This window comes from Psammomys obesus, unplaced genomic scaffold (genome assembly GCF_907164565.1).
Source record: "Psammomys obesus unplaced genomic scaffold, mPsaObe1.curated_primary_1811, whole genome shotgun sequence".
Classification (NCBI taxonomy): domain Eukaryota; kingdom Metazoa; phylum Chordata; class Mammalia; order Rodentia; family Muridae; genus Psammomys; species Psammomys obesus.
The window spans coordinates 698253-751994 of NW_026596443.1; the positions used below are offsets into that span (position 1 = coordinate 698253).

The 53742-nt window shown below is 46.5% G+C and overlaps 1 protein-coding gene and 1 long non-coding RNA gene across 4 annotated transcripts; one reads left to right on the forward strand and one right to left on the reverse strand.

Annotated features, from left to right (window-relative positions):
- Positions 1-892: 892 nt before the first annotated feature.
- On the reverse strand, positions 893-40096 carry Tmcc2 (transmembrane and coiled-coil domain family 2). Of its 2 annotated transcripts, none has more exons than XM_055598181.1 (5): positions 39396-40096; positions 28933-29457; positions 4745-5685; positions 3255-3390; positions 893-2321 (listed from the first exon to the last, which is right to left on the reverse strand). In XM_055598181.1, exons 1-5 carry the CDS (start codon positions 39600-39602, stop codon positions 2010-2012), a joined length of 2121 nt encoding a protein of 706 aa, XP_055454156.1. In that variant the 5' UTR covers positions 39603-40096; the 3' UTR covers positions 893-2009. The 2 variants fall into 2 exon arrangements, with proteins under 2 accessions (XP_055454156.1, XP_055454157.1); XM_055598182.1 differs by lacking the exon at positions 39396-40096 and adding an exon at positions 38363-38491.
- Positions 40097-40316: 220 nt separating this feature from the next.
- Positions 40317-49543, forward strand: LOC129669780 (uncharacterized). Of its 2 annotated transcripts, none has more exons than XR_008719077.1 (4): positions 40317-40416; positions 45487-45610; positions 45828-45922; positions 48114-49543. It is a non-coding gene; the product is annotated as an uncharacterized LOC129669780 (long non-coding RNA). The 2 variants fall into 2 exon arrangements; XR_008719076.1 differs by lacking the exon at positions 48114-49543 and adding an exon at positions 46343-46580.
- The last annotated feature ends 4199 nt before the right edge of the window (positions 49544-53742 follow it).

A 53742-nucleotide genomic window follows, 5' to 3' on the forward strand; every position in this document is an offset into this window, starting at 1 on the left:
CACACACACACACACACACACACACACACACACACACACACACACACGGTTGGAAGAGAGGGGTGCAAGGTCCAGGAGTGGAACAGTTAGAAGGCTGTCAGGCAAAACTCCTACATAACACAGAGGGCAAAGTCAGATTGCCCAGACCACTCTCCTTGTGGAGCCACTTTGTCCTCTCCAGTCTTAGGACACCCTGGAGCCTGAGGCCACGACACAGCTGCAATTTGTGCTTGTTAGACTCACAAGACCACAAGGAGGCCAGTACTCCTCCACATGAACGGTCAGTGGCCACATCCATCCTCCTTTACTGATGTGGAAACGGAGGCCTAGAGAAGGGTGGTAGTTGTTTGCAGTGTACTAGTAATGGACTGAGACTGAAGGCTCTAAGCTGCTTTTCGGGTTTTTGTTTTTGTTCTTTTTAATCACAGCCAACCTTGCTGCCTTCTGCAAAGGCTCTCTTTCTAATACCCACCAAGTTCCTGCCGGGACTGAGTGCCAAGCCTTCATGTAGAGGACCACACCACAGCTCCTGGAAAGTAGGTGCCCCTTGCCCTAGGTGGACAACAGGAACAAAGCCCAGCTAACCCAATAGATGCCTCTTGAGAGAGGTGTCAGAGTATGGACTCTGCTGACCCCTTGTGGCCACAACTGGTCATACCAGCTATGAGAGCTTCACTTCCCTCGCGGGAAGTGCTCCAGCAAAGCTGGATGGGATGGTAGTCCTATCATTTAAGTTGCTCAGAGCAAAGTGGGAGGGTGGATATGCCTCATTCAATATGGAAGATGACAACGGACCAATACATGAGGCCCAAACTGTGCTACCCAAAATGCTTGAGTGTGGGGAGAGATCCTGTGCTTTTCACAGATCTTAATCAGCCAACACCAGACAGGATGGTTTGAAAACGTAGAGGATATTTATTTCTCAGGAAGGTCCACCACAGCTGGCAGACACTGCTTCTCCTGCTTCATGAATTCCTCTCTCCTATTCAGAGAAATCCCCGCTATGGAAGGGCCCATGGGCAGGCTGGGCTGTGCAGAACCGAACACAACACTCCAGAGCCTTAAAGAAATATATCAACAAACATCCTCTTCCCCACAAAGACACACATAAAATAAATAGATGTATATAACAGAGGCCATGCTCCTCATGCCATCTGGTGGGGCTGCTTGGGACCGCACACCCCTTTTTCCAGCCGAGAACACCAGATGATACACAGTCTGGAGCGTGATGAGCTGAGAACAAGCCCTGGCTTCAGGGGGAGGATGAGCAGGGTCCTCTCCCTGGAGCCCAACTGGGAGGAAGTGAGGGAAAGGTAGAAACAAATAAATAAGTACGTAAACAAATAAATAAATAGACCTCAACTTGATCTCAGAGGCCTAAGGGTTTGGGCTGAAGGCTCAGGACCCTTGAGGCCCGTTTTTCAGAAAACAGCACACCCAGTGACAGGCAGAAAGATGATGAGAGAAAACACAAATTCAAAGCCACACCCCACCCAGCCTCTAGAAACCAGTCTCAAACCAGCTTGGTGGGAAGAGGAGCAGGAGAAGGGGAAGCTGAGCTCCCAGTGGCTGTGCCAAGCCTGCCATCTGGCCCCAAGCCTCCCACTGGCTTTTATCCATCTCCACAGGAGGACAACTATGGCTGCCTCCAGGGTGGGCTCTTCCTTAGAGAAATCCAGACTGGCCTTCTATCTTAGTGGCCTTCATGACTAGGACATCCTCCGTTCAGTTCAGAAAAGTTCCATGTGACTGTAAATAATTCAAATAATGCAGCCCTGGTGCCCTTGCTCCACTTGGCTATGAGTGTTGCTACTCCTACTCCAGCCCAGCCCACCCTCTCAGCAGCCCTCACGCTGAAAAGGAGATGGTGTCAAACAGAAGCAGTGCAGAGAAGGGACAGCTGGGGGCCAAACAGGACACATGACAAAATCCAAGGGACTTGGAGTTCCCGACCCTCCTGGAGATGTGGCCAGTGGAATCCGGAGAGCACAGGGTGGGCTGGCAGCTGCTCAGCTGGGCAGCAGCACATGCTCCAGGAGGTAGGTGAGCGAGTCCCAGTGTTTCCAGAGCAGGAAGAGGACAAGGAGCAGGAGGGCGGTGCTGGTGATACGGAGGCGTGTCTTCATGAGGGGTGTGATGAAGTTGGCAATGGTGGACACGAACACCAGCAGCACGGCCATGAGCGCCAGGATCACATTGATGAACTTGCCCAGCAGAGCCCGCGCGTTGGCATTCTCCACGCCTTCTAACTGCACCACCTGCTGCTGCTGCTGCTGCAGCTCCAGCTTGGTGACACGGGTCAGGCAGGACTCCACAGCCTCCTGCAGGGGATAGAGGGTGGCCTGTGGGAGCTCAGGGTGGCTGAGATCCTGGATCTGTTCTCACTCCAACAGGGCTTCAGTGTGGTTTCCAGGGGTTTGAGAGCTGGGGGCTTGGAAGCTTGGTTTCTAGCATGGTAATGGTGTGTGTGTATGTGTGTGTTGCTAGTGAAAAAAAAAAACAAACTAGGTCACTAGGGATACTGCAGGCCTCTGAGTTAGACCCTGTGAGAGAAAGTCTGCCCCCCAAATCTCTCTGGCTTTCTGGTCACTATGTGACTCCTCTACATACTTCCTGACTTGGGGAGGCTATAGCTATGAGGTCCTTACCAGCTCTAAGAGGGGGATGACACCATACTTCTGGATCTCCTGAAGTGAGATATGAGTGGACCTTTTCTCTGTACAAATTATCTGACCTCATGAATCTTGCTACAGCAAAAAATAGACCAATATGCTATTGAATCAAGAAGGTGGCAACTTGTGGCCACTGTTCAAGGCCAAGAAGGATACAGATTGCTCATCTGCAATTGGGGGACAGAACTCTTTACTGATGACTGTTTGAGGAGGGTGTAAGAAAATGGAAGTCTTGCTTGTTGATCCCAACTTCACATTGAGGCAGGGGAATGTCCCAAAATAACAATCATCCATTTGTAAATCTGACACCAAAGATATGGCAAAAGTAAGTAGCCTTTGCCCACTGGTTTGCCTTTGCAGAGGGCATACACTTGGCCAAAGACTTACTCTGCTCTGATCTCTACCCCACTGACACTGCCCTCTTCTACATCCTATACCTAAGGGCCCTATGGATGAGCCTCATGTCCCATTTGACATGTCCACTCCAATACTGTTGTCTGCACCCTGTGCCCATAGATAGCACAGTTTCTGCTGGCACTATTAACATTATCAGGACCTCCCCAGGGTGGCCCTGGGCCATACCTGAATATCTCGGGCCCTCTCATAGGACTGGTAGGCCACCTTTTCCTCCATGCTGGCAAGCTCCTGCTTAAGGTTGGTCATCTCATTCTGGTGAAGCTCAGTAAGGTCATTCAGCTGCTCCTCCAACCTCTCATATCTGGTTTAAAAAAGAAAAAAAAAAAAAAAAAAGTAGCACCATGTCTTTGTTCCCCAGGACCAAGGTGACGCACAGCCCACCGTGCGCCCAGTCCTGCTCTTATCTTAATCCCATGACAGCACAGCACTCTTCCGTGCCAGCCCTGTGCTAAGCACTGAACTGGCATTGCTGCAGGGGGCTCGCACACTGCCTCATGAGACAGTACAAGGTAGGTTATCCCTATTCATGGATGGGGAGAATGAGACAGAGCCTAAGGAACCTGTCTGGGATCTCATGGCTCATGATGAGGAGTTAAGGATTAAGTGACTTCAACCTGGCCTCCTAAACCCTGGCTAAGATGCTCTTTGGGTAGCAAGGACCATGGGGTATAGAGGATGTGATCTCTGTCTGAAAAGCACCAAGTATCAAAACATGACTATAAAGTAAGGGTCGTTAGTTCTTAGGTGGGATTCCCCTCAATTTTACAAACCATCATCTAGAGATAAATGATCCCCTAAATCCCAGAGAGGGAGGAAGCCAGGAGAAGGACCGAACTGCAGCCCATTCTTGACCTCAGGAGTCTCTGAAGCATTCCAACTGGCCATGCCACACATTTGTCTCCATTTTGTATTTACAGGTTGACTCGTTCAAAAAAATTTTTTTGTTTTGTTTTGGTTTTTGGTTTTTTGAGACAGGGTTTCTCTGTGTAGCCTTGGCTGTCCTGGGTTCACTTTGTAGACCAGGCTGGTCTTGAACTCACAGAGATCTGCCTGCTGACAGGCAGAGCCTCCCTGACTGCTGGGATTACAGGCGTTTTTTAAATGGCTTTACAATGTAGCCCTGGCTGCCCTAGAACTTGTTATATAGACCAGGCTGGCCTCAACTCACAGAGATCTGACTGTGTCTGCCTCCTGGGTGCTGGGATTAAAGAAGTGCCCCATCAAACCTAGTTGACTCATCCATTGTAACCATCCCATGAAGTCAGTTACCCTCACTTCAAGCAGGGAAACCAGGTGCAGAGTGCTAGCTGCTTGCTTGAGGTATTATAAGTAAGATCTGGGATTTGAACCCAAGAAGCTGCCTCCACAGTTCTGAATAAGTGTCTCTCGACTGAGCATAGCTATGGCATGGGCCCTTGCCTCAGTTTCTTCTTTGTGAATTAAGCACATAACACACCTGAAAGCATCCTGAGACCAACAGAACCTTCCTTCCAGAGGTCTCGTGACCCCTCTTCTGATCTGGAGAAATCCCTTAGAGGTTCCTTTTGGCATTGCTGGATCCTTCTGGATGCTTCTCCAGTGGCCTCCAAAGCTCCAAGCAGTTTCCTCATTTCCCACTGGGCCCACCCACAGCTGTGAAGCCACGAGGCACTCACCTGTAGCGCTCTTCCTGCAGGCACTGGGTCATGTAGGTGTAGTCCCTCTGCAGCTGAGTCTTCAGGTCCTCCATGGAATCCTCCAGGTGTGACTGGCCTTCCTTTATCTCCCGCAGCTCCTCCAACAGAGTGTCCAGGTTTCCTGGGGCACCATAAAGAGTGTTGGATCTAGGGCTCCCCAGTGCACCTCCTGGCCCAGCCCCAGAGTTGCTGCCTGCCCCAGCTGAGCTGGCACTGGCACTGGAGCATTCATCGTCACTGCCGTACTTAGGGCTGGACACTAATGTGGCACTGCCACTCAGGGCCCGTGCTGCCTCTTCAGAGGGCCCGTCTTCCAGGGGATCCTTCAGGTGGGCAATGTTGTCGGCGCTGCCGAACTTGTTGCGAATGAGGCTGGCAAACTCCCGGGGCTTGGACACTACTGCAGTGTGGGTGGCTTGCGAGAGGCCGGAAAGACTGCCCTTGACACCCTCCACCACTCCACCCCCAAAGCCACTGATGCCGGCGCGCACGTTGGCGCCCACATCCTTCAGCCCTTGCTGCATATCGCGGAGCACATCCTTGGGCTGCCGCGAGGGCCCATTCTGCTCTATCTCCTTCAGGCGCCGGCGGTAGTGCTCCAGCTTCTTGTGCAGCTGGGCAATGGTCTGGGCTGACTTCTGGTTCTTCTTTTCAAACACCTGCTTGATGCGTGACACCTGCTGCTTGTCGGCGTTGTTGGCCAGCTTCAGGTACTCTGCCACATTATCATCCCGGGCCTCCTGCTCGATCTTGATCTGCTCGGTGATCTTCAGGATCTTTTGGTGCAGGTGCTCAATGGCAGCCTTAGTCCGCTGGGGGTCGGGCGCTCCATCCGGCACGTCCAGGCTGATGGGCCCATCAGTGTCACCATGGCCAGGGCCAGAGGGGAGGCTCAGGGCCACAAGATCTCCCTTGTCACCCTGGAGGAGGCAAGCACGAATAAATCATGAGACTGTGGGAAGGGGCTCAGCAGGGTTGTCTTCACAGCACAGGACACCCCTGGGTGCGGCTTCTCCACCTCCAGGATAGATGTAGGATGAAGGAGAACTTCGGTGCAAGAGCTGAAAGTTCTAAAGCAGGCCCCCACAGCTGCATGCCAGCATGGCCCTCACGGAGGTTGTTTGTTTTCTGAAATGAAGTCTAGGCATAGGCAGATCAGGGTGTTCTAGCAAGTGACTTGGGGACACACAGCTATGAAGAGACAGAACCTCTGACCCTGAAACCAGAGCTGAGCTGAGTAGTCTCTCTGGATCCAGTCTCTTAATTAGGCTCCTGCCTTGAGCACTCCTCTCTTTCAGAGCTGTGAGGGTCTACATGCAGGCTCATGCCTTCCAGCCCTATGAGTATGACCCTGTTTTCACTATCAGAGCTGTATGGATCTCTCACCCTGTCAACTCCCCTCCTAGGCCCTTCTGTTACCTTACTGCTCTCCAAGGGCATCAAAAATCTCCTCTGATTCATGATAGTAGGAATTCTTGACCCCTCCCAGTCTTTCTAAGTACATCAGTGTGGCACAAACTCAGAGGAACAGAGGAGGGGTCTGAAAAAGGGGTGAGGCAGAGAGCAGAAGGAAAGGGCAGAGAAGATACTGACTCCAAGATACATGTATGGGCAGGCCAGGAACCCACTAACCTCAGGCCACTGTCCAAAAGCTGAGTCCTTGTACCTTGTCACTACACAATGGAAGTGACGTTGGGTCAGGTCACTGGGGGACAAGGGTGAGGTGAACTCCATGTTGTGGTAGAAACTGAACAAGAAAGCAGCCTAGTCACACACACACACTGGAATGGGAAACAGCAGAGCTAACTCTAATTATAGGCAAAAGGATTGGAAAACATCACCCATAACAACAGGGCTGGCAAACTCAGGAGGCAGGGAGGGGGCTCCTTTTAGGCATTCTCAAGTCATCCCCTAAGGATGCTAAGAGTGCAACCTCCCGAAGAAAGCACTTTTCTTCTGGCTTAGCTTTGAGTGAACTTTTATGTCCTCTCACCCTCCCAGGAGGTGTTTCTGCCTCAGGATTCTCCTCAGATGATGGCCTTTCAAACCCAATGTCTCCCCTTAGCAATCCATTCCTAGGGCTGTTTGACCTTGTTGGTCTTAACAATCCTGCACCCGTCACTCCCACTTGGTTTTCCTGAGCCTCTGTGTCTTTATCTGTATAACAGGCATAATTATACCTACTCTCAAGTTCCATGGGTGGGTTACATGGACGGTGTCTCATAGGCACACGATAAATGACAGACCTGAATCTAGGCAGATTTCTCTCCTTGGAGATGATGCTTACAATCAAGCTGGGCTAAATTTAAGAGATTATCAAAGCATAGTCCTTCAATAGCGACAGAATTGTACAGAGAAAGTTCTCTATATAATCATGGCCTTTACTCTCAAAGGCCTTACCAAAGATGTCCAATGCCCTTAACTCCTCCTGGACAAACAATATGCAGGCAACAAGCATTGATGGCAATGTGTTTGGCAGTCTGTAGGCTGTTGTTCACTCTTTGTGAATGGGGACAGTGGACAGAACAGATGAGAGTGGATGTGGAATGCTGGGAAAGTATCCCCAAAGCCAAGCCAGGAGGAATGCTTTACTTAAGGCTTGTAAGAGACAGGCAGTATATTGCCTGCCTGCTGGCTTTCTCTCTGGGGATGCAGTTCTTTCCCCCACCACTTGGCATCTGTCTGTCTTACAGAGAAAAGTCAAAGTGGCTGCTATAAAGTGCCCAAGAATGAGGCTAGACTTTTTTTTTTATTTTTGAGGTTAGACATTATTTGTTTGGTCTGGTTTTTTGAAATGGGGTTTCCCTGTGTAGCCCCCAAACAAGATCCACTGTCTCCCATGTGCTGGGTAGAGGAATGCACAACCACCCCTGGAAAGGCAAGAATTTATTGAGACCTGAAGGTACAGAAACTTGAGGCTATCTGCCCCCACTTCTCTGTCCTTCAGCCCAGACCCCAACCTGGGCATCCTCCCTGGAGAACTGTATGTTGGCAGGTGGTTGTAAAATGTCTGGTTCATGCTGACACATCTCCAGTCACAGAACATCCTCTGTGGACTCACCTCAATAGGTTGCCAGAGAAGTGGCATCATTTCCCGTTGGCCCCTAGGGTCTTTTTTCACCTCCCAAATTTCCTCTTTAATATCTTTCACAGCAGAATAAAGAGGCAGCAGTGCACTGCTCCCCCGTTGTTCTGTGATGGGTGTGGCTACCCAGGCTTTATACGCTCATTTATTCAAGCCTGGGAACAACCCAAGAGCCAGGCAGCACTGTATTCCCATTCTACAGAAGAGGAAATCAAGGGCTGGCCCAGACTACACTAGTAAGTGAAAGATGCAGGATTTGAATCCTATTTGGCACTAAGTTCCAGTGCCTGGATCTCCCTTCTTGGAGAGCACTGCAGCTCATCAGCTTGAGACATTTTTGCCTTGAATGGTCTCATGAGTATCTCTGTCACTCTCTCAGGAAGCAGGATTTCTATCAGTGGTCCCCAATCACACCTGGACTCACTCTCAAGCAATTAAATTGGCATTTCCTATAGTGAGACTGGGAGGAGGATTTTTCATGCCAAGTGAACAAGTAAAAGAAGGGAATTGTGGGGATAGGTAAAATGGCTCAGCATTGGAAAAAGGCCCTTGCTGCCAAGCCTGATGACTTGATGGCAACATGGGAAGGATCAAACTAACTCCCTAAGTTGTCCTCTGATCTCTGTCTACACTCTGTGTGTGAGTATGTGTGTGTGCATTTGTGTGAGCACACACACATAAAAGAAATATATACACTGAAAAAGGTACATACACACAAAAGAAAAGTTCTATCCAGCCCTGCCCATCTTGCCTGAGGGCTTTACAAGAAGGTACAGATCCCAGAGGAGTCTGCGTAGTGGCCACAGCACAAAAAGTCGCCCGTGAACACTCACCACCAGCTTCAGCCTGAGCTCCAGTTCCCTTAAGTCCCCAATGCCTGCCACCTGCTGGTGTGTCCCAGTCTCATAGTATCTACACCATTTCCTTCCAAAGAAGGTGGGAGCTCTTCTAGGGATTCTTATGTCCTCTTCTGACCTCTGGATGCACCAGTTATGCATGTATACACACACACATAGGTAAACACTCACACACAGAAAATAAAATAAAATAAATCTATAAAAAATAGCAATAGGATAGGATACAAGTCAGTGTGGGGCAATGAAACAGGCCCTAGTTTGCAGTCTGAAACCAGTTTGGAACCCTGGCTTGGACAGATAAAGGCTATGTTTCTCTGTATGTACCATTACCTAAAACTTGCTTTTCTCCAGGTGATTATTCAGGGGATTCTCAGAGGACAAAATGAGATACAAAGTAAAAGTCATATGGCAGTTGCTTAAAAATAAATACAGATCTCCCAGCAGCTTCAATGGAAACTGAAGACCCAGGATGTGGGCCAGACCTGAGTGAGAACTAATGCATTTCTGATTCCTTATCAGAGAAGCTTCTTTGTGCAGTAGATGGAGATTAACACAGAGACCGCAGCCAATAAGAGGCTGTGGGATGCTCATCTCTAAGCGGGACACCTATGCCACTCCCCTCCCTCAAAGGCTCAGAGAACCCTGGAAGAGGGGACAGAAGTAAGAGCCACAGGTAGTGGACATCTTCAGGAAAATGTTATTTGCTGCAGACAGGGCCAGGGCACACATGAACTCAGAGGCTGTGATTGCATGCACAAGACCTGTGCTGACAAGATGATGCCAAAATCCCAGCATGGATGAGGGAGGGGTTTGTGAAATCCCACCGCTAACTGAGAGACTATTTGCTGAGTGAGGGAGCTTAAGGTTTCTTCAGGGATGTGGACCTTGAAAGGCCCCCGTGTTCCCGTAGATGGCCTTGCAGCCATGCAGCACTAAATGAACTTAAAAAAGGAGAGAGGGAAAAGTGGTAGGGAGGTAGGGAAGGGGATGGGGAATCGAAATAGATTTATATATGAAATTCTAAATTAAAAACTCCCTGTAATATACATTACCTTATGTAGAAAATTATTCACAAATTTTGCTATATATAATGAAAACAACTGATAATTTATACATAAAGCAAAGGCTTAGGGTTTTTTTTTCCCCTCAAACTGTAAATTTCCGAAAACAGGAATTTATCTCACTGTTCTGAAGTAGTTAATACATTGCGGACATACAATAATCAATTGTGTTTATGGCTATAGATGTAATATATACAATCATTTATGCGTCTAAAAAGAAATACAAATCAAAACACTGAATATTCAATAGGAAGGCTATATTATTTAAAGTAAATTTGATGTTTGTTTGGGTTTGTTGTTGTTATTGTTTTGTTGTTTGTTTTTTTCAGACAGGGTTTCTCTGTGTAGTCTTGGCTGCCCTGGAACTCACTCTATAGACCAGGCTAGCCTCGAACTCACAGAGATCTGCCTGCCACTGCCTCCTGAGTGCTGGGACTAAAGGTGTATGTACATCACCATTGCCAGGCTAAATTTCTCATTTTTAAAGTTACATTTATTTATTTATAGGGGCATTTATTTATTTGTAGGGGCACATGTGTGGAAGTCAGAGGACAACTTTTGGAGTCAGTTCTCTCCTATGTGAGTTCATCCCGTTGGGATAGAACTTGGGTTGTAAGGCTTGGCTGCATGTGCCTTACTGCTGCTGAGTCGTCTCATTTACCTGGTTACAACATTCTCAATAAAGCAAATCAGTGTAGTAAGCATGTGTAGAAACTGGAATCCTCATGTTTTGCTGGTAAGAAGGTGAGATGGTACAGCCAATGGAGAAGAGTTGGTTTCTCACAAAGTTAAATATAGAATTATCTCATAATTGTCCAGTTCAACTCTGAGGTGTGCACCTGCTCTGGTTTGTTTCTGTTGTTACAATAAACACAATGACCAAAAGCAACTTGGGGAAGAAAGGGTTTTTTTCATCTCACAGGTTGCAGTCCCTCACAGAGGGAGGTCAAGGCAGAAGCTTAAAGTAGAAACCAATGAGGGAATGAATGCTGCTTGCAAACTGCAGGAGACTTTGGCTTGTGCTCAGCCAGCTTACTTGTACAGCCAAGGCCCACCTGCCTAAGGATAAGCACTGCCCACAATGGGCTGAGTGCTCCTACATCAATTAGCAATTAAGAAAGTACCTTTGCCCTGCAGACTATAAATGCAGATGCTGAGACTTATGGGCAACCTTTGGGCAGAGTGCAGGGACTCTTATGAAAGATCTGGAGAGGACAGGAACTCCACAAGGAGAGCAACAGAACCAAAAAATCTGAGCACAGGGGTCTTTCCTGAGACTGATACTCCAGCCAAGGACTATGCATGGAAATAATCTAAGACCCCTGCACAGATGTAGCCCATGGCAGTTCAATATCCAAGTGGGTTCCATTGTAATAGGAACAGGGACTGTCTCTGACATGAACTGATTGGCCTGCTCTTTAATTACCTCCCCCTGAGGGGGAAGCAGCATTACCAGGCCACAGAAGAAGACAATGCAGCCACTCCTGATGAGACCTAATTAATTAGGGTCAGAAGGAAGGAAAAGAAGACCTCCCCTATCAGTGGTTGGGGAGGGGCATGCATGCAGAGGGTGAAGGAAGGGAGGGATTGGGACCGGAGGAGGGAGGGAACCACAGGGGGGATACAAAGTGAATAAAGTGTAATTAATAAAGAATTAAAAAAAAAAAAAACCTTCGGCCGGGTACACTGGCACGCACCTGTAATCCCATCACTCTGGGAGGAAGAGGCGGGCAGATCTCTGAGTTTGAAGCCATCTTTTTCTATAAGCAAGTTCCAAGATAGCCATGGCTACACAGAGAAATCCTGTCTCAAAATAACCACAAACAAACAAACAAACAAACAAGCAAACAAACCCTCAAAGACATGACCACAGGCCAATCTAATGTAGGCAATTCCTCAATTGAGGTTCCCTTTCCAAAGGACTCTGGGCTGTGTCAAGTTGACAGCTGAAGCTTACTAAGACAATATACAAAGAAATTGAAAATAGTATTCAAACAGACACTGTGTACAAGTTCACAGTGGCACACTTCACAATACTCAAAAGGGTAGTCACAACTCAGAGATGGCCACTTAAAGCAATGAATGGGTTGGTGAAATGAGTTCATATAGTGGAATACTGTTTGGCCATAACAAGGAATGAAATTCTGATAATGCCAGAACATAGATGACTCTAAAAACCAGTTTGCTAAGTAGAGGCTACATGCTGAATGGCTCCACTATGTGAGATTTCCAGAGTGCTACGTCTACAGAGATGACAGATTAGTGGTTGCCAGGGACTGGGGGACGGAAGGAATGGGGAATGAGTACCTAATAAGTTTGGGGGCTTCTTGAGGATTACAAAGATAATCTGGAACTAGGAGGAGGTAAAAATTGTACAGCATGAGCATGGAAGGGCAGGATCCTATCCATTTCAGAGTAGTCCACAAGAGGGTAATCTTGACCTTCTCACTGCCTCCTAGTCAGCAGAGAAGAATCCCCTCTCTCCTGGACTAGGCAGGTGAGAGAGAAACAGCACAATGACTCAGTGCCTGTCACCAGCAGGTGGAAAGTCCAGGCCCCCAACCTGGAGCAGAGCCTGGCTGCAAAGACGGCTCCTCTCTCCAAATGGTGCAGAACCTTACTCAGTTTGTTCCTTCAGCTGCCAGCACATCTGGAGCAGGCGCCCCCATGGCATAGTCTACTCACCCTACCCCCCTGACTGAGAAAGATGGATCCACTCTGTGAATACCCAACATGAGATGAACACCCTTGAATAGGCTGAGCAGACTCTACAGAGAGATCTGACAAGGAGGGGGATCCTGCACATGCCATGCAATTGGGAGCCCCTGGCATGGTCCCACTCAGAGAACTTACTAGCTAGGGCCGCAGCTACAGGCTGAAGTTTAAGACATGCTGATGAATGTTCTGGCTAAGGCAGAGCTGGAGGGCTTCCTGGGTCTCTGGGGCCAGTTTTTCCTGTTTCTGTCTTGGCTTCAGGGAGATCTCCACACAGTCCATGAGTAGTTGGGTACCCTGTTTACAATAGCTTTGCTAGTGCCACAGACCTACCCACCTTCCGCAACACAAACCGAAAATGGATTAGGTACACTGCCAAATCACAGGGACTGCTGGCTCAGGGCTTCCTCAGCCTTGGCTCCCATCACCCTCTGGGGTTCTCACCTCCTCCTGGGCCTGAGTTCAGCATCCTTGCATTAACCTGGCCATGGGACACTTGCCCTCCATACTGCATGATAGCCCAGCAGTTGGAATCCTGGAAGATGGCAGGCAAATGGTAGACACTATCAGAGCAGAAAGTGCTAGCTTGAGTGATGCTTTCAACAGGGCAGCATATCTAAGTGAATTCTTATTTTCTTTTTCTTTTTTTTCTTTTTCTTTTTCTTTTTCTTTTTTTTTTTTTTTAGCAAAGTATACACATGGGCCATAGAAATAATGTGAGGAGTTCACTCTTCCTGCTTGTGTTCCATAGTGGACCTATGACCTTCTCCTACCTTGGGATGGGTAGCCAAGGATACACAGTGGGCTGACATGTCTAGTAGGAAAGACAACAGTAATGTCACTCTTAGGAGGAGACAAAAAAGGAGGAGCAGGAGGAGGAGGAAGAGGAGGAAAGAAACAAACAGATCTTTTGGGCTCCTGTTTTTCCTCTTAAGTGGAGTGTTTACTCTGATCTGTCTATGTCCTTGGCCAGACAGGAGGGTCCATGCAGGGAGCTGCTCCTGAAGACGCCTGGTGAGTGTGCAGGTGGAGGGTGGGGGAAGGCTGTCGGGACTAGTGACTCAACAGTGATTCAGCAGAGATGCTTTGACCAGCTCACTGCTATCCCCTTGGATTCGAGCAACTCTCTTGGGATGGGGAACACTATTTATTTTTTTAAATTAAGTCCCAGAGGGTAAGGAGATTAAATCCAGACCAAGATGGAAAGGAAATCCTATGGCCAGCTAAAAGGCTCCAGCCTCAAAGAGGTAGTTTGGCCTTAGGGCAAAACTGAGAGAGGGCAGAAGGTAAGACTACTCCAGCCCCAGGTCCTGAAGTCAGGGGCTGTTCCTGCTCCAATGCATCAGGATTTACCTTGTTAGAGTGGTGGCTCTCTCTTCCTGGTGGAAACAGATGGGGCACATGGAAATGTTTAATCCAGCTTTGGATGGGTCATCACACTGACCCAAGCACTTGCAGGTGGGCAAGGGGGTACTGTGGAGGAAATACCTAAGAAGCCTAAGAGTCCTTTCTCCAGAGGGCAGGAGGTCAGATGTTAGATACTTAATAGGCCACCCAAAGAGCATATCAGATATGGAGAGTGAGGTGGAAAGCTCCCCATAGCAAGGGCTCTGGCTACCAGAGACGAAGTGTGCCCCCAGTGGCTTTTAAGTCCTCTCTCACTTCTACAAGGGGATTTCTGGGTACAGACTATACATGGATGAGGTAACACATTCATCCTTCATGCAGCACCCATCCATCTCAAGGCAATGTGTAGCTAGCTGCCTTTCATCAACATGCCTCCTGCAACCCATGAGATTGCTCTGTCCCTAAGGACTACACTGCTCTCCAGTGATGGTGGTGGGCCTCATCCCACCTTCCCTATGGTTCCTGACCCTTTCTGTTAGGGCTACTCCTTGGCCTGTAATCACAACTACATCCTCCCTTCAGTCCTGGCCCTCCTGAGAACAAGGCTCTTTCTTTGGTCCACATAAATGCCTACTGTTCTCCTTCCTTTACTGTCAAGGCATGGACTCTTAGCTGAGACCTTGGAGCTGGTCTTTCACTTTAGAGCTCCTTCTCCATCCTCTGAATTCTCTAGTAGCCAAACTATGGTCCTGAACTCTCTGTGGTTCATGGGGGTCAATGCTCCCAGACCTCTTCATTTCTTTCTCCTGGCCACTGTTTCTGAATACAGAGCAACCATGACTAGAAGCACACTTTGCCACGTAATTTCATGCCAGCTCACCTATATCCAGAGCTTTCTATAAATGGACAGGAGAGAGGTTGGTTCTGGGAAACCCTGAGAGGGAGCTTGCTGCTTGACAGGCTCTAGAAATGGCTCTCTCCTTCATTCTACAACTCCATTCCGTCTCCCACATGAAAGTCTCTTCTCCCCCTACCCAGAGCCTCACCTGTGTGGATACTGTTTCCCAAAGCCGTGCTGGTGACGAGGTGCCAGGAGCTTTAAGGCCCCAGTTGTCTGAGGACAGTGCCAGACTCCCAGACTCACAGTCCCTGGGCAGCATTGGGCTGGCTGTTGGGAGCCAGGGTCTGCGAGCAGGTGTGCCAGAACTGCCAGGCTCTGAAGCTGCCATCTCCAGTCTGAGTGAGGCCCAGCCAGGGATTAGGGGCGGATTGCTCTAGATTTCCTCCTCCCCCAGGGCACATGGCTGCTCTTTCCCATCTGGCACGAGGATCCGTGGTGATTAGGGACCTCTCTCTAGCCCAATGTGTAGGAGGATGTCCTAGTGTGACTGGCTTGGCTGTGTGTAGGGGGCAGAAGCCACACTGAAATATAGGACAAGTAACTGTTCACCCAACAGACAGTCACTGACCAGTTCCTCCCATTTCCGTGTCCAAAAATGTACCCGGTGATCAGAAGCCCTCTCACAGCAGTTCCGCTGTACCAACCCCCAACTTCAGCTCATAATGGAAGAGAGTCTCCCAGAATTCTTCTCCTTTTCCCCTGATCAATGACTTAAGGCATGGCTACTTCCAGCCCAGATTCCCCCAACAACTGCCTGGAGGAGTCAAGCCAGCCTCAATAAGGGAATTCCTCTGTTCTGATACTGTGCCCCAGGAACACATTATGTCTGGACACCACTGTGGCTACCTCCCAGCTTCTTCCTATACCGCGCTTTCTGTGTCCCAGCACTGCCAAGGCAGACACCACCCAGGATACAACACAAAACTCACAGCATGCTCTTTCTCCTTGAACTTCATCTGTACATCCCAGTAGGAAATCCTATTGGTCAGCAGAGGGGGCCAGAGGGCCACAGTGGAGGACAGCAATCGGTAAGGAAGCTGATGAAATAGCCTGCAGAGCCCTGGCTGTCAATGAAATAGCCAACAGAGCCTGTCTCTACCAGCAACTTCCCAAGGCAGAATACCTTGGAAAGTTATTCAAAGACTCTGCAGGCATCTGAGCCCCAAGAAGCTCAATTAGGGTTTAAATACTGAGGGTCAATGTAATCATGCTGATGGGGCAGTCCCAAGTTCAAGAAGGTTCCAAGAGATAAGAAGGGCCTGGTACTATCTCTAGGAGCCAGTGCCAAGGTTTGCAGCCAAAATCACCAAGACCAGAACCTCTCACCCAGGGTCTTGAAAAATATACAAACATGTGCCAGCTGATGACTTAGGTTTTGTGAGGAGGCTGACAAGGCACATTACACAGGTCTCCATGTCTGGAGGCCATCTCTGACCTCTAGGGTCAGGGAAAACCATCTCCCTGCTTACACTTTGACAAGTACTGTTCCCTTTGCATAACACTTATTAATATAAAGTCTTGCTGTCACTACTAACCTAAAGGAAGGAAAGGAGAAGAGTTTCTGCTTATCTGGGCCCCTTCCTGTGGCCAGCATGAGGCTGATCTCCCTTGACAATGGCAGTATAGGACAGCGGCTGACTACCTCACTGAGTTGTAATGGAAGTCCTCTGTGGCAGAGCCATCCTAGGTAGCAGCAAGTATGGCTTGAGATTATTACCCCCAAGACAGCCCTTCTCTGCCCCCTCCTTTTGAGCCTCATGAAATTAAGATTTTTAAATTAAAAAAAAATCCTAAATTATGTATATGTGTGTGTAAGTGTTGGTCCATGTATGTGAACAATGGAGTTACAGGTGGTTTTTGAGCCACCTGATGTGGGTGCTGGGACCCAAGTTCAGGTCCTTTGAAAGAGCAAAGTACATCTGAGCCACCTCTCCAGCCCTAAGCTAAGATTTTTTAAAAAATTACTCTTTTATTTTTTCCTGTGATTTTAATACAATTTCCCTTTTCCCTTTCCTCTCTGCAAACCTTCCCATATCTCTCCAAACCCTCCTTGCAAATTTCATTAGTTGTTACATACATATATGTATATATGTATTGGCCAATCCACTTTACACTCACAACTTTAATGTACAATATGAAGTTGGAAATTGCTTGGTATTTCTCACTGTGCACCTACTTGTGAATTTATGCTTTCATCATCAGGAGGGAAGCCTCATCTGCCCACTGGTAAGGATCAGAGTATGGAAAATGACCAGGACAGCATATGTGTGTACATGTATGAGTGATGCCAGAGCACCTTTACCCACATGAGTAGAGGTGTAAGAGTTTATCCTGAGCTGCCTGGGATGCAGACAGCTGGGGGCATTGTACCGAGCTCAGTGCGCACACCAGCACAGCATACCTTCTTGTCTTAAGGTCTTGGGCTTCCCATGATTGTCTGGGAAAATCCCACATCCTCCAAGGCACTCCCTCATCTGTCTCTAAACTTTTCTTTCATTTTTCTTTTTAAAAATTACATTTTTGTTTATTCGTTTGTTTGTTTTGGGATGCAGTGTATGTATGCATATGCCACAGCACACATATGGAGGACAGAGGATATCTTGCTGGTGTTTGTTCTCTCCCTCCAGAACTCAGGTTATTAAGCTTGGCAGCAGGTACCTTTATTTACCCCACTGAATCATCATACTGGCCCATAATCTTTTCTTATAAACAAAACGGGAAGAAGAGGAGGTAGTGGTAGTGGCAGGAGACCAGAAGTCAGGAGGGCTAAGACCTGGGGTTCTTTCCCACCCCACAAGTTCTTTTTGATTATGGAGCTGTCTATGAGTGGCACACCTCCCACACTTCCTGATCCAGCAAGTTCAGAACCTCAGAAAAAGTTTTTTGCTAGACCACATATCCTTAAGATGACCATGGAGAAAACTGCCCCCTAACTGGTCATTTCAGCTCTACTCCTAGAACATCCCATCACAATGACAGGCAGGAAGAGGGAGGAAAGGGGTCAAGGGATGAATCAGTAATCTCTAAAAGAAACAGAACAAATAGTAATTAGGGCCAGGTCTGCCTGGCAAGTTAGCAGGCAGAGGCTTCTTCCCTCTATGAGGCTGTCCTTGTCTTTATCCATGATCAGAGACCCTGAATCTGCAATGGTGAGAAGCGGAGGACATTTCAGGACCTCTTGTTTCAAGCTTGGTTCCATAGTTGCTCCAGAACTTTGGTTGAAAGTACCCACAGGTGTGGCAGGAGGAATATGAAAGGGCAGGGGTCAAAGGTGAGTATCTGTTCAGAAGATATGTGCAGAATGAGCTCCAGGGATGAATAAACTCTCCTGTAGCCTGGCAGAGTGCTTGGGAGTCAGAACCGCTGATATCCTTATCCTGCTACCTACAGGCTATGTAGCCTGGACAGGTACTAGCCATACTTCTTCCCAGCCACAGGGGAGTCAGGTGTAGCCACAGGAGCCTGCAGGATGAGGCCAAGGAACCAGAATGAGGCATGAGCATGGAGAGATCATGTAAGCTGAGTCTGAAATACTGCACAGCTGTGTCTCAGCCTTGCTAGCTGCCAGTGGTACACAGAGCCTGACCCACCACCACAGGCCTTACTGAAATAGGTTATTAGAAATGAGGCCCCTCACCACATGTGAATGTGTACTGTGAATACACCACAGTATTCCAGACAGTACCCTGAAGACTTAGCCTGGGGCAGAAAAGTAGCTGTCATCTGAAGTGAAGTTGAGAGATTGGCAGGAAGACACACAGAGAGCTGCCACGAGCATTCAAGTTGCCTCTGAAAGGACACGAGCCACCAAGCAACGTTCCCGTTGCAAAGAAAATGTTCTGCTGGGTGAATACTGCATGTACTTCCTAGTTTTGGCCATCCCTCTTGGTTACTTCCTCCATGATCTGGCTGAGGAAGAGGCAACACCATAGCAGAAGCAGGTGGTCACCACTGGTCTACAGGCCTAGGCTACTGAGCTGTAGCTGGAGATGTCTGGCCTCACCTTCTCCACACAGAGCTATGTCTGGGCTCACATTGTCCTCGAGGCAGAAGCTGAAAGGAGCTCAGGTCCTGGGTCCACATTCCTCTCTACCACACTGGCTTCTTCCTCATTTAGCTTCTCCTTACATATCATACTTCCTCTTCACTTAATTTTGTTATGAGGCCCTTATTTCTTTGAACTCTTTATTTTCCTCTGCCTTTTTATTATTCTCCCCTCCTGAAAAAAAAAAAAAACAAAAAAAAAACAAAAAACACCACAAACTATTTACATTTTTTTCCTCTTAAAAATATAGGGGCTGGAGAGATGGCTCAGAGATTAAGAGCAACGGCTGCTCTTCTAGAGAGGTCATGAGTTTAATTCCCAGCAAACACATGGTGACTCACAACCATCTATAATGAAATCTGGTGCCCTCTTCTGGCATGCAGGTGTACATACAAACACAACATCGTATACATATTAAATAAATAAATCTTAAAAAAAATAATAAAAATAGGGAATAGTTCAGTGGTAGACTACTTGCTTAGCATGCATGAAGCCCTGGTTTTAATTCCCTTGTACTACCGAACACAAAATTAAAAACTCAATCAGCAGCATATATACATTCTACAAAGTGAGAAGCCTGAGAACAATGCTGAACTGCTAAGTTTAGTACCTTAAAAGACAAAATAAGGCCTTTCAAAAAAATTCCTGAGCCACAGGTGTTGTGTGAGCAAAGCCCCAGGGAGGGCGCCTTCTAGAGAAGCTGGCAGCTTCCCTGAGGCTCACCATGCCTCTCTGGGAAACAGGGCCCCATACTTACTTTCAGACCTAACCAGGTCACCATTAGGTACTGCTTTCCCCTGGGAAGACAAGAGAATGGTTGGTATCGTTCACTGTGAGCTGCAGCAATCAAAGCAGGCATGTACCATAGGAGCATATAGCCCCTGGGGCTGGAGATGCAGACAGAAGACCTACCGAGGGAATGCCACAGTACAGCATTGGCACGCATACACCATGAGACTTTTCAGCCACTTTCAGGAAGGAAGGAGGCAGCTCTCTACCTTTCAGGGCCTTTGTTGATCTAATCTCTCAGATATTCTGGGGTGGTGGGGCAGGGTTGTCATTCCTGGGCATGGGAATCTGGTCACTATAAACAACCATACACCTGGCTCGTGTTTAGGCAAACCATTCACTTCTTTATGGTGCTCTGCTCTGCAGAGGAGGGCTTACAGGGAACAGGTCCTGAGGAAAGTGACCCAGAGAAAATGGCATCTCACAAATGCCATCCTGCACAAATTTTAGGACACGAAGTACCCTCTACCTGACCCCATTTGCCACAAATAATTGAGAACATTTTTTCTTTCCTAAAGCAAGGAATTGAAACACAATTCCTGTAGGCTCCCACTGACTCAAGGGCTCTGAGCTTACCAGGAGATGATATGATTAAACAAGAAATATGCACAAAAGCACTCTGCAAACTGTAGCATGCTGTTTGACTGACTGTTGGCACCTGCATGTCCCAGAGGCATGACTACAAGGCCAGAGAGTCCTCCAAGAAGTAGGCAGGAACAGGGCCCAGGTAACATTTGAAGTTGCCTTCTCAGGAGGCAAAGAAACCTTATATAATGAAGTTAATATTACAAGGCACTTGTCTTTCCAGGGCAGGGTTCGCCTTTCTAGCTGCCCCAAGGGGGCCTCCTGATCACAGTATCACTATGGATCTGATTTAGCTTTTGCTGAACATGCTGAATTATTCACTAGCTATGGATAGCAAGCTAGCTCCAGGGTGGGGGTAGGGGTATCAAGAGAAGTCTTAAGGAAGAGGAAAAGAATATACAGGAAACTAGACTTGGGGGGAGGGCGCAGAGAGAATCTCCAGAATATTTGAGGAGCAAGGGCAACTAAGATGTATGTCTGACCAACTGTTTGTGAAATTCTGGCATCTGTCCCTGGAGAAAAATGAGAGGTGGGAGAAGGCATTACCCTGGCCTTTCCGCTGGGGCTCAGGAAAGCCCCTGGTTCTCTGAGAATCCTCAAAGGGCTGCAATGGCATGTATTCTGTAACTGTTTTTATTCTAGAACCCTCTGCCCTGCAGGGATAAAGACAGAAAGTACAAACTGCATCTAGAGCAAGACATAGATGCAGGGATCAGGTTAATGGTACTGTATTTCCATTGCCTCACCTGGCACCGAGGGACCAGGGTCACGTTTCTCATCTCAGGGATGTGGCAGATGCAGGAAAGAGTATTCTCAGTAGCTAGGAGATGTTTGCCAACTCCCATGACCCATGCCCATATCCCAGTGCTGGCTCCACATAGTCTGGAGCCCGATGACAGAGCTCTACTTACCGCTGACTGTTACGAGCCCTGGCTGGGAGCTGACACCCCAACCCAGAGCACACCTTCTTGGGCAGAGCACAGCATGGCTGAGGGAGCCAAGGCTCAGAGAGAGGTAGAGAATGGAGCCTTAGCTGTAGTGTCCTACCTGTGTCTAGGCTGGAGGCTGGCATCATCTCAGCCCTGTGGACTGTAGACAAAGAGCTCATCTCCCACAGGCCTTGGCCTGAGCTTAGCCACGAGGGGTTAGATAACAGTAGAGTTGTCTGACTCACACACAGTATCTTGGGCAATAGTACACTCCAGAATCCAGAGCAAATCAGAAGAGTGGAGTATTTCCACCTGGAGACAACATCAGTGGAGGCAGGGAGAAGGCAAAGGAAGGCTGCCTGGAAGTGTACTAGGGTAAATAGTTTCAGCTTTGGTTTTGAAAGAAATGCTGCTTATGACATCTGGCATCAAGGGTGGTCTTCATTCATCAAGGGCCGTCTTCATTCTTTGGCCCCTCTTATGTCTGAACAGAACCCTAACAAGGTGAAGGGTTTCACCTGAACATGACAAATAACATCACACTAAAGTAAGATCGTGGCTCTCCAAGTACAAAAAGAGTAGCAGGGAGCTCAAGGTTCACTGAGAGCAATGGTTTATGGCAAATTAGAGCCGCCCAGCCTTGGCTTGGTGGGTGCCTGGAAGCATGGTACAGTCTCAGGAGTGTCCTCCAAGGAGTAGGACAGCTGCCTCTGGTGCTTCCTCTAAGCAAAGGAACCTTCCATATAGAGAAAGAAAGAGGGTAAAGAGGAGAAGGGATGGAGGAGAAGAGCATGGAGATAGTAGCTGTCCTTAGAAACCTGGGTAGCCAGGTGAGTGGCCATGCCACTTAGAAGGTGGCAATTCTCTATGAGAAATGGCTATATTTGTGTGAATTAGCTGAACAACTGGTCTGATCCTGGAACAAGCTACTACAGCCCCTGTGTAGCCAGGCCTACAGGGGGTAGCAGGGGTCTCACAGATGAGCAGGGTGTAGCTTAAGGGTTATGTTTGGAAACCTCTCTCAGCAGTCAGCCCCGCCCACCACTGAGCCAGCAGATTGCTAGACATAAATAAACCAGGGCCCCTGGGTATCTGCCAAAACTTCAGTCTTTTTGGCAAGAGGTGGGTTGAAGGGTGGGCCCCTTTTCATCCTGGAAGTAAACAGGGAACTTATTTACATGGGGCAGGGAAAATTTGTTGTTGGATAAATCTGGTGGAAAGGGCACAGGATGTCCTCAATCTGCCCTGGACTGGGAGATGAGCTACACCTCACTGCTTCCCCCTCCACCTTCTGGTACTAGAGATAAGGCCTACAAGTTACAGCAAACTATCCAGGCAGGACACTCTTAGCCCTCACCTCCTCACTTCATCTGCCCCCTCTCCACACCCTAATCCCAGGGGCAGAGTTCATTGGCTATAGGAGTCTGTCAAGGCTGCACAGACCCTGGCCTTGGCTCCTCAGTCACACAGGACAGGAGGGAAGGCAGGACTAGGCCAAAGTCAGAAGCTAGCCACACAACTGGCTTCTGTGTCATTCTCCTCTTGCTAGCATGGGATACTTTGCGCTAGTCCAGGATGGGCAAAGCTGGGTGGGGAGTATAGAGACAGGAGAGGAAAGGCTCTGAGGGATGCCCAACTGGACATGAAGAGAGGAAACAGAGAATGGAAGCCTCTGAACCCACATTTTCCAGGAGCTGCTGTTGAAAAGAGAAAAAGGAAAGGAAAGGAAAGAGAGGGAGGGAGAAAGGGAGTAGGGAACATGTCTCCTTTGTTCTCAGAGGAGCCAAGCGGCCTAACCTAGTTAGTGGCTCCTTCTCTATGCCCCAGGGCCCTTCCCTAAAGTCAGGGCCACATACAATGTTATCTTCATTGTCTGTTCACCATTGATGCCCCAGTACATTGACAAATGATTTTCCCCGGCTTGACATATATAAGGCCAAGTATACTGACCTTTCTCGTTATCACACACATAATGGAAAGCAGAAGGGTGGGGTTAAGGGGAAATGCCATTGTTTTTAATAGGGAAATAACTAAAGGCAGAGCTTAGCTAGCTGGGTCTGGAGGAACAAATGACAGCTCAGCTCCCACCATCAGGACAAACTTACTGTCCCATGGGGCCCGATCTGTCTTCTGTTACACCCTGCTCCTTCAAATAGGGCTCCAGCCCCCCTGATTTCTCTGAGTGGGTGGTATGTGAACCTCTGTAGGGCTAGTCAGGAACCCTAGCTGCCTCCAGGATGTTTTGGGAATTCAAGCCAGGGTGCTCTGGTCTAAAAGCCAGCTGGTGAGTTGAAAACAATGGTGAGGGGTGTGGGGAGTAGGGGAGGCTTATGAATTAAAAATAGATGCTAGTAATCACCAGGGAGCCTGCAAGAGAGCATGTGGGCTGTGTTTACTAACGAGAAGAATACTTCCTATTCATACCCAGACCAACCAGAGTGGAACCACAAGCTTACCATGTCAGCCAATGGCCTCTGGGTCTGGAGAGTCAGATGATGGTGTTTCAAGCTTTAAGGTGGCTAGAAGATCCCTCTTCCAAAGACAGGGAGACACTTATCTCTCCTCAAGACCCGCAGGACTACACCCAATCTCTAGAGGTCCAGGTCCAGGTCTAGAAAGTCTACACCTTAGGAAGAAACAGTAATTTGCCAGGACCTAGCTGGAACAGGCTAGCCCTGAGCAGGCAGCCCCTCCCCTCCTGAAGGACTCAGTCTTCACTTACAAAATGGAAGCAATGGCATCTGCTCTGCCACCTGCATAGTTTGTTATGAAGGTGGATGAACCAGGCAAACAGTAGCAAAGCTGAAAGTTCCAAAGAAGAACAAAGGGCATGGTGGCACACACCTTTTAGTTCTAAGACTTGGGAGGCAGAGGCAGGTGGATCTCTAAGAGCTCAAGGCTAACCTAGTCTACATAGCAAGTCTCCAGGCCAGCCATGGCTACACAGTGAGAACCTATCTAAAAACAAACAAACTAATAAAAAAAGAAAGTTAAATCTTAAAAAAATAAAATAAAAAAGAATGAGCTGGAGAGATGGCACAGCGGTTAAGAGCACTGGCCGCTCTTCCAGAGGACCCTGGTTCAATTCCCAGTACCTACATGGCAACTAATAATGACCAACCATTTCCCTAGCCATCCCCCAGCGAGGTTACCCAAGGCTTTGGGTTTAGCCTTCCGTATACCGCAAGAAGGAATCCCTTTCACACACATCATCCAGACACAGTGTCACGGTAAACAGTGGACTGGAAAAGCCCCCAGAAAACTGTCCAGCTGGCAACCTGCCCCAACTATCCCGTCCTTGCATTCCAAAGCAGCTATTATCACCAGTTTCTGAAGGTACTTACTACCCACCTATTCCCTGTCTTCCTAGGCAACTAGAGAACTTCTAGGGGAACCCTAATTAACTGGAGGTCCCAAGGATCACCCCCCACACACACCAGAGTCAAGCCCCTCATGTAACAAGATTTTTCTAAAAAAATTTTTAAAACATATTTACTGACTCACCCATGAGAGGTGGGCCCGGCTGTTGCTGTACATACAGAGCTTTCTCATTAAGGGATAAACAACCTGGTTCCAGCTGGTGGGCCCCAGCAGCTCTTGGGTTCAAGAGGCCACACCCTTTCAGCCAAGTGCATCCAGACCTGCCTCTTACTGCACACTTCTCCAAGCAGAAGCCAGGCTTGCAAATGCAGTCCCATCATCTTAAATGCCATCTATATGCTGACACCTCCCAAATTTATGCCTCCAGGTTGGATCTCTCCCCAGGACTCCAGACTTGCTCAGCCTACTGCTTATTTGGCATTTCTATAGGGGTGTTTAATAGCTGTCTCAAACTTAACACAACCAAAACCTAGCTCTGCCTGCATGCCACCAAAGGATGTTCAGTTTGCCATCTCCCTTGCTGTTCAGTTCACCGAGATTTCTTTTGTCCTGCAGCCAGGCCCCAATCCATGAGCCATCTTTGACTTCTCCATTATGTCATGCCCCATACCCAATGCATCAGAAACCCCTGGCCTTGACATCCGAAGCAAATGGAGAGTTCAGCCAACATCCTTTCAACAAACACCCCACTCCAACCAACAGCTCCTCTGGAGTACACACCAGCTTCCTACCAGACTCTTGGCTCAACCCTGTCACACAGGGTTAGTTCTCACAGGGAAGCACCTGGTAATCTTGTATCATATTTTCTAGCAACTTCTATCACTTGTGGAGAAAGAAAAAATAATTAAAAAGTCCTTTTCCTGGTATATTGATCCCAATGTAATCTGCAATGTTCCCTGTCCCTTTCCAGCTCCCAGCCCAGCCTGACCCTGATTTGATTCTGTGTTCTCTACTTTGCTGTCTCTACTCCACATCCACGCAGTTCCACCCATTACACTGTCAGAGAGGCTTTTCCAACCAACCCATTGGAATAGCATGCCCACCCACATTCTCTGCCTTCATGCTCTGCTTCTATTTTGCCTCTCAGCACTCTTACTAGCAAATAGATGGTGTAGTCATTTGGTGGTTATCTCCTCCCATGAGGATGGGTGTTCTGGCACTGCAGGAACTTTTCTTTCATTCACTGAAGTATCCTTAATGTCTATAATAGTACCTGGCACTTAGAAGATACTCAATAAATGCTGTCAAATAAACGGGAAAGTGGGGAGGGCAAGTGGAAGTGCTCAAGAAAAGAGAGGGTATCTGCTGACTTACGGCTACCAGTGAGGCTCTGCTCTGGACAGGTGGTCCAGAACCATCTGTGGAAAGTCCTTTTTCTTGAAGAAATATACAATCAGTGTGACATGTAGAACATATAAAATGACCCTACAGCTCATGGTCAGAAACGGTTTCAAAGTCATCTCTGGTGTGAGCACTCTGCCAAAGCAAACCTTGGGCCAGACGAGTTGGTAGCTGAGCCCCATCACTGATTACCAGCTATACATGCAGAGCAGCCTGGTATGGTGGGAAGAGCACCAGACTTGGGACTAGGAAACCCACTGTTCTACAGGTTCCGAGCTCTGGGTTTTAACAAGTCATACCCCCTCTTTGGATATATTTATTTTATCCCAAAACTTGGGTTCTCATTAACATGGCTTATCTGGCTTAAGGAACTATTTTAATAAATTCACAAAAATAATTGTTTACACTGGAAGAGCATCAAGGCAAACCTAAGCCACTGTCCATCTAGTAAAGGCAGGCAATGATGGATATGTGCATCAACTTCCAAATAATTCCAAAAGGCAAGATGCATAAGAAGTCATAGTAGATGTAAGAAAGCTCTAGCTCTTGTGTGGGGCTCAGTTGAGGTTGTGCTGGTGACAATCTATAGCAGAAATAATGTCACAGCAGATGTCCTTGGAACCTTGATGCTAGAGAGCTCACTAACCAAACAGGACTCCACAGTCGCCCACCATTTCTCATACTCTCTTCTTTCCACTGCGCCCATCTTCTCTGTCCTCCATCTTCCACAGACAGGTGCTGTCCATTCACAGGCTCTCCCTGCAGCTCCTCTTCCCAGGGCAGCCTTTCCCCTATAGCATCTGTGCTCTACAAGTAGACCCATCTGTTTCCTCTGGCTCTCACAGACAGGCCAGCCCTCAGCTTTGAGGTCCCTGCTACAGCAATTTTCCTCCTTCTGCCCTCCGCACATCAGGCTGACTTCTCTGCTATCATTCCCTGAGCAGAAAGAAAAGCAAAGTTCCTAACTTCCCTTCTACCAAGTGGGCCACCTAACTTCTCAGCTCCTGACACATCAAATTAAAGCTCTCTCCATTCCTTCCTTACCTGGGCCTTATTTCCCATTTCCTAAGATACAAAATCCTTTTTTTTTCTTCTATTAAGAATCAAGCCTAGGGCCTGGTACATGCTAACACATTCTACTGCCGAACTATATCCCTAGTCCTTGTTTTATTGGGAGTAACTGTGTAACTCAGGTTGATTTTTTTTTTTTTTTTTTTTTTTTTGTTTTCTTTTTCAGACACAGGATTTCTCTGTATGTAGCCCTGGCTGTCCTAGAACTTATTTGCAGACCAGGCTAGCCTCAAACTCAGAGATCCGCCTGCCTCCGCCTCCCAAGAGCTGGGATTAAAGGTGTGCGCAGCCACACCTGGCTTCAGGTTGATCTTGAACTGGTGATCCTCCTGCCTTAGCCTCCCTCATGCTGGGATTATCAGTGGGTACAATCACATCTAATTAAGTTCCCAGTTCTCAAACCCCAATAGAATCTCTGTCTGCATCTCCACTTTATCTCTCTCAATGTACTCACTCTTCAACTCCCTCAATGCCCCCATCTCCTCTTCTCCACATCTCCAGCTTCCCTCACTTCCTTTTCTGTAAGATAAGATTTCATGCTAGCTTTCTAATCTCAAACCCTCTACCATCTTTTACCTTTAGTATAGCTGCCATCAACCCTTCAGCTTTCCTTCTTTCTGCTGATGGAGACCATGCGAGGGAAAATGAACTATAGCGCCAGAGCCTTGGAGGGGTACCTAGGTGTGTGGGAGCCTGCTGAGGCCTGGGGTACGGAGGGAAGAAACGGACGTGGGAGAAGCAGCGTGTCAGAGCTGGCTGCCTGTCCCATCTACAACAGTGGGATCTGGCCTTAACCTTCTCTTCATTCAAAATGTCCCCTTGAGGATCTATCTCGTCCACACCAGTGACTTCAGCCTCACTGCTGATTTCACCTGTCAGCCCACGCCCCCAGGCCCACTGCCAGGACCTGCAACGGGACAGCCCCTTTCCTAGACCCCCCTTCTTTTCTTCTGACTCCTCAACCAGAGAGAGTACCACAAAGCTACACCAGAAACCAGAGGCTCCTTTCCTCCTTCATTTCCTTTGTTTTCCATAGCCTGGTCCTTGTCTAGTACCACTGATGCTGACTCCCCAATATGTTCTGAATTCCTCTTCTTTCCATTCTCAAGGTTGCAGTTGCTGCAATAACTTCAGTTTCCATGGTTCCTTTTCTCTCGCCCTCCTAATCTACTGCCTGCTCTTCTAATGTACTCTCTGAGCTCACTTCGCGCCTAACAGCTTCCTACAGCTTCACCTGACCTCCAGACTGCACACAGCATGGCCCTCTGAGCTCTGGCCTCTGCTCCTGTGAGTCTCCACAAAAAAAGAAGCGCCTGCCACTGGCTCCTTGCTTTGCTGCATACCGACCCTCCCTGCCTCCTTCAAGACTCAGTTCAATAGATTTTCTTCCAGAAAGTCTCTGACCAATTCCTCTCTGCTCACACTGCCTCCTCTGTTTCCAAACTCCCAGAGCATTCATCAGAGCCTTCCTACTCGTTCACTAGTGTTTCTAGACACTGGGCAGCATGTGAACAGCAACACTGGTTTGTTCACTCCTGTGACATCCAATAAGCACTCACTAAATATTTGTTACAAATGAGCTGGATACATTCATGAAGTTCCAAATAACACTTCCTGATCCCTCCCCTTCTTTTCTAGCTGGTAATAATCACAGTAAAGATATCCTGCCAGGTTCCAGTCCAGGAAGTTACCTATGCTAACTCCTTACTTTCACTCCTCAACCCCATTTTCAGATGGGGTGATACAGAAAGGTGAAGAGATTAAGCGTCTAGTTAATGCTGCTTGTAAGAATAATAGCCAGGTCTGGGTCTCCTCAAAACATGTTTAAAGATAACAAACCAAAATTACTATCAGCCTGGGCAAATTACCTTTTCTGAAAAAAAAAAAACAAAAAAACAAAAAACAATCTCCCAAACAAACAAAAATCAGCCCTGTAGGTGTTGGGCTCTGGTGTTGGGCTTGGTCATATCCTGACTCCTCAGCCAGGAGAGATAATGGGTAGTAAGTATCAGCAGTGCCAGGCAAAGCATCCCTGTAGCCCTCATTCCACCCGGACTTACCTTGTCCCCGATGCCCTCGGCCTCCTCAGCCAGGAGGTATGTATTGCTACCGTCAGCCAGGAGCAAGGCGGTGTCGGTAGTAGAGGAGGAACGCGGTCGGCCCTGGTGCTGCTGCAGGATGGCAGCCAGGCTGCTGTCCTGGGGTCCCTTCCGAAGCAGGTGTGGACTGCCACGCTGTGGCTCCAAGGAGCTGCTCTTGGCACGGCGGCCACTGCTCCCACCGCTGCTGTGCAGACTGGCACCCCGCTTGATGGAAGGCCTGGAACGGATCTGCTGTAACACCCGGTTGAAAGCAGTGGGTCGGGCAGGCAGGTCGTGCAGGGACACAGCATAGGAGACGCGGTGCATCTCCGGGGAGCGTTCCTTCTCATCTGGGGAGTCCTGATCGGATAGGCCCTGCTGTTGCTGCTGTTGCTGGGCCTCCTGAGACGCTTGGTGCTCCCTCTCCCGTGACCTTCGGCGGCTGTGAAACAGGTGTTTTAGGCCGTGGCCAAACATGGAGCCCTCTGAGAGCTGCTGGATTTTCTTTAGGGGGAGAGATGAGAAGCCCAGGTTAATGGAAAAGCCCTGGAAAAGCTCCTGGATGCTTTGTCAGTGGGGGCTGAGGGTGGGTCTACTCTTACGAGGGCGGAGTAGCCAGCACAGACATCTGAATGCCTGGATTCCTATGGGTGGCCTGTCATGCCTACAAGGTCATCTACCCTTTGCTTCCTAAAGCAAGTTCAGATTTCTAAGCAGGATGTTCTCAGGCTAGCCTGCGGCTTAGTAGCACATGAGGCACCCCCAGGCCCCATCATCTTCCTTCTTCCATGTCAAACTGTCTTTCAAGCTGTACTGGGGCAGAGGCCACCAAACATCCATTCCCACAGAGGCCTCATTGTGACAATCCTTGGAACAAGCAGGGCCAAATAATCAGGTTATACTGCCGAAGCAGGCTCTGTTAACTGTGCACCCAGCACCTTTCCCCCTTTCTCACCAGCCAAACTGGAAGGTGTTAATGCACCCTGCTAGAATTTCCTGCTTCAGCACATTTGCTTGTTCGCTTTCTCATTAAAGGCACTAGTCCTTTCTAATTCTCCCATTTGGAATGTGGAAGTAGTTGCTGGCAATGTAGTAGCCTCACTGTAACCATGAGGTGACATAGTTGATGATAGACACATCCAAGAAAACAGTCTATAAAACAAACCTACCTCTGTCTACATGACTCTAATTTCTGTCACTTGCAGCCAGTTAAGTTCTGACATAGCTGACAATGAAATAAACGTTACTTCTCTGAGCCTAGAGTATCTACAGCAGAAATAGCTGTTTAGATAAGGGGCTTTCATTTCCCCTCAGACTAGAACCAAGCTGAAGCCCTGGAGCCTGGTGCTGCCCTGACTCCAGCTGCTTCCCCCACCCCCAGCACTGCCCAGGATAAATGGCTGGGGGATGGGCTGCCAGGGCAACTGCCATGTAACAGCAGGCAGCTTGCCCGAAGGAGACGGCTTATCTGTGTAGGCCATGTCCTCTGAAGAGCTCCAGAGCTGTGGGAGGATGGGTAAGACTCAGAAGACAAGGGGAAACACTACACTTTGTCCGCTAAGATGGAAACAGGGCCAAGTTACCTGGGGCTCAGGAGCTGCAGCAGGCTTTTCTCGGTGCCAACATCCTCTAACCTCACAAAGCAAACTCCATCATTAAAATAATTTTTTTTAACACTCCCCCCAAACTAGACATAATAGTCCCGCCCTTTATTCTTCTAGAAACACAAGAACAAAGATTAGACCATGCAGAAACCAGGAAAGCACAAGTCTCCAGCTTTTGATGGCTGTCCACTCAGCACTGCTTACCATTGCTGTCTATGGCAAGCGGCACACACAGTCCTGTGTGACTACAAGACCTGCACTCACACAAAAGAGAAGGCTCCTCATTCAAGTCCTACAGTCCACCCTGATGCCTGGCACGTCATAAGCCATATTTGTCCATCCTCACATTCTGTCCTGCATAATCTCATTGTTTCCCCAGATACTCATAAAAGCAACAACCACACACTTGCACACACACAGGAAAATTATTCCTTCTTAGGTTTGGGGCAGCTCTAGAAACAGGTCTTTTATGCCAGGTACTCCCAAAGTTACCTCTCCCTCCGAGAGGCAGTACCCTAAGCCCACTTGAATCTGGGCAGAACCAAGATGGCCAAGGCAGAGTAGATGGTAACATATACCACATAAGCTCAGAATGACCCAGATTCTGGGTCTCCTAACTACAGCTGAGTTACCCACCCTTTTCCTCACACTGCCAGGCCAAGCTGACACAAGACTCCCCATGAGGCCCCAGAGAGGGTCTTTGCCTAACTCTTTCTGCTAAATATACCACATCCTCTGAACATTTAACATTCTACTCCAGGCCTTCCCTCCATACCCCATTCCTAACTTGCTTCTCCAACACGGAGGCCCCTATTTCTACCCACTCAGGCAGACAGTTTTCCCCCTAAAAGACTTTAGCTAAGGTCCCAGGAACACAGCTCTGGGATCTGGTGGATTTTGAGGGAGGATGGGGTTGGAGAATCTCAACCACCCATCATCCATATCATCTTGATCCCTATAATCCTTGTCTAGTTTACCTTTAAAGCCATACAAGGTGGTGTCAACTTTTCCTGTCAGTCTAACCTGGCACTAGTCTTATTCCAGGGCATAAAAACTGACAGACCATAGTAGCCATGATCCATTTTGCAGATGAAAAAACTGAAACACATAATTGTTAGGTGGCTTATCCAAACCACAAAGATGAGTTTCCAACTTCTAGTCTAATTTACCTTTCCTGACCCACATCTGGCATGAAACTACAGGAGTTGTGGTGATGTATGTCTCCTGGGACAAATACCTAAGGCAGGATCAAAACATAGCAAAAAAACCTCAGAGTTAGGGGTGGGGCCACTGAACTCTTGGGGATGGGGTCTGCTCAGGCCTCATCATAGAATGTGGGTAAGCCTCTACCCACAGATCTTCATTTCCCCCCTCCCCAGCTGTTCTGCACATAAAGGATCCTTGCACCAGCAGCACCAGTAGACTCTGTTAAAGTTATGAAGGAAAAGAAGAAAAAAGAAGTCAGAGAACAATGTGGGGTGTGTAAGGGGTAGGGGCTAAAAAGCAAGAATAGCAGGGTGACACACAGGCCAGCTGCTTCCACCTGTGGGTGTCAGGGAGATGGTTAAGGGTTTTGACATAACATGATGAGGGGGAAAAAACACCTCAGTGCATATACATACCCAGCCCCAAGTTTCAGAAGTGAGGAAAACCATGGCGACTAGCTTGAGGGAACTTAGCCACCAACGCAGCAGAATGCACCACCTGCTCTGACTAACAGGTTCCAGCTTCTAAATGTCACTTGCTCTTCCACATTGACTTTTCCTTTCCTCCAGCTGCCAAAAGCCACTGTGATGGCCAGACAAAACCATGTGTCAGGAAGAGAGAGGTTCAAGGCTGAAAAGTCGGGAATGGGGCACAAGCTCTTTCTACCCATGTGGAGTACGGTGTGTCTGTCCCCAGGTTGGCCAAGGGGTAGTCGGGGAAAGGGCAGCTTCCAGGAAGAGGTACCATATCTGGAGAGGGCAGTAAGGGAGTCATAGTTCCCTTCCCCTTCAAGAGTAGGGAGGACCCACGCTCCCTGGGCACTGTGCTCTCAGGAAGAATGGCGTTCTTTCCTGAGAACCCTGAGGTTTTTGAACAGCAGCCTTCAGCTGTTCTCCTCCCTGGGTGTGGGCCCAACAAAGGGAAGTTTGCTCCAGATTCTGCAAAGACAGCTTAAAGATGCCAAAAGGAAAAGGCTTCAGGGTGCAGTGTCCTTGGCACAATTTGGCTTAAAAAAAAAAAAAAAAAAGACCTAAAGCAGTTTCCAATACCTACAGGTCCCTGCGGTCTCATCAAAATCCCAGAAATGCGGAGAGGGTCATGGGAAGGTACAATTAACCCGGAGCTAATGATCCCCAGAGAGCTGCTGTTTAGCCTTCCTCCACCTGGTCTGATATTCCCTCTGCCCCACCACAGACATGGCTGTAAGGACTCAGGGGCGCCTGGGTCACCCTGAGCCTTTATAAGCCTAGGTCGCCAACGTGTTCTCTATTTATAGGGTCTCTATGGAAACAGGGCCAGCACTAGAGAACGAGTCACTGGGAAAACCCACAGAGACTGTCAGGATCCGGAGGGGATTGTGAAGTCTCCACTGCCTCCTCACCCCTCACCACCCCCCAAAAGCCGAGGGGGGGCAGGCTGCAGAAGGGATGCAGGGGCGGGTCTATCACCTCAGGCTTGGTGCTGCTGACCACAGAGTGATGAAGAGCCAGCAGCTGCTGATTCCCAGCTTGCTTGGGGTTTCTATTGGAAACACAGGCAATGGGAGGTTTCTGGATTCATTCCTCTTCCCCAGGATCAGTTCACATTCAAAACAATAAAAAAAGCAGGGCTTGCTTAAACCAGGAGTAGTTAAGTCGCAGTCCAACCCCCTTTTGAACTCTTGTGCCTTTTTTGCTTAGAGCAGTCTGGCTAGAGCTAACGAAGGTCACCTGGGAAAGGTCACCTCATCCACTGGGATCTCTGGACAGAACTAACTCATCTACCCCAGCACAGCAGATTCTTACTGAAGTTGCCATTGTGATGTGCCCCCTCTCTCTCTGCTTCTTTGTGTCGTAACCATCCCTCTCCATCTACCTACTCCATAAATCCTTCTCTGGCCACATCAGTGTACATGGCATCCCTCTATCCTGAACCCATGAGGGCTCATTATCTGTACCACTCATTTTTCAGTTAATCATGTGCTGTCTTGCAACTTTGCTTCTAGAGCTCTCGCCAAGGCTCTCCAACTTTTCACCCACCAGTTTGCAGAATCTCTGACAAGATGAGTTACTGGCAAGCAGTAGCTACCTCTACTATTACCTGGCAGAGACCTCAATGCAAACATGGCTATTAAAATTTATTTCTTTGTCTCAAGTCTACAAAACAATCCTAAAGAAGATGTAATCCTTACATCTTTTTAGAACTACCTTTTCTAAAACTTTAAAATGCTCAGTTGAACAGTTTTTTGCCTGTGTCTAACCCAGATTCCTCCTGCTACGGCTGAAACCCCTGTCTCCATCTATCATTTTAGTAATTGCCAAGAATGTGTTGGCTTGAAAGGAGAATAAACATACTGTCCTCACAGATGGCTCAGGGAGGGTTTGCTGGGGATTCAGGTCCTTGCAGTCAGCTTCATTTCCTGCAGCGGCTATCACTTAGCTAAGTGGCTAGAATGGGAAAAACCTTCGGCAGTTTGGTTTGAGAAGTCAAATCCACAACTTGTCTGTTGTTTTAACTTTTTTTGTTTTGTTTTTTGTTTTTTAAAACAGTTTCTCTGTGTGACCTTTGCTGTCCTGGACTCACTTTGTACACTAGGCCGGTCTCGAACTCACAGAGATCCACCTGCATCTGCCTCCCTGAGTACTGTGATTACAGGCATGCACCACCATGCCTGGCTTTGTTTTAACTTCTTAACATAAGGGAGAGACTCCTATGTTTTTCAGAGAAGAGTGGACTCTTCTTTATGAACTCTTGTTTAACTAGAACCTTGGTCCAAAGGTACACCATCCTAATGGATGGAGATTTCCACATCTGTCAAGTCTTGTGGGAGAGGTAAACATAAGTGATTGTAGTAAGGCCACCCACCACACCCAAGAGCCTGTCAAGCCTCTCCCTATCCACAGCATCATTTAAATTAACCTCTATATTCATAACCTATTGAATGTTTCAACTCTTTGTACAGGAAGATATTCTTAATGTGATTGGCAGCTAAGCCACAATTGAAGACACAGAAGGAGGAGGAGGAGGAGGAGGAGGAGGAGGAGGAGGAGGAGGAGAAGGAGAAGAAGAAGAAGAAGAAGAAGAAGAAGAAGAAGAAGAAGAAGAAGAAGAAGAAGAAGAAGAAGCAGCACATTCTGTAAACTCTGAATTGCAATTAGGACAGCTGGGAATGAATCTAGAACTCAATATGTGGCAGGAGAACAGAGAGCTTCATTTGCCACATGCTTTCCTGCCAGCCCTAGTTCCTCCCAAGCCCACACATAGGGCTGCTCTGAATGAGGCTGCAGGCTTGGGGAAGGGGGCAGTCCCAAGCCTCAGGATCCTCTGTCCTCATAAGGTACAGATGGGTGGAAACTAGCAACTACAGCATTTCTCAGAGCTCTCTGGTCCTGGCATTGACAGGAAAAGGGGACAGGTAAACACTGTACTGAGGTCCTGGTTCTTGTCATCTTATCCTAGCTAGAAAGTCTCCTGTTACTTGTTAATTAATGCTCTGCCCTTCCTTTAATGTCCTGATCGAAAGCCATCTCCTCTTCTTCCTGATAAACCCATGTTTCATACTCCACTGCATGTACTCCAAGCACACTGAAGCCTGGGTGTCCTAGGGGTTTTCCTGAAAGCATCTCATCCCTCAGGGACTGGAGGCTCACCTGAAAATGAAGGCATTGCCTTGTTGAAGAACTAAGTTTCCATTTCCTGGGTTAGGTCTCCCTCAATCCTACCTCCCCTGATGAAATCTACCTCAGGGGCCCATGTCCCACAGATTGTAGGGATCTTTAAGCCCAAGCATTTCTAGAGGACAGTAGTACTCCAGGATGCAGCAAGATCCCAGATAGCCATACTCCACAATTACTGAATCATCCAAGGTCCCAGGACACACACATGCTTTCATACCAACTCCCAAAAGTGGCTAGACTTCTCCTTTATTTAAAATGCATAACACAAATTTTAACCAACTCCTGGTCCTTAAAAAATAAAATAACAGAACGGAAACAGAGAGGATTGGGAATACCAATGTTATGTTCTTGACTTGGGTAACGAACAGATGACCTGGCTACTTTCGCTCTTATTAAACTATAAACACGTCTCTCTGTGGACGCTTTTATACGCATGTCCTATTTCAGTGTTTATAAGAACATCTTTCCTTCTGAAATGTCCCGTTATCTGTTGACCGCACAGACCCGCCCTCTCATCAGTGCACTGAAGGGTGGGGAAGGAGTATGAGCCATTCACAGCATCCAAGTGCATTGCGCACCTGTACAGGAGAACCAGCCACCTACGGTTCAGCTGGGATTTTACCTTGGCTCTCTGTTGTCTTCCCTGCCCCTCACTCAGTAGGAAGGGAGAAGACAGTATGGTATGTAGACAGGAACATGATCTGAAACAACCCAAAAGCAGCCCTGAGTGAAAAGCGCTTACAACCAGATGGGAACAGTGGAACTCCCCCCTTTCCTTCAGGGAATAGTGGCGATACTGATAGGAAACTCCACGGGGAAATCCAGCTTTATTCAGGGGATAGAGCACTTCTGGGAACTTTCCCTGGACAGCATCCCTAGGATTTTCCTCTCAGGAACTGGTCCATCCCTGTATTGAGTAGTGGGATTGGAATGGTGGGAGGTGAGCAATGCCTCTCCCCACCTCCTCCCCCTTCCCACCCCCAACCTCAGGCTTCTCCAGTGTTTGGGATAGGGCTGCACACTGAGCTCAGCCATTCACCCAGGAATCAGCTACATGCTGTATTCTAAGGAGGACCTGTCCCCAGAGTTCTAAGCTCCTCCCCACACCGCTTCTCACTGCAGCCAGTCTCCTTGCTGGAGAATTAATTCTGTTATACTTTTGGAAAGCCAGCAGTTTCTGTGACAAGCCGCCCCAGCATGTCTTCTCAACAAGCAGGAACTCAGATAACAGCAAAGGATGGAATCATAAGAACAAATGAATGGAGACATGAGCTTGGGTGGCTAAAGAGGAATCCATGCTGATAGTTTAGCATGGATTCCTCTCTACATACTGTCTGCTGAGGTCTCCCCTAGAGGGTACACACTTATGTGAAGTTCTAGCAAAGCCCCAGAAATGTTTACACAAGCCTCCTGTGGGGCCAGGACCATTTGCAGGTTGCTTTTCTGTTATAGTTTCTGGTTTAAAAATTGCTACCATGTAACTATTTCTCTGCCCCCCACCCCTAGCCCTACCCACTCCATAATCATAGATTCCAAGCTACCATAGAAGCAATTTACATTGATAGAGGGCTTGTCTAGCATGCTCAAGACTCTATCTAGGTAGGATCTCAGGACCTCCCCCTCCACACAAAATAAACTGAGAAATGTACAGCACACAATATGATGCTCCTGGAAGGACCAGAGACATAGAAGACAGAGACACTGCTGGCCATTGCTAAGGAAGCATCATTCAGATAATTCGGCCAAGATTGAATATTTCTCTTTCTCTTCTACCATAGAGGCATTTTAGACAGAGCTTTACATGCTTTTGCTCGTTGCTCAAGAATCAAGATGATTTCCTCCATGACACTTAGTCAGTCACAATGCCTGGAGCTGTCACAAGAAAATAGAAGTGGGACTAAGGGACTATCTCCAAGTTCAAAATGAAAGCACAAGCAAGCCAGGACTGCTGAACTGCATCAACTAAACACAGGTATGGGAAAAAGGGTATTACAAATGAAAAAATAAACATATCCCTTTTGGTACCACTATCAAATTTAGAACAAGTCGGCTCCCACCCAGTTCCAGAGACAATGATGAAATTTTTCAATTAAACTGTCAGCTGTGGAAAATTTGTCCAGCACTGGAAAACAAGTTTGGCCACACTCCAATATTCCTTGTCCCTTTCCTCAGAAAACTTAAGTGACATGCCATTGGTGGCCCCCAAGTCATATCTGTTAGGCAAGTCTCTGTCCTGTAGTAAACATGTTGTGATAAACAGACAAAGATAAACAGGCAAGTGCCTTGTGTGCCTTCCTGTGCTTTCATGAGCTGCAGTAGCTGTGTTCTTGTTTGGGTTCACACTGCTGGGCTATGGAGGTGTGTGTGTGTGTGTGTGTGTGTGTGTGTGTGTGTGTGTAGATAAAGGTCCTCAATTCTTCTTCTGGGCAGTTCAGCTGTTAACATACCGTAGTCAAGTGCAGAGCTGCTGCTCTACCTTCCCCTGATCAAAATAAGTGTCATCAAAAAAGATGACATAGAAAAAAACAAAAAAAAAAAGAAAAAGAAAAAAAAGATGACATAGGAGGGTACAAACAAGGAGCTTTGGGAAGCTTTATATTCACAGAGAAACTGTAGCCCCATACTTCCACCAGCGGAGAGAGGCCAAAGGATCACCCCCTGTTCCTCTCGGAAGCACTAAAGGGACTTCTTTGTACTTGCCATCTCACTTAAAACAGAAAACATGTCACTTGGGGGGAGGGAGTGACACTTCTTGGGGCCTGATGAAATCATTAGCTTTGTGGAGAGAGCCTAGGTGTCCAACAGAGCCATCATTAGACAGAAGGTGAAAAGAGGTCCTATTTTCAAAACTTCCACAAAATTTAAAAGTCCACACAAGGAGTAAGGGGGCTCTCTCTTCCCCAAGGGACACACACAAACACATAAAGGAGCACATGCACTCACCTGGCTTCCTGACTCTGAGCTGCTCAGGCCAAAGGAGAAATGTCATTGGCTTACTCTAGTGAGCTTGTCGGTGCCCACAGCCATATGTACACAGGCTTTAACCTAACGGAAGTCCTTTCTCCTCCCCTATCCCAGACCCTGCACCCTCTCCGGAGAAAATTTCCAAGGCATCAATCCCCAAGGCATCCAAGTTCCTTCCTGGGGCTGACATCTCTCTCAGCCCAGTTGTGAGCTGGCCTAAGGAGCCCAAGCTGGCAGTCCCGGTGGTAACTCCAGCAAAGACGCATTATTTATCTCTGCTGGCTGCTGTAAATGACACAGAGATATTTCAATACAGATCGCCAATTGTCTGGAAGACCTCGGGCTAGAAAATAAACAGCTCCGTGTGAACCGCCCTTTCCAATTCTGGTTCTAGCTGCTGGTTCAGCGTGTGTGCAACTTGAACGGAGGCCCCAACCAGCCTATGCTCTGCCCTACCACCTGTCAGTTCTCCACCCTGGGGGTTGGTTCAGGAAGCAGGCAGGGATCTCTAAGCACTAGCTTAACCTCTGGCTCCACCTAACGGCAAGACAGCTACACCCCCCTTTCATAGATGGACAAACTGAGATTCGTTCAGGAAGGTGATTAAAAAAATCCCACCTGGCGGAGGCTAATTGGCATGGCTTCCCATGCTGCAATCTTCTTCCCCATCCTCCTACAGAAGCCAGAGTACTGTGAACTTTTTAAGTTAGCATCTTAGATCTCTCCAGCCCTTTGTCTGCAAACAGCATTTCACACACATTCTTTAAACAATCTCGGATGAGTGAGTCATTAGAACGTTTGCTGAATAATGAGGAACACAGAGGCCTGAAGTGAAGCTGATAGACAGGAATAAATGGTACCTAACTTCCCCTCTCTGGTCCTAGCCGAACATCGTTCATCCTCACTGACCTATGCGAGCTTCCCCATCACTTTTATTCTGTTAAGACACTTCTGCGAGGGTGGGAGAAGCAACGCGGCAGGCTGTGCTTGCCTGGGGCTGGTCTGTGCTCACCTTTAAATCAGGAGGCTTGCTTCGGAGACCCGGGTTGGGTGCCACCGCAGCGCCAGCATCTGAAGTTGGCCCGCCAGCGGAGTTAGCACCCGAGGCCTCCCCAGGCCGGAGGTCCGCGCCCGGCAGAAGGCAAGCCGCGTCTTCCATCCCAGCCCCATCCTCCTCGCCCTGCTGTTGCTGCAGCTCGTCCGATTTGCACCTCTTCATGGTGTAAGTGGGTCGGCAAGGGGAATCTGTCCTTCTACGTGCTGTGTTGGGGAGGGGAGGGAAGACCGCACCCCCTCTTGCACTCAAAAGACCTGGGGTTTAAATTATGGACGAGGGGAGTAGGCAGATCACGAGTTTTTTTTCTTGAATTTAAGAAAATAGCTTTTTAGAGGACGATGAGGGAGGGGCGAAGAGGGGGAGCCTTGGGATAGTTCATTCCGACCTGGGGAGCGGAGACAGGTCGCGGGCGAAGCCGGGCTGCAGCGTACCTTGGGCAGTCACTGGCGCGGGAGGTGGGCAGCTCCCGACCCCCAAACTTTCTGCCTCAGGGCCCCGAAGGACGGCGGGGAGCTGGACCACACCGCGCATCCCCGCTCGCAGGCCGGACTGCTGGGCCAGGCAGGGCGCGCGGGAGCCGGCCGGGCAGGTCCCGTAGGGCCGCCCTGGGCACCGGGCCCCGCTGCCCGCCGCCGCCCGGCATGGGTCTGCCTCCTCCCGCCCTGCGCCCCGCTTTTCGCCGGCAGCAGCGCAAGGCTGCAGCCACAGCCCGCCGCGAGCGCGGCCTACCCCGCCCGGGCCTCCGCCCGCCGGCGCCAGGGCGAGGCGAGCGCAGATGGCGCCGCCCGCCAATAGGAAGGCCGGAGGGCTGCGCGGCGGCGCGCGGCTACCGCTGTAGGCTTGGTTGCACCGCGCGTCCCCCGGGAGGGTCCGGAGGGCGACCTCGGGCTATGTTGGAGCTCTGAGGGCGGGCTGCGGGGCGACCTCTCCCAGCTAAGCCTTCACGATCACCCTTCCCACTCGCAATGTTTGGGCGGTAAGTAAACAGTAAGGTGTTTATCATCACTCTAACTTTGCACCTTATGTTACGTGCATTCATTCCTTCAGTTAGGGACAGGCTGGTCGCTTCTAGAATGCGTGGTCCGAGTCACAAACCTATGCCTACCTTCATAGCTACTTTTAAAAGCAAAGGAGAGGTAGAGTTCTACCACATCGCCCCTTTCTCTGTTTTAAATACACATCTCATAAGAACATAGGTTTTCCTTTCAGAGTCTCCTGCTCTACAAAAGCAGCTTTTACACAGGAATGGGTATTGATGGTAGCTCTTAATGATACATACTGCAGAACACAAGAGGAGTGCTATTTTTGCCCAGTACTGGAGCTGAACAATTTGCAAGATGAAAGCAGATGTTGGGGTTACCAAGAAATGGAGGGTAGTAGTATTCTACTGCAGTGTCAATTCCGATTGCCCCCGTGGCATTGATGGAGTCCCTTCTTCAGCAGTCAGTAGTTCTCAAGGCATAGACTGATACCTGCAGGACCAGCACCATCCGGGAACCAGACAGAAATACAAATTCCTGGATACTGTTAAATCAAAAGTTGTGGACCCAGAGATCTGTTTCACAAGCCCGTTAACGCTGATGTGTGGTGAAATATGAGAAAGGTTGGCCTGGGCTCCTGTAAGAGGCTGATTCTCTTTTTGTGAGTCACCACGGAGCTTTCTCTGAAGGATTTTACAGTTTACCAAAATCTCTTTCACACTCACCAGGCCATTCTAGCCTCACTTCAGTCCCACTAGTCTGTGAATTTCCTAACTCTGTTAAGCCTTTTTTTCCGTTCCAATCCCTTATTTTGATGTGTATCCTAAAAGAGACAAAGTTGTTAAGAATTTACTACAGTCAGGGAACCACTTTCTAAACTAAGCTGCTCCATTTTTAGAAGGTAGGAATTTAAAATGGGCTGGGAATGCAAGAACACCCCCCCACCCCCCACTACACAGTATCAGGCACAATTTGGGAATGCAAAGCTATAAGCCTCTTTTCAATGGTGAGGAATGGCAGAATGCCAGAGCAGATCGTGGGTAGGACTAGACAGCCGCTGGGGGCAGACTCCCAAGGTGTAAAGGAGAAAAACATGCTGCTCTCTGCCTGAGCTGGGAGAAATGCAGAGTCTCCTAAGCCCTGGGCAAGTCTTGGTGGCAAGGAACATGGAGCACCCAGTGGGCCCACTCTGGCTCCAGGCTGAAGAAAAGCAGAGGGTTTCTTCAAGACTCCTTCAAGAATCAGCTGGAGATACAGCCCAGCAGTTAAGAATACTGGGCACTCTTCCAGAGACCCTGGGTTTGATTCTCTGTACCCAAACAGCTGCTAACAACTATCTGCAACTTCTATCCCAGGAGACCCAACACTTTCTCCAGGCACACATGGTGCACAGCCGTACATGCAGGCCAAGTACTCGTATATGTAAAACTAAAGTACATAAATACACAACAAAAATGTAGAGACCCTCCAGGAATTGAACATCATGATTTTGATTTATGCCTCATTTTGCTACCACATCCATGTTCACCCAAGTTTCATTTTATTTGTTTGTTTGAGGGAGCGCTTCACTGTATACAGCTCAGGCTAGTATCCTGTAATCCCCCTGGCTAAGCTTCCCAAGGTTCAAGATTATAAGCATCCGTCTTAAATTGGATTTATAGTATCATATACATGAACATGATGTCCACGGTGTGAAACACATCAATAGGAAGTCTTCGTGTGTTTCATAAAATCCTCTTTGTTTTCCTTCTTTTCAAAGTTTGCTCTTGGGGACTGAACTCAGAGACTGGCACATACTAAGTGTATGCTCTACAACTAAACTGCACCTCCATCCCTAAACCATGTCTGAGTTTCTTAGTTATTTGGAAACTGGGATAATGGCTATCTACCTTTTGGAGTTTATATATATGTATGTATATGTGTATGTATGTGTGATATTTAAACACTGCTTGGCACAGGGTTAAAGGCTATGACTTTCATCACAAATGTCATCCATAGAATTCAGATAGATCCCAGCCATTTCTGAATTTTACAAAGGGACATACTACAGAACAAATATGCCACATCTAAGGAAGTTTGGGAGTAATTTGAATGACCTGCAACTGCTGGTTTGAAGCCAGCAGCAGATTTTCATTGGCCATAGTAAACAAGTAAGTACTTGAGATACATACAACTTGAAAGTACTTTGGCTGATTGAAATTCTGCTAAAAGTATTGGAAAGAGCATCATAGGATGATATTTTTTGAGAAAATACAAGCACAAACTATATATTTATATTTAAGATATGGCAAATAAAGCAAGAGGCTATATTTGGCATATGGGAATCGGATTTTCCATTCTGTTTTGACACATCTAGTTATGATAAGTAAATATGGTGTAGTGGGAAGAATGCTAGTTTTGTGTCAAAAATTTTATGCGAGAATTCTGATTCTATTTTGGGCAACCAAATCAATGAACCTCTTTAACCCATGTTCTCATCTGTAAGTAATGGCTGTGATTGTGTGACTGTGCACATTGCTATTGTGAAGAGTCATGTGAACAGAGTCTATGAACACATGGCCGATGTCAGTAAACCGAACTGAACCTAACTGCTCTTATGTTGTAGGAGAAAGGCAGAGCTGACCTACTAAACATGCTCTTTGAATAGAAATCTCAATTAGAATAAAGAACAGTCAGTCCTCGCTAGTATTAAATTTGCTAGCCCAGTAAATATATATAAAATAAAGACAAAGAGGAGTGTTACACAATTCTATACCCTTGTCAATACCCAGGTCAATTTGGTGAAACTTCCTCTATAGGGGCTAAAGTGTCAAGATGGACAGATAGGTCTAGAGTGGATGAGCTTTTCTTTTTTCTATTAAAGCAATTACATCTGAGAAATAAAAGATTTCTCTTTTAACAATGAGAGATTTGTAGATAATCTCAGAACATTGTTAGGTATTATCTTTATCTTTTACTCTGTTAGGAGTTAGAAGAAATATTTTCTAAACCTCTTTCTTTCTTTCTTTTTTTTAGACTGAGTCTCATGTAGTTGACTGGCCTCCAAACTCACTATTGTAACCAAGGATACCTAGAACTCCTCCTCCCTAGGAATACATTTTAAAACAACATATAAACATGGATAAGGAGTTGTCAAGTTGTTGAGAGCTATTTTAAGATTTAGCATATCAAGTAGAGTAGAAAACTTAGAAGGGACAAGGACAATCAGGACTATTTATAATTTTACTCACTGTATTTTGATGCCAGTGGCATTACAAATATTTCTTTGTTAGTGCAGCTTTCTTCTTCCTTTTCTGTTGGAGATTAACACTTCCACTCAGTGCTATCATGAAAAAGAAATCAAGTTCTTTTGGATTAGGAGAGGTAAACTATGCAAATAATCATCAAAGAGATTGGCTGGAGTGTTGATGATGTCACAATCCCACCACCTAAGCCTAAGGTTCTCATTGGCTTTTGTGAGAGTCAGGGTGTGCTGGGAAGGTTCTATCACTCCACAATTGCAGAAAGCGCTGAGCTTAAATTGAATTTTACATTTTTTTTTCTGGGTTCCTTAAAATTTACCCATAGCCTTTTATATGTTACTGCATTTCTCACATTATTCACTTAGTCATATTCTCTACGTCTGTGTAACATTTACAACAATTTCTCTACAATCTATCAAACCTCTCATGTTTTAATCACAAGCCACTTTATTCTTAGACACCAAGAACTGTCTCTGTTTTCTTGCTTTTAGCTGAAATTCCTACAGAAACTACATATATAGTTTATACATAATGTATATTTTCTTCCGTGGCACAGACCCTCTTATAGTAAACTGACTATATTCCAAAGGACTAGGCATCCATTACTCCCACAGTGGCCTTGAGATCCCAGTGTCTGCCTCACTCCTACAGCTGGAGGATTTCCTATCTACAGCACAAAGCTGAAAGTTTATGTGTCTCATTCGGGTGGGATTCATATTCTTTATTTTGGAAGCTGGATGCTCATCAAGAATGATAGAAAAGTCCTGATAATCATATGACCAGAGAAGGCCTGTGAAGCATAAATCTTGGTTGTAGTGCTCTGTGGAAGCTGGAATGGTAAAATGGTTTTCTCATCTCAAAAGAAAATCCACACACATTTCTGGACAACCACCTTCCTAAAGCTTAAAATTCTAGACCTCATAACAAAAGAAAAAGGGGCTGAGGAGACAGTTCATGTGCTTGCCACACAAGCCTGAGGGCAACCACATAAAAAGCCAGATATGATAGCACATGCGGAGGAGGCAGAGACAGGAGGAGCCCTGCAGCTTGCTAGTCAGCAGGCCTAGCCAAGTCAGTGAGCTCCAGGTTCAGTGAGAGATCCTGTTTCCAAAAACAAGGTAGAGTCAAATGAACAGTGCCTGTGAAATGCCTGTGCTGGTCACATGGCTTTTGTCAGTAAACCTGAATGAAGCAAGCTGAATGAGCAAGAGGGCTCAGTGGGTAAGGACAGTTGTTGCCAAGCTTGATGACCTGAGTTCAATTCTCGTCACTCACATAGTAGAAGGAAAGAACAAACTCCTGCAAGTTGTGCTCTGACCACGCATGTTCCACACCTGTGTGCTTGAATACAGAATGTTGAAAACAGCTCTGCATACTTGTTGGTCCTTTTAGGAGTTCTAGCAAGAGCCAGTATCTGCCACTTAAGTGTAAGTACAGTGTTAGGTGTTTTGCTAGAAACCCCATAAAAATTTTCTGATTTAATCCTCCTGGCAGCCCTGTGAGGTAAGAAAACCTTTCTGCTCTACCGGATGAAGCAGCCTGTGAGGTTACAACCCGTACTCACCTTTTCCAAAGCCTAGGCCTCAACCCAGCATGACTATGTCTGAGCCATTTTCACAGCAAAGGATTTGCCAATGAGTGTTGGTCAACAGCTCAATGTGTATAGCTATAATCATTAAAATAAGTATTTGAAGTGCATATCACTACAAAGGATTTCCATGATGCTTGTAGAGGATAAAACAATAAAAGATAAAGTCCAGTTGTGGGAAATGGGGCACAAATCAAATTGCAATAACATAAGATTATTGATACAATGTCTGTCAGCGTGCTGAATAGGAGTACCACAGTCTAGAAGAGAGACTGATTGCTGTGACAGATCAAGGACACGTTCACCCATCACAAGGGCTAAAAGATAAGATGTCTTGGAGGACACTCCTAATTCTATTAGGTAAGAAATACCTGCTGTATCTTGAAAATAAAACCACTCACTATTTAGATCTCTTGGATACCATCAAGTTTTTGTAGCCTATTTGTGATAGAAAACTTTTTTCTTTGTTTTAATAAGACAATGCTGCTCAAACTATCGTCTATGAACTAGTAGCATAAACATGGTTGGAATTTAGTTACTAATGTAGATTCTGAGACTTCATCCTTTTATTCCACAGAGCTGGAATTTCTGGAGATAGAATCTGAAAATCTGCTTTTTTGAGAAGTAACCCAAGTGATATTCACACTGAAGTTTAAGAAGCACTGGGCTAGGGTAAGACTGGCTGGTCATTCAGTGACTCATTTGTGAATTAAGCCACCACTTAATTTATGTGCCAGGATGCCTGGCACACGCTGTCGTTTCGTCTGTAAAGCAACAGTTGTAGGGAAGTAGTGTAGCTTTCATTTCACAGAAGCTGAAGCCTAAGGAGGACCAAATGCTGTCCAAGGCCAAACCAGTCCTACTTACTTTCAGTGTTCAGAATTTCCCACAATGCCAACTGCACTGTCACCTAGACTGTAGGATGGTTGCCATGTGTGGCATGTAATGTCTGCCATAAGACTGCTATGTGCTGTGTGATTCAGGTCTAAATCTTTCCATAATTTCAAATGGGACCCTTGTCATATTTGATACTAATATGCATTCTCCACCCATTTTAAAAGTACCTTCTGCCATTTTTATATCTCCCTACAGATCCTGAAGCCATTTCTATCTTTGCCAGGACTTCCTTTGCTTTGGTATAGTTTATCCCAACCCCTTGGCACCCAGTTTGGAATGGCAAAGCATGCACGAAAGTCTAACTTTTATTTCTAAGAGGCACCACACTCTTTTCTGACATGCAAGTGGAGAAATGCTATCTGATGCAAGAAGAAAATGCCAGTTTCTTGGAAGGGGAACACTGAATAACTTCTGTTGATCTTATGACTTCTAAAAGACAATCACAGAATCTCTTGGGATTCATCCCATGTGAGAGCTTATTCTGAAGTATTCATGCTTGTGTCACAAATCATCTTCAGAGAGCTTTATAAAGCCCCAGGGCATACCCAGGCAGCAGAGAGACTCCACCCTAGCTTGCCTTACATCTCTCAAGAGGGGCTGGTAAGGGAAGATAGTACTCTCTTTCAAGATGCAATGACACAGTATGGCCTGTGCGGAGAATGGGTTGATAATTATAGCTAGAGCCATGGTGATCCTTGCAACCCTTCATCTAATGATACCTTCAAAGAATTTATCTCCAGGAAATAATGCAAAAGAATAAAATAAGCTATGGGAACAACAACAGAACTATTCATAGTAGCATTATTTACTGTAATAAAAAAACCTGAAACAACCTAAATGTTCAGGAACAGAGAGATAAGTAGCAATGGCAATGGTGTGACAGTATGGTTTCCTGCTGTTAAAAGAGAAAACTGCATGCAGGCAGGAAGGAGTGCTATCTTTACGGGCTGGCAAATGGTCCAGTGCATGCTCCTCTTGCAGAGGATCCAAGTTCAGGTTTCAGCATCCACACCACAGCTCATAGTCACCTGTAACTTCAGTCCAAGGAGATCCAACCTCTTCTGGCCTCCATGAGCCTCAGGGACACACATGGTGCCCATACAAATAGGCAGGCATATGGTGGGCATAGTGACACACACTTTTAACACCAGCACTCGGGAGGCAGAGGCAGGCAGGTCTCTGTGAGTTTGAAGCCAGCCTGGTCTATATAGTGAGTTCTGGGACAGCCAGAGCTACATAGTGAGATCCTGTCTCTAAAACAAAACAACAAACAAACAAACACTGAAACAAACAAACAAAAAGGCAGGCATAAAAATAGATAAAATTAAAATTACAGAGCAACTTTTAAGTAATATAGAGTGACAGCATTAAAATAAAACATTGTGTTGAGCAGGTAGAATGGTTTTGGAACCAGACAAACATTATTATTAGCTATGTGTGTTTAGAGAACCAGACAAACATTATTATTAGCTATGTGTGTTTATACCAATCATTTAACATAAATCTTAATTTTCTCAAATAGGACTAAAACTATCCAGGATCATTGTAAGAATTAATGACATCAACCACATGGATAAGATTTGGGTAAACCGTGGATAACAATAGGGAGTACTAAGAAATAGTCATGGTTTATGTTCAAATATGGGACTGTTGAAAACTTACTTGCAGTGTTTTTTCTCTATTGTCTTAAATGTGATTCTATTTCCCTCCTTTATTCCCTTATCCTTAGGCATCTTGACACAGCTTGTTTAAAAGTGTGCTCATAAGATGTAGAACTTACCTGTGGGGATCACAAGCCCCGTTCTAAGACTGTGCTAGATCAATGCTGTGGGAGGCTGATATGACCCCGAGATAGGTGTAGGTGAGCATGGATTTAAGTGACATGTTCAGGCTTTAGTGAAGATTGTCACTTTGAGGTTTAGGGTTGAGAATGTCCTCACATGCTTCTCATCTCTCTTTGTTTCAGAACCCAAACTCTCTTTTCCATCAAAACATCTCCTCATAGGACTAAGGTTATGAGAAATGGGGGCAGGCAGAGAGATGAAACAAAACATTGAATCAATTCATATTGACTGTGTTGTTTGTGTCAAGCAATGTGTTTCCCAAGTATAGATTGGTTAGATAGCTAGTTGAAAGTCAGGCTTTGAGAATCAGGCTTCAGGACCTTCTAGAAAACCATCATGATAATATTGACTTTGAACAGAATGCCACTAAATCTGGCACAGTAATGCACACATTCAAGGAAGCTGAGGCAGAAGAAATGTGAATTTGAGGCCAGCTTAGGCAATACAGTAAGGCTCTATTTAAAAAAAAAAAAAAAAAAAAAGAATTCTAGCAAGAAGGAAGGGGTATTTTTGGGTTTTCATTTATCCATCTTTCTCAATACAGGAGTGACCTAGAGAGTATATGACCTATTGTAAGTGATTCTACGTAGGTAGAGAAATAATATAAAGACAGTGTATTGGCTACTTTTTTGTTGCTGTGATAAAATACCACAATCAAAAGCAACTCTAAGAAGAAATAGTTTATTTTAGCTTGTGGTTCCAGAGGGATAGAGCCCATTTTGGTGGAAAGGCATAGCAACAGGCAGAAAGAGTGGATCATATCTTCATGTACACGTGAGAAGCAGAGAGGGATCAAGCAGGACATGAGTGCTGTAGACCTTCAAATCCTGCCTCCACGATGTGATTCTTCCAGCAAAACTCTTCTCCTGAAGACTCCATAACATCCCCTGACAGCACTACCAACTGTGAGTCAAGTGTTCAAAAGCACAAAGCCTATTGGAGACATTCCTCATTCAAACAAACACTGTTGGATTCTACTGAACTGTTAGGTAACATTGTAAAGAAAGGATAAAACCATTTATGTTTATTTATTAAAATTTATGTAAATGTACATGCATTTATATGTGTTTATATATGCCAGTCATATGCAGATGCCTTCAGAGGCCGAAGGGCGATGGGTCTCCTGGATTTGGAGTTATAGGCAGTTGTGAGCCATGCAATATGGATTCTGGGAACCACTTGAGCCATCTCTTCAGGGCCAGTATATAATCATGTGGAACTGGGAAAACCAATGCTAGTCTACTGATGCTGCTGATGGAATCATAGCTAGGCTACATTCAGGGCTTCTAAACAATTTTGGGTCAGTTATTCTAAACAAACCAAAACAAAAGAAAAAAAAACTTTTGAAAACCTTGTTCTTCCACTTGGCAGTCAAATAAAAATGACCTCTGTTTGGGACTGTACCAGATTCTCTTTAATTGATTGCTTCCCTTTCCTGGGCCCTGCAGTCTCACAGCCAGAGAAGCCAGTGATGAAATATTCAGCATTGGGATGATATTTGATGTATAATTAAGTAGGATGCATCTAGCAGTTCAATTTTATAGATCTTTAATCCTCAAGCTAATAAATATTCATGTAGACAATTTCATAAGCAAAAATAAAATATTCTTAGAAATACTATCCTCTGGGAAAAATATAATCCTGGATGAGCTACATGACATATGACAGGAAAGAGGTAACTGCTTTGCACATTATGATATTTAACCTTAACAATGCTTAAGTACTACTGCAGAAAAGAATTAAAATGACAAACAAGTGTCTTAGAGAATTTACCAATAAATTTGCTTAGAAAATATTAAGTCACACAGAAGCAGAATTTGCCTAAGAAGCATTGCCTGTGACATACAGCATACTAACCGAACTTCTTAGATAAGAGATAAGGAAAGGGAGAGTTGGACTTCTAAGATAATTAGAATTTAGATTCGATGAGGATATGTTTCTCTTCCTTTTCTTGATTTTTTTGAGACAGGGTTTCTCTGTGTAGCCTTGGCTATCCTGGAACTTGCTCTGTAGACCAGGCTGACCTTGAACTCACAGAGAATTGCCTGTCTCTGCCTTGAGAGTACTGGGAGGATCACGAGTTTGGGCTACACATTTTAGCTGGTGGTGGTGGCCCTCACCTTCAATCCTAGGACTTGGACATAGAGGATAGATTTCTTTAGAAAGCTTCATCATAGCCGGCGTGGTGGTGCATGCCTGTAATCCCAGCACTTACGGAGGTAGACACAGGTGGATCTCTGTGAGTTCAAGGCCAGCCTGGTCTACAAAGCAAGTCTAGGGCAGCCAAGGCTGTACAGTGAAACCCTGCCTCAAAACAGCCCCCCCCCCAAAAAAAAAAGAGTGAAAGTTGCATCAGTATATCAGTGTTTCTCAGCCCAGCAAGGATAATCTAAAGATAACCCAAACTGCAATGTCTGTTTTTGCAAAACCCACCCAACTACTCAGAAAATCTAACTTGGGACAGAAACCTAAAAGGCTGCCTACAGATGAAAGCGTGTGTAAGATCATAATGTTACGCTCAATTTATAGAAGCTGTGGAAGATTTCTGTTCATGACCAGAATCCCACAGGCATTAGCCAGAATCAGGATGTGTGTTTTTATTAAAGAGTTCTTCTTATTAATCTATGAAGTTCTTGGAGTGATTTCTCACTGGGAAAGCTTAATTTTGCCTTTATATCACTGGTCCTTCTAAACAATAAAACCTAAAGCTCTGAGAAGCCAACTGATTTACTTAAGATGATGAGACAAGTCAGTCTCTGATTCCATTGTTTTCCTCTAATTATTTTACAGTATCTTTATTTTTAAACAATGTCATATATTATGACTCACTCCAGCCTCCCAATAACCCAGTAAGGTTGAATACTGTTAAAGCAATCTCCAGTTTTTAAAGGGAGGATAGGATTCATTTTGATTGACACTCTCAGAGGTCTCACTTAGGGCTTTATGCATGCAGGGCAGGTACTTTTCTAACTGAGCTACCTCTCCAGCCAGCTCCTCTTGCTGCCTCCAGCTTCATAGTGAACACCCCATGTTTCTGGCAGTTGGAGAATTCCCTTGCAACTTAGGCTTCACTCTGGGCTGCCTGCAGGGATCCTGACCTTTTCACTATTGCCAGCCTCTCAAGCCTTCCTTTGAAAAGAAAGGAAGCCATTATAGGATCACAGAAGCCTCCCTGACCTTATAATTGCATTCTGCATGCCTGCAAAACCAGCATCATGTAGATGATGCCTCAGCCTGTTGCTGAATCAAACTGCAGTTGGGCTCCTTATCTCATAGCTGCATTTGCCTTTGAGAGCCTGGCCAGCTGAGCATCGTGAAAAGAACTGAAGCAGCAGCTTACCAGGTGGGCCTGTTGGTGCTGAATGCTCTGGAGGCACTATCATCCCAAGAAAGTGTTTTAAATGACTTTTTTTTTCTGCCCTTCAACATAAAATGGGCAGGCCAATTCCTGAGATGCCTTCATGGCATCTTTCTTGATATGGCTTTTCTTCTGATGGCACCATTTTTTTTTTTTTCAGAAATCATGCATTCCTTAACTTTATGTAGGCTTTATGGCAAAACTCTAAGTTTCTGTTTTTTCTTTCTTTTTTTTTTTTTCAAATATGATCACATGAATCCTCTGTCTTTGAAGCTGCTGTGTAGCTGTAGTACTTCCATGCTGTTTATTTTAATGACATACTGAGGAATGAACCCCAAGCCTCATGCATGCTACACAAGCAGCTTCTCAACTAAATCACATCTCCAACTTGCTATACTGTTCACTGCTCTGATTCTCTAAATCATCAAAAAGAAACCATCAATAACAATGCTGCTTTCTAAATGCTGGGCTGCCTTGTACTTTTCTCTGCTAGGTTAGTTAGCCCATCGTCTTTTTAATCTAGGCTCCCTCAAATAAGTTCTTTTCTAGAATGCAACTGTTAATCGCCTCTAGTCCTCATCTCTACATGAAACCCCATAAGCAAGGCTTTGTTGTCCAAATTGCTACCAGTTTGCAGAGATCCTATCAGAATCTTCGTTAAGCTGAGTATCATAGTTACTGTTCTACTGCTGGGAAGAGACACCATGACCAAGGCAAGTTGTAAAAGGAAGCATTTAATTGGGGGGCTTGTTTACAGTTTCAGAGGGGGAGTCCATGATCATCATGGTGACAGGGAGGTAGGCATTGTGCTGGAGCAGTAACTGAATGCTTATATCCTGATCTGCAGGCAGCAGCAGGCAGAGAGAGAGAGAGAGAGAGAGAGAGAGAGAGAGATTGACTAGTTGAACTTTTGAAATCTCAAAGCCCACCTTCAGTGACACACCTCCTCGAACAAGACCACACCTCTTTATCCTTCCCAAACAGTCCATCAAATGGGAATTGAACATTCAAATATATGAGCCTATGGGGGCTATTCTCATTTGAACTACCACACTGAGATTAAGAATTTTAGACTTTCCTTAGGCCACTTCCCAAACTCTTCCAAGCTCCACCCACAAGTTACATCTATAATGTTCAAATTTAGTCACAGTAATGACCCCACTTCTATGGTACTAATTTTGTTGATATTTTCATCTGTGCCAAACATAATCAAGGGAAGACTTATTTCTGAAATCGTAAGTGTTTCAAAGGTTTCAGTTGACAATGCTAGCTCTGTTGACACTGGGCCCTTAGTAAGGAAGACTGTGACAGAGGAAGAAAGAAAGAAAGACTGGATCCTTTCTTTTATGAGATAGATAGATAGATAGATAGATAGATAGATAGATAGATAGATAGATAGATAGATAGATATAAATATAGATATCATATATATGGATGTTTTGCCTGCATGTATGTGTACCACATGCAAGCCTGGTTTCCATGGAGGTCAGAAGAAGGTGTCCAGTCTCCTGGAACTAGAGTTATAAGCAATTGTCAGCTGCTGTGTGAATGTTAGGAATCAAACCCAGGTCTTCTGCATAAGCAGCCAGTGCCCTTAACCACTGAGCCATCATCTCAGGCTCTAGATCCTTCATTTTAATGGCAGTTATTACAGAACTAGCATTAGCTCCTAGGTTTAGCATTATCATCATCTCAGTTACTATGGTGGTTGGTGTGAAAGTGCCTGCCACAAATTAGAATCACCTGAGGCGGGGAGCACGTCTGAGAAATTGTCCTGATTGCCTTAAAGGATGTGGGATGATCCATCCCTGCTGTGGGTGGTGTCTTCAGGTGGCAGCCTGGATAAATAGGTTACAGCAGAAAAACAGTCTGTCTTTTGCTTCCTCTACCTTCTCTCTTGACACTGAGCTGAATTACTTGTCAGCGGCTGCTGAGTCCTTTACTGATATCAGCACCAGCATTTCCAGGCATCCATTGTTGACACCAGCAGTTTCCCAGGATCCTCCAGGCATCCATTGTTGATGTCAGACTGGGACTGCTGAGTCACTCAGCCTCTGGGACAGAGTGACTTATGGGTTCTCAGCCTTTCAGGTGTGAGAGAGTTGTTTTCACTATTTCAGTGTGAGCTGATTTGATAAATTATATATATGTGTGTGTACATATATATATATATATATATACACACATGTATATATATACCCATATACATACACACGTTCTTTCTCATTTTCATCCGCATGATAACTTCTGAAGTGAATGCTGTTATTATCCCATTTATTGGGGAAGAAAACCAAGACTCAGCGGTGCCAATGACTATTGAGATTTTACAGCAGCAAGACAAATAAGAACCCAGGTGTGGTGGTCTGGCTAGAACCCCCCCATAGGTTCATATA

Coding starts and splice junctions, on each gene's coding strand:
- Tmcc2 (XM_055598181.1), bottom strand. CDS start 39,602: ATGAAGAGGTGCAAATCGGACGAGCTGCAGCAACAGCAGGGCGAGGAG. Junction 29,458..39,395: donor GCAAGCCTCCTGATTTAAAG/GTGAGCACAGAC, acceptor CTCCCCCTAAAG/AAAATCCAGCAGCTCTCAGA. Junction 5,686..28,932: donor CCGAGGGCATCGGGGACAAG/GTAAGTCCGGGT, acceptor TGCCTCCTCCAG/GGTGACAAGGGAGATCTTGT.